The sequence below is a fragment of the Oncorhynchus kisutch genome, unplaced genomic scaffold (assembly GCF_002021735.2).
Source record: "Oncorhynchus kisutch isolate 150728-3 unplaced genomic scaffold, Okis_V2 Okis02a-Okis13b_hom, whole genome shotgun sequence".
In the NCBI taxonomy this organism is placed as follows: domain Eukaryota; kingdom Metazoa; phylum Chordata; class Actinopteri; order Salmoniformes; family Salmonidae; genus Oncorhynchus; species Oncorhynchus kisutch.
The window spans coordinates 1,967,741-2,039,829 of NW_022261979.1; the positions used below are offsets into that span (position 1 = coordinate 1,967,741).

The 72,089-nt window shown below is 44.7% G+C and overlaps 1 protein-coding gene across 5 annotated transcripts; it reads right to left on the minus strand.

Moving 5' to 3' along the window:
* Positions 1 to 6,989: 6,989 nt before the first annotated feature.
* On the minus strand, positions 6,990 to 43,075 carry mroh1 (maestro heat-like repeat family member 1). Of its 5 annotated transcripts, none has more exons than XM_031811892.1 (43): positions 42,836 to 43,075; positions 41,976 to 42,087; positions 41,623 to 41,768; positions 40,620 to 40,751; positions 40,196 to 40,358; positions 39,875 to 39,973; positions 39,627 to 39,778; positions 38,094 to 38,234; positions 37,535 to 37,627; positions 36,987 to 37,065; positions 34,374 to 34,487; positions 32,206 to 32,279; positions 31,741 to 31,863; positions 31,467 to 31,577; positions 30,416 to 30,560; positions 29,784 to 29,824; positions 29,467 to 29,608; positions 28,799 to 28,851; positions 28,228 to 28,335; positions 27,755 to 27,874; positions 27,179 to 27,301; positions 26,581 to 26,727; positions 24,816 to 24,842; positions 23,660 to 23,782; positions 23,330 to 23,409; positions 22,902 to 23,046; positions 20,365 to 20,460; positions 20,167 to 20,271; positions 19,414 to 19,549; positions 18,974 to 19,086; positions 18,635 to 18,787; positions 18,349 to 18,503; positions 17,410 to 17,575; positions 17,086 to 17,282; positions 16,517 to 16,654; positions 16,270 to 16,384; positions 14,718 to 14,864; positions 13,856 to 14,044; positions 11,229 to 11,378; positions 10,607 to 10,741; positions 10,250 to 10,352; positions 9,728 to 9,793; positions 6,990 to 9,381 (listed from the first exon to the last, which is right to left on the minus strand). In XM_031811892.1, the coding sequence occupies exons 2-43, from the start codon at positions 41,995 to 41,997 to the stop codon at positions 9,305 to 9,307; spliced, it is 4,944 nt and encodes a 1,647-aa protein (XP_031667752.1). In that variant the 5' UTR covers positions 41,998 to 42,087; positions 42,836 to 43,075; the 3' UTR covers positions 6,990 to 9,304. The 5 variants fall into 5 exon arrangements, with proteins under 5 accessions (XP_031667752.1, XP_031667756.1, XP_031667754.1 ...); XM_031811896.1 differs by having other exon boundaries at positions 7,588 to 9,484; XM_031811894.1 differs by having other exon boundaries at positions 7,588 to 9,381; positions 42,909 to 43,067.
* Positions 43,076 to 72,089: the final 29,014 nt, after the last annotated feature.

Below are 72,089 nucleotides of genomic sequence, written 5' to 3' on the forward strand. Positions count from 1 at the left end.
GTGGAGAGAGAGAGGGGGGGAGAAAGAGGTGGAGAGAGAGAGAGAAAGAGAAAGAGAGTGAGAGAGGTGGTGGAGGAGAACAAGAGAGAGGTGGTGAGAGAGAGAGAGAGGTGGAGGAGAGAGAGAGGTTTGGTGGAGAAGTGGGAGAGAGGTGGTAGAGGAGAGAGAGAGGTGGAGGAGAGAGTAAGATGGTGGAGGAGAGAGAGAGATGGTGGTGGTGGAGGAGGAAGAAGGAGAGATTTTGGAGGAGAGAGATGTTGTGGAGGAGAGAGTTGGTGGTGGAGGAGATAGAGATGGTGGTGGGGAGAGAGACTGGTGGTGGAGGAGGAGAGAGGTGTGGTGGGGAAGGGAGAGAGAGTGTGTTGGAGGAGAGAGAGAGGTGGTGGAGGAGATAGAGAGGTGGTGGAGGAGAGCAAGAGAGGTGGTGGAGGACAGTGAGAGATGGTGGAAGAGAAAGAGATAGACAGAGCGAAGTGAAGAGAAAGAGAGGTGGTGGAGGAGAGGGGGAGAGAGAGAGAGGGAGAAAGAGGTGGAGAGAAAGAGAGAAAGAGAAAGAGAGAGAGGTGGTGAAGGAGAGAGAGAAAGCAAAAGAGAAAGAGAAAGAGAGAGAGAGGTGGTGAAGGAGAGAGAGAGAAAGAGAAAGAGAAGGAGAGAGAGAGGTGGTGGAGCAGAGAGAGGTGGTGGAGGAGAGAGAGAGAGGTTTGGTGGAGAAGTGAGAGAGAGAGAGAGAGAGAGAGAGAGAGAGAGAGAGAGAGAGAGAGAGAGGTGGAGGAGAGAGGTTCCAACGACCTTCCAGTGTCACCTTCAGCCAGTTATCAAAATCATTCAAATGACCTTCCAGTGTCACCTTCAGTCAGTTATCAAAATCCTTCAAATGACCTTCCAGTGCCACCTTCAGCCAGTTATCAAAATCCTTCAAATGACCTTCCAGTGCCATCTTCAGCCAGTTATCAAAATCCTTCAAATGACCTTCCAGTGCCACCTTCAGCCAGTTATCAAAATCATTCAAATGACCTTCCAATGACACCTTCAGTCAGTTATCAAAATCCTTCAAATGACCTTCCAGTGTCACCTTCAGCCAGTAATCAAAATCCTTCAAATGACCTTCCAGTGTCACCTTCAGCCAGTAATCAAAATCCTTCAAATGACCTTCCAGTGTCATCTTCAGCCAGTTATCAAAATCCTTCCAATGACCTTCCAGTGTCATCTTCAGCCAGTTATCAAAATCCTTCCAATGACCTTCCAGTATCATCTTCAGCCAGTTATCAAAATCCTTCCAATGACCTTACAGTAACATCTCACAAGGGTGCCGTAATCTTTCATTACGTTTTGTCATATTGTAGTCCGTATGCAAGGCTGGTTTCCTAGTCTTTGTGATTAACACCGGATCTCTGTCCTGCTTCTCTGAGTGTGTGTGTGTGTGTGTGTGTGTGTGTGTGTGTGTGTGTGTGTGTGTGTGTGTGTGTGTGTGTGTGTGTGTGTGTGTGTGTTAATGTGTGTGTGTGTGTGTGTGTGTGTGTGTGCGTGCGTGCGTGCGTGTGTGCGTGCGTGTGTGTGCGTGCGTGCGTGCGTGTGTGTGTGTGTGGGTCTTGTCAGGCCCTTTCATCGGCAGCATTAGCATTAGCAGTAAATGGGTGCCAATGAGAGACGTTATCATACAGCAACAAATGAGCAGTAATCCCCTGTTTAAACCAGCCAACAAAGAGGGAGAGAACAGCCCAAGTCGATAGGAGGTACTGACCGTATGGTAACAATGGAAAAGATCAACTTGATTATGATGAAGGACAGTTAATGTTTTTCCAACATAGAAAATGACCTCAGGCACACAGAGGTAGCATCCCTAATGGTACCCTATTCCCTAGACTCTGGTCTAAAGTAGTGAACTATGTAGAGAATATGGTTCCATTTGGAACGCAGTTAGAATCACATCTACCTGACCTCACATATACACACGTTTTCCCTAATCCTGAGACTATAAGGATTCAACCCTGAGAAGGATTAAAGTGGATTTCTGCAAGGTAATGTGAATGACTTGATAAACACAATCTGATCACAGTGTGTTTGACCTTTTAACCCACATCCCCAGAACCGTTTCCATTGGATAATAATCACATTTCTCTCACTCTCTTCATTGGCTTTAGCATTCCAGTCAATGTAGAACTGTCTGACTCTCACGTTTAGCAATTCAGCAAGGTTGAAACGACAACGTGAGGATTATTTGATTATGATGAGCTTTAGCTCCCTCGTGTGGTGACACGAGAGAGAGGAGGAGGAGTCCTTCTCCTTGGTCAGGTGACAGATCTATAACCTGCTCCTGTCACACATTTTAAGTGATCAAATTCAGCATGACATCATAATAAATCCTTGTGGTAGGAATTTATAAAATCATAGTCTTGTGATATAAAATCATGAAAATCCTTGAGTCCTGTGATATGACATCACGGTCTTGTGATCAGATGAAACATGAGCTGATGCATAACAAGGAAACCTCCTAATGATCCTCTTTCAATGTGATGGGAGGCAGCTGTCCTCCAGCCATACTGAGGATGTTCCATCATTCATGAAAGGGAAGACCTTCCTTCACTCTCATAACTACCTCCTGCTCTCTTGAATAGGAGTGAAGTTGGATGTACAGTATCAGTCAGAAGTTTGGACAAACCAACTCATTCCAGGTAAAAAATAAATAAAAAAAACGACATTACTACATTGTAGTAAAACTATGAAATAACACACATGCAATCATGTAGTAACCAACAAAGTATTAAACAAATCAAAATATATTTTAGATTTTAGATTCTTTAAAGTAGCCACTCTTTGCCTTGATGACAGCTTTGCAAACTCTGAGCACGTAATTTTGCCCTTAATTGAAATAGTGTAGAATTCTATTCATTCCTAAAGAGCTGTGGTTCCCAAACTTTTTATAGTCCCGTACCCCTTCAAACATTCAACCTCCAGCTGTACCCCCTCTAGCACCTGGGTCAGCACACTCTCAAATGTTGTTTTTTGCCATCATTGTAAGCCTGCCACACACACTATACGATACATTTATTAAACATAAGAATGAGTGTGAGTTGACGTCACAACATGGCTCATGGGAAGTGACAAAGAGCTCGTATCGAAAATTGTGAATAACTCACCACAGGTTAATGAGAAAGGTGTGCTTGAAAGGATGCACATAACTCTGCAATGTTGGGTTGTATTGGAGAGAGTCTCAGTCTTAAATCATTTTCCACACACAGTCTGTGTCTGTATTTAGTTTTCATGAGGGCCGAGAATCCACTCTCACATAGGTACGTGGTTGCAAAGGGCATCAGTGTCTTAACGGTGTGATTTGCCAAGGCAGGACACTCTGAGCCCAATCCAGAAATCTGGCAGTGGTTTCTGATTAAATAAATATGTTCAGATATGGTAAGTGGACTGGAGGCAGGGCATGAAAGGGATAACGAATCCAGTTGTTTGTGTCATCAACCATTTTGGGAAAGTACCTGCGTAAATTGCACACTCAACTCACACAGGTGCTTTGCTATATCACATTTGACATTGTCCGTAAGCTTGATTTCATTTTCACACAAAGAATCATACAATGATGGAAAGACCTGTGTGTTGTCCTTGTTAATGCAGACAGAGAAGAGCTCACACTTCTTCATCACAGACTCAATTTTGTCTCACACATTGAATATAGTTGCGGAAAGTCCCTGTAATCCTAGATTCAGATCATTCAGTCGAGAAAAAGCATCACCCAGATAGGCCAGTCGTGTGAGAAACCCGTCATCATGCAAGCGGTCAGACAAGTGAACATTATGGTCAGTAAAGAAAACTTTAAGCTCGTCTCTCTATTTAAAAAAAAACGTGTCAATACTCTGTCCCTTGATAACCAGCGCACTTTTATGTTGTAAAAACGTTACATGGTCACTGTCCATATCATTGCATAGTGCAGAAAATACACAAGAGTTAAGGGGCTTTATCAAAGTTAACCATTTTCACTGTCGTGTCCAAAATGTCTTTCAAGCTGTCATCCATTCCCTTGGCAGCAACAGCCTCTCGGTGGATGCTGCAGTGTACCCAAGAGCCTCTCGCTGGATGCTGCAGTTTACCCAAGAGCCTCTCGGTGGATGCTGCAGTTTACCCAAGAGCCTCTCGGTGGATGCTGCAGTGTACCCAAGAGCCTCTCGGTGGATGCTGCAGTTTACCCAAGAGCCTCTCGGTGGATGCTGCAGTTTACCCAAGAGCCTCTCGGTGGATGCTGCAGTTTACCCAAGAGCCTCTCGGTAGATGCTGCAGTTTACCCAAGAGCCTCTCGGTGGATGCTGCAGTTTACCCAAGAGCCTCTCGGTGGATGCTGCAGTTTACCCAAGAGCCTCTCGGTGGATGCTGCAGTGTACCCAAGAGCCTCTCGGTGGATGCTGCAGTGTACCCAAGAGCCTCTCGGTGCATGCTGCAGTGTACCCAAGAGCCTCTCGGTGGATGCTGCAGTTTACCCAAGAGCCTCTCGGTGGATGCTGCAGTGTACCCAAGAGCCTCTCGGTGGATGCTGCAGTGTACCCAAGAGCCTCTCGGTGGATGCTGCAGTTTACCCAAGAGCCTCTCGGTGGATGCTGCAGTGTACCCAAGAGCCTCTCGGTGGATGCTGCAGTGTACCCAAGAGCCTCTCGGTGGATGCTGCAGTTTACCCAAGAGCCTTTCGGTGGATGCTGCAGTTTACCCAAGAGCCTCTCGGTGGATGCTGCAGTTTACCCAAGAGCCTCTCGGTGGATGCTGCAGTTTACCCAAGAGCCTCTCGGTGGATGCTGCAGTTTACCCAAGAGCCTCTCGTTGGATGCTGCAGTGTACCCAAGAGCCTCTCGGTGGATGCTGCAGTGTACCCAAGAGCCTCTCGGTGGATGCTGCAGTGTACCCAAGAGCCTCTCGGTGCATGCTGCAGTGTACCCAAGAGCCTCTCGGTGGATGCTGCAGTTTACCCAAGAGCCTCTCGGTGGATGCTGCAGTGTACCCAAGAGCCTCTCGGTGGATGCTGCAGTGTACCCAAGAGCCTCTCGGTGGATGCTGCAGTGTACCCAAGAGCCTCTCGGTGGATGCTGCAGTGTACCCAAGTGGCGTCGGGAGAAACTGCTTGCCTGCGCATTACCACTCCACTATGTCTCCCTGTCATGGCTTTTGCACCATCAGTACAGATACCAACATGAGCTGCAGCTACGTTTGGCTTCATACAGACCGTTAGTGGAATCTCCGCGAGAGAGTAACGGTTAATGTGATTGGATGTTAATTATTTGACTAGGCTACCTGTATTTGACATTGTGTTGTTATTTCTCTGAACACTAGATGGTTTAATTTTATTTTTGGCAGTGAAACGAGGCTACTCAGGCGAGGAAAAAACCTCATCCAAATGTATATCCCCGTTGGACTGTTTGAAAATGTGAAAGAAAAAACTAAAGGATTACTTCTACTGGGGAAGAGACCGGTGGTTTTCTAGCCTCTCAATGGCCAATACATCAGCAATCCAGGGTTTATATGCATCATTGGTCACAACTTTAGACTAACTATTATTGCCTTTTCTCTTCTGCAGGACAATGTAGAACCAATATCACCATCTCCGGTCTTCTCTAGGACAATGAAGCATCAATATCACCATCTCCTGTCTTCTCTAGGACAATGAAGAACCAATATCACCATCTCCTGTCTTCTCTAGGACAATGAAGAACCAATATCACCATCCATTGTCTTCTCTAGGACAATGAAGAACCAATATCACCATCTCCGGTCTTCTCTAGGACAATGAAGCATCAATATCACCATCTCCTGTCTTCTCTAGGACAATTAAGCATCAATATCACCATCTCCTGTCTTCTCTAGGACAATGAAGAACCAATATCACCATCTCCTGTCTTCTCTAGGACAATGAAGCATCAATATCACCATCTCCTGTCCTGACCACTGATCTAGCTGGCATTCAAATCCATAGCCTCCTCAAGTGCAGCTACAGTATATGATTGCATTACCTTCAAAGTCATTATTTAAAGATGGTCAATTAAGATTTGAAATGACCTGCATGACAATGTGGAGCTGCCATTTAGGGTAAACCAATTGTTATCTGAAATTAACTGTGTTGACCAGAGAAGAACACCGGTGCCATTCAATGCGATGATGACACTGATCATTTTAAATCACCATTACGGATCTTGAGATTGGATTGCTTATTTAGACAATATGGGTTTCTCATGCAGAGCGGTCACTGGAAGCAGTTCTAAGAGGACATCCAGTCATTCACATGGGCGAGTGGTTATCAAGGTTCAGCCCATTACATTCAACAAGCCGTCATTTGGTCATGAAGTTAAATTGAGTCAGATTCAATACGCCGGTATGTATTCTATTCCATTAGGCGTTGATTATCTCAGACTGCCTGAGACCCCAATCTGCTGACTGCAGTTGAATACCGTGGCCAGTTAGAACGTGTAGTGAATGTAACATCAATTATATGGCCTAGAGTTAAATTAACTTCATCACCAATGGTTTGATTCACCTTGAACACTACAGATCCCAATACTGCTGGGTGAGACTCACTTTCTTTTTCTTCTCACAGTCTTCAAACTACCCAACCAATACTCTCCTCTCTTCCTTTTGAGGAGTTGTGAAGAGACCCAATGGACAGTAGTTTGAAGTGAGATATATTAAAAACCATTAGTCATTTAGAAAAACTGCTCTGATGGACACAATTAAATCTTATTCCCCAATTCACTTCCATCAGGCAGATGCCTTTCCAGATGAATGCTGTGAGTGTGAGGAGAGCAGGGGACTCCCACAGGTTATCAAATAAGCTTCCACATACGGTTTATATGCTCAATAGTATAGAAGTACCTTTCCTTTATATATATATATATATATATATCTTTAACCCATACTTTCCTTTTAAAACAGCTTTAATAACCATATGATTTATTATGTCTTAGTGCTTTCCTTTGAACAATTGTGACATAAAAGGCTCAGGACACCAGTTATTTTTATAGGGATCGTCACTTTATTTTGTAAATAAAATATGATTTCCATCAACGTCATAGGCCTGTTTCTGTTTCAAATGGACAGTGTGCATATAATACTTTCCCATGTCCATTATTGAAAGATGTCACATTAACAAAGAATGGTCCAACAGAACAGCCATCATCCCCAGTAACCCTTCAACACCCCAGACACTGACAGACACACAGGTCCAATCCAGCTGTACTTTAGGACCAGGACTTTTACCCAATGTAGGCAACACATTAAATAGCGCCTATACTGCACTTTACCACAGTAAAACATCTCTACCCACCAGTTAAACAACAAAACATGTGGATGTGTCATTCACTGTGTACAATGACAGACTGATTAAGTAGTGCAACGTAAAACCTCGACAGGAATGTCATCTCTTAAGACCTCATAACCTGTTATAATCAGTACCCTAACCCAATCACATGAAACGGACAGGAGTGGAAAAGTGAAGTGCATTTTTAAGAGAAAGAGTGAGAGAAGACTAGAAGCGATGTGAAAAGAAAGAAAAGGTTATTGCGTCCATCTTAATGCAGCTACCCAGTAAAACTATTATTTGTAGATATGGGTTCAAATACTATTTGAAATCATTTCAAGTACATTAGGTGTTCTTAATTCTGCTTGCCTGCTGGCACAATGGATCCAATAGAAAAGCCCTGGCTAAACTGCCAACCCTGCCCCTCTGGCAGGTTAAAGTAAAACCACACTATTTTTGAAATAAATCAAATAGTATTTAAATCCAGGTCTGATTATTTGGCACTGTGGCAACTCCACGGGAGTGCCTGGTTGCGTACATGTTGTACCTGGGGTAAAGAAGAACAGATAAAGACTAGGGGTCACATTCATTAGGCACCAAACGGAAGACTGACTAACTTCCCATATTCATTTTCCGTTGCGAGGTCCTAATGAAAGTGACCCAGGTGTTTTCCCTGACCTGACAAGGAGAAACTCTGGGCCCTCAATGTATAACTATATAACTAGGGCCTGTTTTCCCACCTGGTGAGGTCTCGTGGTCAGTAGTAATCTCCTGTTCCTACAAGACATTTTCTGAAATAGCTACAATAGTGTTTCAGGATGCAGTTCTGTTGTTAAACAATGCTAGCAGCAGAATAAATGGAGCCTCTGAAATCCCTTCTGCCTCAGAAGTAACTGTAAGAACAGGTACATGGGATGGTTTTGGGCCATCCTTGCTGACAGACAGCCTCCTTGGACGTGGCTGATAACTGCTCATCCTTGAGTGGAGGGCTGTGGACGGTCATGGAGCTTTGTAGGATGGCAATTTGGTCACCATAACAACCATTCAAATAGCAAAAACAATACAAATTAATAAATGTAGACGCACATTTCTCCTCCGTTCCTGACTGCATGTGCTGCCATAGAAACAGAATGAATAGAACGGGAGTCCCCGTTCAACTCAACGTTGGCATAATGGGTGGACTGGCAGCCATTGCGAGTCTACCCATAGGACCAAAGCAGGAAGTAAAATATGTGCTGTGATTTGGTGATACAACTCAATAGACATTACAAAAAGTGCAGTACATTCCATTGCATGAGCCACATCAGTTAACATCATTTGAATGAACATTCTACATTACAACAAAGTTGTAATCATGTTAAGAGTCCATGTTGCAGAAGGAAGGGACTTAACTGCACACATTAATTTTCTACGGTAATGGAGGTTACTTTCTTTACGGTCTTCATCCATAACCGTGGGTTACAGGGTAATAGTGCCAGCCCTACGTGTGTTTCAGGGGTTGATCCACTACACTAGTGTGAATGGAGGCTGGAGATCAACCCCTCCCCGCAAGCCCCTTTTCCTGACCTGAAAAGGGACAGACGGCTATAACCAATATGATGGAGATTCCATCCAGTAGGCAAATCCCATCAGGAGGCCAAGGAAGTAACTACCATATTGCCTACACCGTTCTAATCCCTTCAGGTCTACAGGAGTGCCTAGGGAAGAGGGGATAGTGCTCGATTTGGAATTCAGCTAAACACGAAGCTCAGCGGAGGTCAAGCCCTTTGGCCAATTGACCTAACCCACTGTCAACATTCTAAAAGACCAATTCAAAAAGCCTCAGATTTCATAATACTGCTCCAAAGTGCTATGCATGTTCTTCTATACATGGAGGTACAGTCTTTGGTCACTAATACATACCTTCAAGGACTAATTCAAGTTGCTGTCAACATGTGAAGTACCAGATCATCTTTGTAGAAAACAGTAACATGAACAACTCTAAAACAGCTAATGAAGTAATGAATGGCAGGCAGGATGTGTGTCTGTTCAATGGAAGTGGCCCATAGCTTCAGCTGCCTTGACTCTCACCACTGGGTCTGGGTCCTGGAGCAGCATGACCAGACCTGGGAGACAGAACACAGTATGAGGTCTTTGTCTTCCCCCAGGTGGCATCACTCCTATGCAACGCTGGTCAGACAGAAGACAATGAGGAGGTTTCCCTGATCCCTGGTCAGACAGAAGACAATGAGTATGAGGAGGTTTCCCTGATCCCTGGTCAGACAGAAGACAATGAGTATGAGGCGGTTTCCCTGATCCCTTGGATCTGAGCAGGAATAACTCCAGGCCCGACATACACAAGCACCTTTAGTGACAGTAATATCACATGGAAGGAGTACTCATCACACAGACTACTACAACCGTTCCAACAGGCCCAACTCACTGGGAAGCAGAACTAGAGAAACAGCCTACCTTTGGTCACACTCCCCATGTTGATGTGAGAAAATAATTCCTCAGGAAGATTACCCAGAAGGAAACCTACAAAGAAATAAAGGACTTTAACGTTCCATTAGATAAATATTTACGTGAAAATCTCTACCATGGTAAATGAGAGAGAATATTTGGTTTGTGCAAACAGCTTCACTGATATTCTCTTCTTGAAAATTACAACTAATTATGACATTTATCCAATATTAATAACAGAACACTGTCTGAAAAATGACTAATACTTTTCTAACTCATGAATGACTACAAAGGGATAGCTACAGAAGCTAAGACACAGAGCAGAGCCATGTTGAGCAGGGTTGAGGTCAATTCACAAGGTAAACTAAATTCCAATTTTCCTTATTGAAAAGCATGGAAGAGAATTGGGATTTCAGTGTACTTCCTGAATTGAAATGGAATAGAACCCAACCCTGGTGTTGAGGTGAAGTTGAGGAAACAGAGATGATCAAAGAAAACAGAGACATCCCACTAACCAGTTTCCCTACCTACCGATAAACATAGCAGCGCCGGCCCGAACCTCGGCCCAGCTGCTTTTGAAGAACTGGATGACAGTGATGTGGTAGAAGTTGAGCATGCCAGGGAAGTCTTGAATCTGGGGACAAATCAAAGAACAGTTCTATCATATGAAGAGAGAAAAATAACTAACCTTTTGTAATAGAACATTATTCAAGGTGGGTTTCCAAGGCAACTGCTCTAGTGATTGCATAGCGTGCAACGCATTTAAATAGCTGTTTACTACAGTAGGTAAATAATCTCCGCTACTGGTTTTGATGGCCGACGGTGAGGTCTGTACCAGTTTGTGGATGGTGAGTAGAGTATTACAGTATTAGACAGTGATCAACTCACAATATATTTGGTGAGGTCGTTGATGAACTCTCCGTAGTGCAGACTCTTGTCCTCGTGGAGATGGTTCTGGAACATAGTGGTGATGAGCTCTGAGCCCACCACCGGAGCACACACTCGCATGGCATATTTACACGCCTGCACGGACAAACAGACAGGAAACAGTCTTTTAGCCTACCATCTGAGTCTCTGCACAAAGGCTGCTTCAGTTCAATCCACATGACGTAATAACGTATAATTTACTTTAATCTATGACATAAACCAGACTATATCAGATGAATCTATGACATAAACCAGACTATATCAGATGAATCTATGACATAAACCAGACTATATCAGATGAATCTATGATATAAACCAGACTATATCAGATGAATCTATGACAAATCAGACTATACCAGATGAATCTATGATATAAACTAGACTATACCAGATGAATCTATGACATAAACCAGACTATACCAGATGAATCTATGATATAAACTAGACGATATCAGATGAATTCTAGGTATGTAAAGCACAGGACTGCAAAGAAAACTAGACAACAGGTATAGTGTACCAAACAAGTTTGTAGAACCATAGTTCCCCAAGTCCACTGCCTGAGTGTTGATGTGAGGTTACCCACCTTGACCACCTGCAGGTTGGGGTCACTGAGGTGCAGCAGCAGGCTGACCAGTACGTTGTGGATCTGGTCTTTGAACACAGGCTCTCCTGAACCAAACTTAGACAGGTTCCCCAGGAGCATGATGGAGGCACAGCGGATCTCATCATTCTCCTGTTGGGTCAACAGTACAGGAGCGCAGTTAGAGGATCCAACCTAAACCCATCATAACATTAACACACAGCAGTAGACCTACATAACAGAGAACCTTGAGAGGATCCAGCCTAAACCCATCATAACATTAACACACAGCAGTAGACCTACATAACAGAGAACCTTGAGAGGATCCAACCTAAACCCATCATAACATTAACACACAGCAGTAGACCTACATAACAGAGAACCTTGAGAGGATCCAACCTAAACCATTAGGTTCATTTAAAACACTCATTTAGTAGATCAAACCCTTCTTATCCAGAGCGACTCAGTCTAACATCCATTTATTGAAACAAGGTTGTCCTTTTCTTGATCCTGTCAACTTCTACATGATAGAAATCTGGCCCTGAGAAACTAGGAACTCAAAACACCAAATATCAAACATATATCTTGCCTTCTCTCTGAGAAGTGAAACATAATAAGCCTAACAAATGTGTTTCAGACGTTGTAGCCACAACACAAGCATCCTCCTCAGAGGCCACTAGTCTCGAATACCCTGACTATACCGCTCGTTGCAAAATAAATGTAAAAATCCATGTTATTCAATTATTGCACCCACACTGCTCGTCTGCGTTGCCAAGGGCTAAAATAGAAGTAATTCCTATTTCTGACACAGATCGCACTGCAAGTCCTGCCTCTCCCATCTCCTCATTGGTTTATAGAAGTAGGTACGCATGTGCCATCTCCTCACTGGTTATACCCACGTGGATGATTGAAAGACGAACTGTTGCCAGTTGTCGTGGTAATACCATGAAACTTTAGATGCCAATCATCATATAAGTTAAACGATGAAAAAGCCTGGAAGGAGGAGAGATGACTAGAAACAATTCGGTTGACCGTTTTTATGTGTGAAGTAGAGGACCTTGTGCATGTCAGGTAAAATAACAACCTAATGTTTATATCCCAGGACAAATTAACTAGCAACAGCAAGCTAGATAAATAGGACAAATTAGCTAGCAAGTGCAAGCTAAATTGCCATAAATGTTTAATGCTTTTCGACCTGTCCCCAAATGAATGTAATTGGTTAAGAGTTTGTTTTGGTATTTTAACCTGTGTGTCGTGATGGCGTTTGGTGTAGGGGGTCAAAATAAGTGTGTGTACGATGGAGCACGCTCGCAGTCGGTTTGGGTTCCGTGTCAGGGATTGGTGTAATTTCACCTTAATCTATATCTATCAGGTAGGGGAGTTACCAAGAGAGAAAAGCATATTTTAGGGTGCCAGACGCTGGACTTACGTCAGGAATAGTTCAAATAAGCTTAAAGACCCAACCACATATACCTCAATGACGCTTGTGACATCTCAGGTTAAACTGTATGTCTTATGTTATTAACTACAAAAGGCCCCTGAGGTAAGAAACCTATTTTGCAACCTTGCAAAGTTTCAGTATTTGTATAACTTTTTTTATTTAACTAGGCAAGTCAGTTAAGAACAAATTCTTATTGACAATGATGGCCTAGGAACAGTGGGTTAACTGCCTTTTTCAGGGGCAGAATCACAGATTTTTACCTTATCAGTGCGGGGATTCGATCTAGCAACCTTTCAGTTACAAGTCCAACGCTCTACCCACTTTATTTTGTCCCCCTACACCAAACGCAATCACGACACGCAGGTTAGAATATCAAAACGCACACTGAACCTGCCGCTCCAAAGTAATAAATAGACAAAAGCTACTGGACATGGAATCAATGTACAGGGACCAGGATTCACCTCTATTTTGATTGAACCCAAACTACCAGTTAAATTGACTGAAAAACACATTCCCATTTACAGCAATGACCTGGGGAATAGTTATAGGGGAGAGGGGCGATGAATGAGCCAATAGTAAGCTTGGGATGATTAGGTGACGGTATGAGGGCCAGATTGGGAATTTAGCCAGGACACCAGGGTTAACACCCCTACTCTAACAATAAGTGCCATGGGATCTTTAGTGACCACAGAGTCAGGACACCTGTAACGTCCCATCCAAAAAACGGCACCCTACACAGGGCAATGTCCCCAATCACTGCCCTGGGGCATTGAGATATTTTTTTTAGACCAGATTAAAAGGGTGCCTCTTACTGGCCCTCCAACAACACTTCCAGCAGCATCTGGTCTCCTATCTAGGGACCGACCAGGACCAACCCTGCTTAGCTTCAGAGGCAATCTAGCAGTGGGCTGCAGCAGGGTGGTAATGCTACCATGACAACAGTGGGCTGCAGCAGGGTGGTAATGCTACCATAACAACAGTGGGCTGCAGCAGGGTGGTATGCTACCATGACAACAGTGGGCTGCAGCAGGGTGGTAATGCTACCATGACAACAGTGGGCTGCAGCAGGGTGGTAATGCTACCATGACAACAGTGGGCTGCAGCAGGGTGGTAACTCTAGCATGACAACAGTAGGCTGCAGCAGGGTGGCAACCATGACAACAGAGAAGTGTGTATCTGCTCAACTCACACTCTCCAGGAAGGGTTTAATCTTCATGAAGATGTAGACGACCAGCAGCTGGACGTTCTTCTTGTCCAGGTAGAGGAGCACCTTGGACAGGCCCGACATGGCCTCCAGAGTGATGCGTTTCCCAGGGTCGTCCTTCTCCTCCATCCCAGAGCTCATAGCAGCCAACAGCTCCTTGGCATACTTATTTACCTATAAAATAGATTAAGTATAGGTTGCGATTACCTAGGAGATGCATATTTGTCTGAAACATTGTTCCCCTCTGCTGCTGTCTTGGTTAGACGAGAAGGATATACTACAAAGTAGGATTACCCAGAACTTGCCTAATATTCTGAAATCACTTATTTTATATAAGCTTGAAATTGGCATGGTCTAATTGATTCAACCAAAAACAAATCAAAAAATCAATATATATTTTGGGTTGTTTATAAAATATATCTGGCTAATGCATTGCTCCTGCTCTGTAGTATATCCTAACCCGATCCCTCTGATATCTCTTGAAACTTCTGTTAATACTTTTTGCCTGCGTAATATTGCCACATTGAGGTAAGAATAATCAGTCATCCCTTCTCAGGTGATCCTATGGTGATGTCCCCCAGCCCCCTGACAACCAGCACCTCCCCTCCCCCCTCCATATGTACCTTCTCAGGTGATCCTATGGTGATGTTCCCCAGCCCCCTGACAACCAGCACCTCCCCTCCCCCTCCATATGTACCTTCTCAGGTGATCCTATGGTGATGTCCCCCAGCCCCCTGACAACCAGCACCTCCCCTCCCCCTCCATATGTACCTTCTCAGGTGATCCTATGGTGATGTTCCCCAGCCCCCTGACAACCAGCACCTCCCCTCCCCCCCTCCATATGTACCTTCTCAGGTGATCCCACAGCGATGTTCCCCAGCCCCCTGACGGCCAGCATGCGGACGGTACAGCAGGGGTCAGAGATACGCTCCATCATGTTGTTCATCAGGACATCCATCATCATCAGCTCTGTCACCACGTGGTGGTTCAGCAACTAGCGTTACCCACAGAGACAGAACACACTAGTTCAGCAACTAGCGTTACCCAGACAGAACAGTGGTTCGGTAACTAGCGTTACACAGAGACAGAACACAGTGTGAAGCCGGTACATTGAGATATACATGAAGGAGACCTACAAAAGCACAACAAATGCAATGTAAACTACTTTGACTCCTGGTGACAATGACAATTAAAATGCAATCCCTTCTAAGTATTATAATACTGTAAAGCCACTATGTCCAGTTTGACATCCTAACTCTGTCACACCTCTACAACCCCCTAGAGTGGATGTGGGCAGCCCCCCCTCCAACACCAGGTTTTACCTTACGACCCCCCCCACAAGCATCACGGGACGCGTCTGAAGTCGGTACATCCGATCTGCCGTCTGTAGTGTTTGAACAGTTTGGGCTACACACTAATATGACCCTCACAAACACGTACATGTCAGTTGTTTCACTCCAGGACGCCCACAACCCTTATAAGACTAGTCTGAAGGTAGCCGTGCACTACTTTATGGAGATAGTTTAGTGCTTAAACTAAGGGGTTAAATACATCAACAAAATGTTAGCTTAGTAAGCAGAGTTGTAGTTCTTGACACAAACCAGTGTGCCTGGAACCTACTGTACCACCATACCCTGTTCAAAGACACTTCTATATTGTCTTGCCCATTCACCTTGAATGGCACACATATACAATCCATATCTCAATTGTCTCAAGGCTTAAAAAAATCCTTCTTTAACCTGTCTCCTCCCCCAGACCTTTCCGTCCAACATGAACTGCACTAGCTAGCTAACTTAGCTCATCGCTAGCTTGGTTTGCTAGCTAGTTACAGTAGCTTGGCAAAACGGCAACATTTTCACTAGCTAGCTAAATTTCACAGCCAGCATTGTCTATAACGATTATGTTACAATTACCAAACGTTTGGCAAAACAAATCATTTATGAAACCATGATGTATGACAGGGTTGGGTGTTGCATGTAATTTCTATTGCATTTGAATTGCTTTGTGTATCAGCAAAGCTGATGTCACTTGCAACAGAAATTGCATCCAAATTGCTTGGTGTGACACAGGATTTATATGTTTGCAGATGTGAAGGGTCTGGATAGGTATAATCAGTGTGGTGGTGGACATTCTACCATATTCCCTCCTTAAAGACTTACAACAGTGGGCCCTGGGCTTGGCTCACCTTACAGACCTACAACAGTGGGCCCTGGGCTTGGCTTACCTTACAGACCTACAACAGTGGGCCCTGGGCTTGGCTTACAGACCTACAACAGTGGGCCCTGGGCTTGGCTTACAGACCTACAACAGTGGGCCCTGGGCTTGGCTTACAGACCTACAACAGTGGGCCCTGGGCTTGGCTTACAGACCTACAACAGTGGGCCCTGGGCTTGGCTCACCTCAGAGAAGAAGGCTGTGATAGTGACCCTCTGACACTCGTAGATGTTGTTGAGACAGGGGCACAGACACTCCACTATGGCCGGGAGACGAGGGCCTGCGTGCTTGGCCATGGCCCTGAAAACAACAACACACCTCTCACACTAACTGGTACAGCATATAGGGTAGCTATACTGTACATATCATGAAGAAAGTGTTAGGGCTGAGGTTAGGGTTGAACCAGGATGTGGACATGAAGTCAGGGTGTACCTGGCGAGGAGGGTGACCCCGGTGATGTGCTGCTGGGGGTCTTTCATCTTGTCCCAGGCCCCCTCCTGGTCCAGGGGTTTAACTACATGGTCCAGCTGGGCCCGGGCCAGGAGGATCCGCAGCGCCTCCACCGCTACCCTGCAGTCCCAGGAACACACAGACAAAGGAGTTAAACCTTGAATAAAAATAACTACATTTTTCCTGAAGGAACTTCATTTTCACAAATTCACATTGTATGGTAACTATGATCAGTGAAACAGATACTGTCATTACCTGTACTGATAACTTCATATAGTATGTCACCAGCACTAAGTGTATATTTACATTTTATACGTTTGGATGATTTCCGGTATCACATTTTCTGGGAGGTACATGTGGACCCCTGTAGGACCTAACCTCTATTTATTTTCCAACAGTGGATCTCCAGATAATCTAATGGTGACAGGGACATATGGGCCTGGATTCAGTCAGAGGTACGTTGTAGTCCTCTGTTGACAGTCCCTGCACTCCAGCCCGTGTGTCTTATGATACAGTATGTGCTAGCTAGCGTATGTCGTCTCCTAACCCACCCGCACACGTCGAAGCCGGCGGACAGTTTGGTGGGGCTTTTCCTGTTTGTTCCGGAGCTGTTGATGTCTTTGGGTAGTGTGACCCCCACGCTGGAGCCCAGGCGGACCAGCAGGGAGCTGAAGAGCTGGGGGAACAGGGACACCACCGCCTCCTGGCTCTGCCCGTTCAGCATCATCTCCTTCAGGGCACAGGTCATCTGACACAATAGAATAGCATAGAAAATAATTGCTCAGACTTGTACATTTGACACAAATAAACCTAGCAAAACACCATTACCCAGACATCTACAGTCTCATCATAGCACTCTACAACCTGCTACTCACAGCTAGAGGGTGACTGGTGGCCACCTTGGTGAGGCCTCCTCTCATCATGGACTCCTTCTTGTCCACGTAGGGCACCATGATGTTGAGCTTCTCCATCAGCATCTCCATGATCTGAGAGGCCAGTTTGCTGTCTGCCCCCAGGGCAATCCACATCTCACAGCTCCAACTGGGGATCACACAGGGAGAAGTGACCATGAGGGGTAGGGATCACTTTGAATGGGAGGCAGTGAAAACATTCTCTGCTACTACACACAGGGTTGCAAAATGTCTAACTTTCCCCAAATCCATCAGTTCTCCAGAAATACTGGTTGGAAGATTCATGGAGTCTCACTCATGTGTGTGTGTGTGTGTGTGTGTGTGTGTGTGTGTGTGTGTGTGTGTGTGGTGTGTGTGTGTGAGAGCGAGAGAATTAACATGTCAAATGAAGAAGGGAGAGAGGGAGTTGACTTTTGGAAAGGAGAAGGATAGGAGGAGAGAGCTGTCACTTGTCAAATGGAGAACCAAAAACAGAGGAATCTTCCTTGTTGAACAGAGGGGAGATAGAAGAGGGAGAGAGAGATGGTTCTCACCTGTCGAAGGGCAGGGGGAAGGAGATGGAGGGAGGAGAGGAAGAGAGAGAGATGGTTCTCACCTGTCGAAGGGCAGGGGGAAGGAGATGGAGGGAGGAGAGGAAGAGAGAGATGGTTCTCACCTGTCGAAGGGCAGGGGGAAGGAGATGGAGGGAGGAGAGGAAGAGAGAGAGATGGTTCTCACCTGTCGAAGGGCAGGGGGAAGGAGATGGAGGGAGGAGAGGAAGAGAGAGAGATGGTTCTCACCTGTCGAAGGGCAGGGGGAAGGAGATGGAGGGAGGACAGGAAGAGAGAGAGATGGTTCTCACCTGTCGAAGGGCAGGGGGAAGGAGATGGAGGGAGGAGAGGAAGAGAGAGAGATGGTTCTCACCTGTCGAAGGGCAGGGGGTAGGAGATGAGTGTGTTGATGACAGTCTGGAGGTGCTGTGTAGCCAGGATGAGGATGGACTGGGCCACAGACACCTTCACCTGCTCCTCACTGATCATCTGCAGACGGATGTGAAGCACCTCCAGCATCTCTGATACCTGACACACACAGATCATTTAGAGGGGGTGAACGTGTGTGAGAGAGCCAGTGAGTGTGAGAGCCAGTGAGTGTGAGAGCCAGTGAGTGTGAGAGCCAGTGAGTGTGAGAGCCAGTGAGTGTGAGAGCCAACCAGGTCTTGTAGTCCAGCTCCTCTGTTCTTCAGCAGGGTGTTGAGTAGAACACTGGAGGCTCTGGAGCAGTTAGACTGGGAGTCCACCAGCCCCTCAATCAACATGAAGATCAGAGTGTTGAGCTGCTGCTGGGGCAGACGCTTACTGATGATCTACACAGATGAGGGGAAGAGACAGACAAAATAAAGACACACATTATGAAAGCAGAGTTGCAAAATTCCAGTAACTTTCCCTAAATTCTCAGGTTTTCCAGAAAGAGTTGACCAGAATTTTGAAACCCAAGGTGAAACATGTGTAAATATGTTTGACTATGTAATGCTGTATTCTCCTATCCTCACCTTGGCCAGCTCGGAGCAGGTCTTGTAGAGGACAGAGTGGTCTGGGTTGTCCATGCTCTCCCTCAGTGTGATCAGTCTCTCCACAGAGTCGTCTTTATAGTCCAGAGAGAAGCCTAGCGCCAGGGCAGGGAGACAATGAGACCAGCTGCAGCTGAGCTCCACACACTGCAATCTCCCTCCCAGCGGAATGTGTGCTTCCCAAATGGCAGCCCATTCGCTATATGGTGAACTCCTTTTGACCAGAGCATTATGGGCCCTATATAGGGAATAGGGTGCCCTTTGGAAGGAACCAGAGTTTCCCGTATTAAAGGGGCTCACAAATGGGCTGTATTGGTCGCTGGGGGAGTTAAGCTGGTAACCGGAGAATAGGAAACTAAACAAAACGTCCTGAATCAGAGACAGTGTGTGTGTGTGTGTGTGTGTGTGTGTGTGTGTGTTACCTTCGTAGCGTAGCTGGATATAGAGCAGGGTGTAGATGCAGTCGATGGCTGCCCTGCGGACCAGGGGGTTGGGGTCGGTGCATCGGGGGGCCAGGCGGCCCAGGAGAGAACCCAGGTTGTGGAAGGTTACCATGTTCTACAAAGACAGAACACCCAGATTAAGGCTATGGGTTGGTTCCACATTTAAAGGGATCCTTCCTTAAGGATTTTGGCAATGAGGCCCTGTATGAGGCCCTGTATCTACTTCCCCCACTTGTGGATACCATTTTTATGACTCTGTGTCCAGTATTAAGGAAATTAGAGGTTGTTTCGCAAGCCAATGCTAACTAGCGTTAGCGCAAAGACAAAGTATATTGGTATCTACAAGGCTGCTGCGAGCAGATACCCATAGACTTCTAGTTCAGTTCATCAGAGTCTGGGAAAGTAAATAAATGGCCTCATTGCAAAAATCGCCAAGAATCCCTTTAACAATAAAGAAGCACTTTTATCAACTTCTACAGTTCTCCAGGAGTTCTGGATGATTTATTTCCATGTCCTTCAAGGCCCAAATGGGCCTTTAGAACCACTGCAAACATCGGTCAGCTCATAAGATGCACTACTGAACATTACGGCATCTCAAACATTTTGAAGAACACAAACACAGCTATATTTGCTGTTAGTTCATGTCTACAGAACTCAGCTAGTAAGGCTTCAGCTGGTAAGGTCCAAATATTACCTGAGAAAGAAGGGTTTGCAGAAGTTTTTCTGACTCACTTTGACGTGGAGGTTGTTGAAGTAGAACTCTAGGATGTGAGCGGTGGTGTTCATCGCCCTCTCCCTCTCATGACCCTGACCAGAACTCAACCACTCCTCAATGTGCTGAGGACAACCAAAGACAGGGTCAAAGTGGAGTTTAAGATCAAGGTATAAATAAGTCAACATTTAAGCGTATACTTCTTATCACCAACTTACCTTGAAAACACTCTGGAGTCCGTCTGGACTCAGATCTCTTGCAAGAATATTCCTCAACAACTCCTGAAGAGCATTGAAGGTGTCTTTGTATAACGCCTGTGGGAAAAGCAGTAGATAGAAGCTTTACCATCTCCACTGTCAGGGTATCTGCTGGTTCCATGAAGTTGAATTGAAGAATGTTCCCAAGTATTCCCACGCATTAGAGAGAGACGTGATCGTACACAAACGTAAGCAAGGTTTGAAATGATTATGTTTCAGTCAAACATGTGTTTGGGCTTCTTGTGGTCAATTTGTAGTCTACAAATTATTAGTCATTATGTTCCATCTGCTCAATCAAAAAATGAATGTTTTTTTTGTTTTAATTAGCCTGCGTCTGAATCTAGTTGATGATTCCTGGGCTGCTAGGCTATAGATGGCTGAAGCATGGGGTTGCCCATCTGCATTTGTTTAGGCTGGCCCAATGGGCTGATCATTAGCTAGATCACAAACGAAGGCTTCGATACCTATACCTGCTACAATGATACTTCATAACATCACCACCATAGCACTGTGAACAAATCCTTCAAGTCAAAAATACAGCACAGTAAGTGTATAAACATGTGGTCAACTCTCCACCTGGAGAACCAGGTCACTGGGTGTGCAGGCGTTTGATTCAGCAGAGTCAGATGAACAAGGTCCTGTTGAGCAGCTGATTGGTAGAATCTGACATGTTAGACTGGGGCTGGAACAAAAGTCCATTATCCAATAATAATTATGGGATACGACTAGAACATTAGCCTACAACCAAAAAGTCTAATAAAATAACTCATTCAGTGAATCCAGGATCAAACGGCGGTACTTTGAAGCAAGGTAGCTGAAAGGGAAGGCTCTAAGACTGGCTTTATCCAGTGTAAAGACAGACATCTCACGTGTTCAGGGAATGCCTGATAGTTATTCTGATGTGCAATAACAAAATAGGATCCAGAATAATCAAATATTGGTTTGATTTATTTGCCTGCATGTTTGTGTATATTGTCCTATGCTTTATGCTACATAATGATACAAATAAATATAATGTATTGTCACATACACCAGATAGGTGCAGTGAAATGTGTTGTCTTTAAAGGGTCAGCCATAGTAGTGAGGCACCCCTGGAGCTAATTAGGGTTGAGGTGCCTTGCTCAGATTTTTCACCTTGTCGAGTCAGATATTGAAACCAGCAACCTTTTGGTTACAGGCCCAACGCTCTAACCGCTAGGCTACCTGCTGCCCGAGGAAGTGGAAACTCAAAACACATTAGCTAGAGTGCTAACTCTAAATATGATATTGTTGCTGGGTAGCAATGCAATTGATCTAACAGTAAATGTAACATCCTACTAAAACGTCCCATTGTATTCACCCCAGATGGTACGCCCCTCTCCGTTCCCCTGGCTCATCAGCCGTTTGTAAAGTGGTGTCATTTCCTAGTTCTTGACAGAAATTATTTTTACAGTATACACAAGGTTGAGACTCTACTCTTAACAGTAGTTGTTTTAAAACTGTGTCTTTCCCACAATTACATTTCTAAAAATGTTGCTCAATTGTCAGTATGCTCTTATCAGAAGGCATCTCTCCCTTCACTCCGTGTGTACAGGGGGGAGAAGGAGTGAGAGTCAGCAGCGAAACAGGGCAGATACTTTCATTTCAGGAAGCAGATTAATGCACATTAATGTTGAGCAAAAAATGTTTTTACAACCAAAACTATCTGCAGGAATGTTGTGTAGCCTCATCACCAACATAAGCAAAATGTATTAGGTAAGAAGGACAATGTCTGTTTATCATCCCAGATCGGGTTGTTGTCTATCTGATTGTATAGGCTACCTTCTCTCTCCCGACACACACCTAACATCTTGAAAGTGCGGTTCGATTGTTATTTAATATTGCCGTTTTGTCACAGTAGCAACAATTACGCAGAAGCACATTTTAAAACAGTGTAGTCATCTCCGTCACATTATTTAAGAGACTTAAACTGAATTTAAGGCATTTTTAGACTTATTAAGGTCTTCAAATCAGATAAATGAATAAATTAAGATTTTTTTAAGAACCCGCGAACACCCTGTTTCACAAAATGAGTGTGAAGGAACAAAGTGCAGGTTTATGTTGAGATGACTGTATGTCTACACACAGAGAGGTCTGTGCATACAGTATATGTATACTTGAGGTTGTTCATGTGTGTCCTAAAGTTGAACATAACTAAGGTTTCTCTATAACAGGATACATAATAATTCACTTCCTGCTTTAGTCACATGGCTTGTGACTCACCCTATGCCAATCCACTGACTTTGAAATGTCCTCGATGCAATGGTTTGATTGCACTTAGGTCAAGATCAATTATACTGAATCAGGAACAAACTTCCTTTTCAATATGGATTGGTTGATTTGTATGAATAATGGTTAATGTACCTACATGTACAGTAATTCTCATTTTGCTCCCATACCAGGTTTGTGCACCTGTTGACTACAGCAACCCACTGACGGTGAAGAATCACAACGAGGTATTGAGATGCTCCAGCTCTCACCTCTCTCTGTTGGGGCTCCAGCACCTCCTCGTCTTTTCCCCTGTCCTTGTCCGGAGTGTTCACCGGGGGAAGGCCGTACACACCGTTCAGACACGTCCGCAGCATATCAAAGTTCTCATTCTCCGTCAGCGCCGGCTCCAGGTTACTGGGGTCAACCTGGGGTCAAGGACCAACGATGTCACTCAGTAGAGGCTAGGGTTTTCCAGACATCCTGGTTGGAAGATTCCTGGAATCAGGAGAGAAGGAATATCCATAATCTTCCAACCAGGATTTCTGTAAAACCTGGGAGTTTGGGGAAAGTTCCCTGATTTTTACAACCCGAGAGGAAGATGAAACACCTGGTACTGACAAGCTCCTGACAGGCTGACATCTCTGGGCTCTGTTCCAATATGCAACCCACTAGCACACCTCTGGGCATTAAAGGATACATGAGGTTGGCACACGTGGTCATCACAAGGTGGCGAACCGGAGTCCGCATGGCATCCGTGGGTTCTGCCTTGATAAAATCCTTCAATAAAAGGAAGATATTGAGATGGGTCAACACAATCAGAACCACTTGACTGTAGCAGCCCTTACATCATAAAGCCTTTCTAACAGCTGCCTAAGATATAACAGCTGTCATAGGCAGTCATTAACAATGTTTTCCAGTTGGTGTGATCTAAATCCAGTAACATTTAATGTAACCCTCCATCATAAGGGCGACATAACACTGTCCTAACAACGACATAACAGAGTACATAAACATGACAAACACTGACCATCATGACTCCCATGAGTTCCTGCTTGCGGACGAACATGTAGCCCTGATTACGTACGACGGTGCTGATGGCCCTGGCTATGAGGCCCACACTCTGAATCAGACTCAGCTTCATGGTCAGGTCCTGACGGGGGGGGGGGGGGAAATACAGCGCACACACACACACACACACACAGAGACAGGGAGACAGACACAAACACAACAAAAACACAGACACAGAGACAAACACACAGCCTCAGACTGTGTTCATGGCAATTGGCGATAGCAGTCCGAGGTTTAGTTTGGTCGCATCATTGTGAGCAAGACAACCAAATATTAGTTGTCTAGTGCAGCCCTCAAGCATACATAGACAGTCACTTACCCCATGAGTCTAAAGTTCCCTATGCCATTCATAAAACATCTAGAGATAGCTGGATAGCCTAGAGCAGGAACAAGGGTTTCAACCGTAGTGATTTTGAGATTTTGTTGAAAATGTCAGGGGTCCATAAATATATATAAATATATATAAGAGCATCTCATCAATAGAACGGTTTCAGAAAATGGCATAAGAAACAACAGCTTATGGTTGGGTAAGTCACACATTCTACTGAAGATGAATTTGACTACTTTTCAGTTGGCTTAAAAATCCATGTGTAGATACAGGTCAATATGAATGAAACAATCAGAGTAGAGGGTGTATTTTTAAAGAATGATCATCCATGCCTTGATTTGGAGACTGTAAATGTCAGACAGAAATGTAAGCTTTGCGATCTGGAAGGGGAAAAAGAATTTGAACATCAACTTCCACCATCTGATTTGGCATCACAACCTAAGAGCTGGTGTGTGTCCTCGATCAAAAAGGGGGAGGAGGAAACCACAAGGCCCTAGAAACACCAGTGTCACACCGTGTTAGTAGGACATGGAGGGCATTCAGAAACACCAGTGTCAGACCGTGTTAGTGGGACATTCAAAAGCACTAAACGTTCTGAACTTCTGAAACAGAGGCAAACGAATACACTGCCTCCCATCATAACTACATGTGGTGCTGATCTTTCAACTAGAGCCATTTACTTCGAAAAGTTCAGAAAGTTGAAGCAGCAGCGTTCTAGAGAGAAGAGATTGTTAGAGGAGTTTTAGTGAGAGATAGAGGATCCTTCATTAGGGTCCAGTCACGGTACCTTGGTCTCTATTTTAATTCCCAGAACCTGCACAACATAAAAGCAACAAGGAGTTTAATCCACAAGTGTACGCTACTAGAGGAGAATATATCCTATCCCCCTAAAGAGAAGATGCTCTTTCCCCTCATTAAGAAAATGTTATCAGACTACAGTGTTCCCCAGTTAGATGGTTAACCATGGTATGGGACAGCGATACATTAAATGTCTCACAGATACAGATGAACTCAACCTCTATTTCCACATTGCAGTAAAAAGGTTAGCAAATGTTACAGTGCTAGCCAACTAGCTGTAGCCAATTAAATGAGCCCTGTGTGGAACCCAAACGACTCGATGGATATAGACTCGGCTTCTTAACATTAAACACCGTGTGTGTGTGTGTGCCCAATGACCCACCCTAACCACGGAAATAAAACCCCATGATCCAATTCAAGTGGACATCTGGAGGTCATAGTGTACATTGGCAGCGGCCCCTGAAGGCTGCAGTTTAACAGGACTCATTTAACCAAGACAACTAGTTTTCAGACAGTCATTGTGATGCTAAGCATATGGCCGGCAGCTACAGGAGAAGAACCCGAGGATATAAACCAGGTTCATCGGTAGCCATGGAGACAGAGACCTCCTGAATGAAAGGAGTGAGACATTTGAAACACTACAACGTATAGTGACTTCTCCAACTGGTTGATATAATCACACATTCCTTTCACTGTGGTTTGTGCTGTGTGGTTTTATGTACCTTTCAAATGCCTCAATTATGACCCATCGTTGGTTTTAACGATAGAACCACCAGTATGTAATTGTGAGCAGTGGGCCTAACCGACTGTCTGTGTACATTCCAAATTCACTATATAGTGCACTATGTAGGGAATAGGGTGCCATTTGGGATGGATCCTCTGTCTGACCAGCATGTCTTAACTCCATCAGACTCAGCCTTATCACAACTTCTGCTCTGTGAGATCACTCAGTACCATGCCAACCCAAGCATGCTCACAGAACTTCTTCTCGGTGAGGTCACTCGGTACCACGCCAACCCACACATGCTCACAGAACTTCTTCTCGGTGAGGTCACTCAGTACCATGCCAACCCAAGCATGCTCACTGGGCCAACGGAGAAGGTAAAAAAATAGATTTTCAGGAATAATGTGAAACTGCAGCTGACTACGCTAGCTAACGCTGCCATTGAGGAAAGAGAAAGCATTACAAGTCGATGGTAAAACACAGTGCTATGTGGTGATCAGCAATGGGTATCGCTCAGTCATTATTTTCTCTCTGCAAATGGGGGGGATAAATGGATGGTTGAGATGGGAGTGGTTTAATTTGACTGGCCGCACCTCTTTATAGGACATGTAGGGGCATTTAACAGGTCGGTCCCTGGCGGTCTCTGCACTCGAACAGTATGGGCAGCCAAATGTAACACCCAAACTAACTCTCTTCGGCCTTTATGCTGATGAAGGCCTGGGCCTGTAGTGTCTCAGAGTAGGAGTGCTGATCTTGGTTCAGGTCCCCCCCCTCTTATTCATTATGATTTAAAACTGATCCCAGATCAGCACTCCAACTTTGTGACTATGTGCCCTGAAGGCCTAAAACGGGTCCATTGAGACTGATGACAAAAAATAACTATTTAAATTTGAGAGATGCTGGCTGTCTATTTCATCCAGGGCTTCCTGACAGAGATTCCCTCTTGGGTCAAAACGTTGTGGACTAGCTTTATTAAAGGGATGTGGTGGAGCAATCATGTGAGTGTCTCCCCCAAGCCCTAGCTCCTTACCTTGGTGTTGAAGTGCTTACTGATGCTGCGGAGGATGTCTGAGTCGATGCGGGACAGGATCTGGTCCTCTGGGGCGTGGAGCGCTACGTAACCGTAACACAGGATCAGCGTGCTCTTCATCTTCTCTACATCCAAGTCATTCTTGTCCTGAGGAGGAGGTGGTAGAGATGGGAAGATTTCAGTGTAGGGGCTGGTCTCCCAGACACAGATTGAGCCTAGTAGGACTAAAAAGCTATGTCAACTTTATAAAAACATTCAAATATATAAATTAGGCTAATTAAAAATCAGTTTATCAATACCTGTACACGTTTCCTTTAAAATTACTTTAGCAGGGCTTGATCGAGCTTGTCTGGTGAAATGGAACCAATGGAATAGTCCTAAAAGTGCAAACTGTGCATACTGTACCTGGCACTCCAGGCAGGCTCAATCAAACGCTCAAAGTAGTAGAAAGAGATCAACAAACTCCATAAAATCTTCAATCTGAACGTGTTAATTTGCTGACTGAATGGTGTGGATAGAACCTCCAAGGCAGGCAGACATTGCCAAGTTTGTGTTTATCCACCTACAATGAAAATAAAAACACAAATAGCATACTAACTTTGAGCAGGCTGAATATTCCTGAGGCTTTCTTGAAGGCGTCAGATTTCCCAAAGTCGTCCAGTTTGGCCAGAGTGGCATCGAGATGACTGCTTGCACACAGCCCGATCCCCATGGCGACACCCTGGGAAACCCATTACCCCACCCTATTAGCACAGTTTAATGGACGCGTCAGCCTCCAATGACCAAACAGTACATCTAGATTATCATTAACACCGGCATTACAATTTCACTACCACTCTCTATTAGGCCTAAAGACTGTAAAAACACCACAATTCCTAATCATCTGGTTAAAATACAACAGAAATGAGGGGAAACTTAAGACCAGACACAAATTACAGCTTAGGAAGGCAGACGTGACCTCCCTTTGAAAATAAGCAAAGGCTTAGGAGTACATGTCACAAGACTGTCTTAACTGGGCAATTCAGCTGCACAAAGAAACGCTGTTCTGCCCCGCGACGCTCTGCCTTACACAGACAATTACATCACAGGTCACACTGAACATATGATGATAAATAAAAGCAAATGCTATCAAGAGGATCATGGCCTGACTCAAACGGGGACTAAGAGGTTTTACCGCTCTCTCGATGGCGTCGTTGTGTCGTGCACTGATCAGCATCTCCTGTAGCTGCTTCTGGACCACCTCCTTATTGGAACACTGCTGCAGAGTCACACCAATGCACCTGTAGAGGAAACTCTGGAAAGAGCCATGAAGCCAAGATGAGAAACCTTGATCGTTTGTAGAAGACATTATTTTACAAAGATTTTGCTAAGGCTTATGAGGTTCTACCAACCTGGATACTTTGTAGAATATATTGTTTTAATAAGATTTTGTTAACGCTTATCAGGTTCAGAAGAGTTCCTTGGGGTACTTTTAAATAAAATCATGTTCAAAGAGGGAAATAAATAGAATGTGTTACATCTCATGGTTAGGGCCAGGAGTTTTCCCTGAACTATAAGTGTAGACCAGAGAACTTCCTGGTCAGGTCATGAAGAACTCTTGGCCCTACTCATGGTTGAAGAGAGGTTAGGATGAGGTTGTTCACTAACCTTCTCTTCCAGGGACTGGTTATAGGTGGACAGGTAACGTGTGGCCTCTACAGCCAGCTGACAGCTCCACTTGTCATCAGCTATGGCCACCAGGGACTTGGCTAGGAACTGTATATGTCCAAACAAAACCCCACCACACAGCCATGTGACCACATCATAATGCTGTATATCAAATCCCTTTGAAACAGAAAACACTTATCCAACACTGTCAGACAGTGCATGCATCCCAAATGGCACCCTATTCCCTATGTAGTGAAATACTGTTGACCCTGGTCAAAAGTAGTGCATTATAAAATTAATAAGATGCCATTTGGGACAATTTGTTCTACATATTGACAGTGTTGTGGGGACAGACAAAGAGGATGTTAGATAAAGATGGGCATAGGGACTGTTATTGACAGTGTTGTGGGGACAGACAAAGAGGATGTTAGATAAAGATGGGCATAGGGACTGTTATTGACAGTGTTGTGGGGACAGACAAAGAGGATGTTAGATAAAGATGGGCATAGGGACTGTTATTGACAGTGTTGTGGGGACAGACAAAGAGGATGTTAGATAAAGATGGGCATACCTGTAATAGACTCTCTTCCCATTTCTTGTTGTCTAGTGTTTCTGGGGTAGACTCTGTAAAGAATAGACCATACTACTCAGACCTCGCTCGCCGGACTTCCTCCCAGACAAAAACAATAAATAAAAGAGAAGCAGCAGAATATTCTGTACACGTTCCAAAACCGACCAAAGAGCTAAAATGATTTAAGAAGCGTTTTAATACCCTATGCTCTACTTCAATCCAAGCTATGCATTTTTATGATGGAAAGATGAAAATGGCCCACAGCTAAAAAAAAAAAATAGCCCATAAAATATTGCCTTTAAAATTGTGAATCACTTATAACGTCCCTTAACTGCAGCTGTTGTGGTAGAAGCATGCGTCTTTTTTTATGTCAGTTCTCAGTAGACTACATGGAGGAAAAACTATTTTAAACCAGTGACATTAAAATAAGTTTGAAACAGCGTCCTAAGCTGTCAATACTGCAGCAGAAATACAAGTCCCTCAGGGTTATTTCTGCTTTGGAGAGAGAGAGAGAGATATATTATGAGCCCCAAATGGCACCCTATTCAGTGAACTACTTTTGACCAGGGTCCATAGGCACTACATAGGGAATAGGGTGCCATTTGACAAACAGACATAGCTCGCTACAGGTTATAAGACTCTGGGGTCATTGAGTTGAGGTCCTTTACCTTCCAGGTAGCTGAGGAGAGCAGGGATCTCCTTCTCCCAGAGTGTCTCAGCGTTGGGGTGGATATTAGGACTTATAACGTTCAGTAGAGACAGAGACGGTGCACCATGGCCACGACTACGGAACGGGAACGAACCATTCACCTGAGACACACACATCCCAACTTACAGGTAAGACAAAGATATAGCCTAGCTATTACTGGAGACATTGATCATATTTCATGGGGGTTTTAAATCAAGTTCACATTTTATAACACCCACATAGCAAACTGAAATTCATGAGCATTCAAGTGGCCCGTCATTAGGGTTTCATACTCACCAAGAGCCGCACCATCAGTATATGTGGAGAGGGAAGATTAACTGAATTAGAAAGAAGAAACAGATGAGAATAAACAAGGTTGATAGCAGACTAAGCATTATAATGAATGACTGAATGATTAACTGGCCAGGCTCATACTTCTCCCCACAAAGAGTTCAGCTTAATCATTGAAACAATGACCTTACAGTTCAGGACCCAGCTGACGCTAGTGCTTTATTTAGTGAGAAATGTGGCTTCTCATTGAGCTAATCAGAACCAGACACTCTGGTCTGTCTGGCCTCTAAGAACCAACCAACAGCCCTTTAATGAGAACAAAATGGCTGTATAAAATACAGTTTCAACGAAGAAAAAAACGAAAACATTCCCAATCCCAAAGAAGTGCTGATGAGGAGTGGGCCCGGGCTGCGACCATCTCCTTTACATTAAAGGGACTGTGTGCCGAATCCCAATACGGAAACGCCAGACTGACTGAGTGGGAAAGGGAGGGAGGAAAAGATCCCCCCCGGCTCATGGTGATGACATCATAATGCCTTGTTAATATGAATGTAATGTGTATGAACCTACTGTAAATGTCTACCAGGGAGGAAGGGATGCACACCTAGTAAATGGAGCTCCTTCTACAAGACACCTACCATGCTCGTTGAAGTCGATGTTGAAGTTGGGCTCCTGGGAGGCTCTCTTCTTGGTTCCCAGCAGCGTGAGGCTCTTACAGAGCGGTGTGGTGGCGTTGGAGTACTGACCTGGGGTCAGGTAGTACAGCAGCATGGGCCACAGGACCTGAAGAGACAGAGGGATCACTGTCAGGTAGTACAACATGGACCACAGCACCTGAAGACAGACAGTCAGGTAGTACAACATGGACCACAGCACCTGAAGACAGACAGTCAGGTAGTACAACATGGACCACAGCACCTGAAGACAGACAGACACAGACAGACAGATAGTACAGCATGCAACACAGCACCTGCCACAGTTGTACAGTAATATCACAACATTGAGTTCGCCTGGTGCAATTGAACCAATAGAATGGTCACAAAAGTGCAAAACCAGAGCTCTAGGCATGCTAAATCAAACCCAGATCTATAAATCAAACAAAATATTTCATGTATGATTTGAACCCAATTCTTCAGATGTAATACCATGAAGGCATGGTAAATCATTGTTCTCTTCAGTCTCTGTCAATGCCTTGTCTCATAGCTTCCAGTGGGAAGTAATACAAGAGACATATCATCTCAGAGAGTGTTGATGTTGGGAACTGCAAAGGAACAAGTAACTAAGAGCAGAGTGATTGGCTGTAAAACAGAGGGTGATGCCGTCTTTGGATGTGAGCTGGTTTTCCCCTCAAGACATCTGATGATAGGAAAATATGAACTGACTGAGCTTCTTTACACAAAACTCCATATTATAGCAATTCCACCCTCAGCCTCTTCTCATAAAACGGTATTATGTTTGGTGTTAAGTGTGACTTGGCTTCGATGTATTCGAAAGCCGTTTTTCCAGCAGGAACAAACATTAAAATGTCATTTGTTCACTGCCTCTATACCTGAAATGATTTCATGAACGACAAAATGTTTGTGCATAAATATGCTGATCAGATACATAATGTTAATGTGAGAGAAGAAAACAGGTGATGGATTGCCTGCCTGCCGAGAGAGAACTCTTATCTCCATGCAGTAGACTCACGTCAGTCAGGCGTCCCACGGTCGTAGTGAAGAGGTGAAGTGTGTTGTCACACATGCTCCGCAGCGCCTCATTGGTCACTTCCTCCGGGTCACTGGGGCGCTGGCCTGGACGCTGCAACAGACCAACCCCACACACAGTTCTTTAGAAACACACGGACCACCATATAAAAAGTCAGAGTAGTTTTAACTGATCCACCATCTACAATGTCATGCTAATCCCTCGCCAAGGATAATGTCTTAAAAGGGAAAAGGGATTGTAGATATGACAAACGTACATAGTAGGTGTCGGGGAGAGCACAGTGTTGGATGATAAACTTGACCAGCAGGTCTCCTCCCTCCAGCTCCAGGTAACCATGGTGAGCCATGGCACTGATCACCTGGACAACCCTCTTCTTCACCTGGAGGGGGCAATGATTGATCTCTTTCTGAGGTCAAGCAAAATACTAATACAACACAACAAGAATAAAATGTAGCGCTGGTTTCCTGATTAAGCATATATACGTTTGTACTGAAAGACATGTTATAGTCTATTGAAAGTGATTTTCAAACCAGGACCAGATTTAATCCATGTCTGGGAAATTGGCCCATAAAGTGTGATATGTTTCCTAATGGAAAATGTGTTTTTTACAGCACATGGATATGGGTCATTGAAACTGTGTTCATTTTTATTTTCTATGCCTTTTAGGAGAGAAAACGATGCCAAATTGTAGCAGTTCAACATTTACATGGCATGAGGTTACCTTATTGCTGTGGTCAGCCAGTGGTTGTCTGATGCTGGCCAGGATGAGAAGCTTCTTCGACTCCATAATGGATGCTAGATCACAGACAGAAAGCCTTGAGTAACATCATGAGGTCATTTCATATCAAAACAACTCCTTTGTAAGTACCAGTGATGCTTTCAAATCCAGAGAACAGGGTCAAATAACACAAACTGCTAATGTAGTCATTTTGACTGTTCATGAATATATTTTATTACTCTGCCATTTAAGTCATGCCCCCCCCTCCATTCTTGACCTGCCTTAAATAAGTCTACATAAAAAGACACGGGTTGTTAGAATCTTAATATCACAAACAGAACTGGAGTTAGAACCAGTTTTAAGAGGGCATATCATTATTTGAATGGTTTTACACCATAAATTGGTGTGGATGTTTTTAATCATATGGCACAGCTGCACTCTGAAAGGAGGCACCCGCTGCTGGCCTGTTGCTGTGTTTTACAACATGCTTGACTTGGCTGCTGTCACCACACACACACGTGTTGTTCAAGAAGTGCATGGCCAACACCATGCCCAGGAGAGACTTATCACGATTCTGGCATATGGGCTACCTGAGAGACATAGGAGAGTCAAGGTAGCAGCAGATTCCCCATGAGCCTTTGCACGAGGCAAATTGCACACAGCTCCCAGGGAGGAGACAGATGCACAAAGAACAGAACCCAAGACACCTGTGTCCCCTGCAAATGACGTGTGGTGAAAAAAAAAAAAGTGGTGAAGATGTCGACTGTTAGGACAAGGGCTAACCGCTAAATAAAATCCAACTGATGCCATTATGTGAAGCACACCATATACAGTGGCTTGGGAATTTTTTCTCTCCACATTTTGTTATGTTACAGCCCTATCCTAAAATGTATTAAAGGTTTTTTCCCCCCTCATCAATCTACACACAATACCTCATAATGACAAAGCAAAAACAGGTTAAGACATTTTTGCTAATTTATCAAAATAGAAAAAACAGAAATATTACATTTACATAAGTATTCAGACCCTTTACTCGGTACTTTGTTAAAGCACCTTTGGCAGCGATTACAGCCTCGAGTATTCTTGGGTCTGACGCAGCAAGCTTGGCACACAGCTGTATTTGGTAACTTTCTCCCATTCTTCTCTGCAGATACTCTCAAGCTCTGTCAGGTTGGATGGGGTGCGTTGCTGCACAGCTATCTCTCCAGAGATGTTCAATCGGGTTCAAGTCCGGGCTCTGGCTGGGCCACTCAAGGACATTCAGAGACTTGTCCCTTAGCCACTCCTGCGTTGTCTTGGCTGTGTGCTTAGGGTCATTGTCCTGTTGGAAGGTAAACCTTCGCCCCAGTCTGAGGTCCTGAGTGCTCTGGAGCAGGTTTTCATCAAGGATCTCTCTGTACTTTGCCATTCATGCCACACAATGCCATTCATCTTTGCCTCGATTCTGACTAGTCTCCCAGTCCCTGCTGCTGAAAAACACCCACACAGCCTGATACTGCCACCACCATGCTTCACCATAGGGATGGTGCCAGGTTTCCTCCAGATGTGACACTTGGCATTCAGGCCTAAGAGTTCAACCTTGCTTTTATCAGACCAGAGAATCTTGTTTCTCATGGTCTGAGAATCTTTAGGTGCCTTTTAGGAAGGAAAAGCAGCCAACAAGTGCTCAGCATATGTGGGAACTCCTTCAAGACTGTAGGAAAAGCATTCCAGGTGAAGCTGGTTGAGAGAATGCCAAGAGTGTGCAAAGCTGTTATTAAGGCAAAGGGTGGCTACTTTGAAGAATCTAAAATCTAAACTATATTTTGATTTGTTTACTATATGATTCCATATGTGTTATTTCATAGTTTTGATGTCTTCACTATTATTCTACAATGTAGAAAATCGGTAAATAAAGAAAAACCCTTGAATGAGTAGGTGTGTTCAAACTTTTGACCGGTAGTGTATATATTGTAGTAAATTAGTAGTAGTGTCTATGTATACTGTAGCAGTGAGTAGTGACTATAGGCATACGGTAGGTAGTAAGTTAGTAGTAGTGCATATATATATATATATATATATATATATATATATATACTGTATTAGTTTGTAGTAGTGTCTATATATACACTGCAGTAAGTGCCTCCTGTCCTGTGCAGACAGGCCCGAGCCAGACTAATTAGCAGTCTTACTGGAGGAGTTGATGAGGTGTCGGAGCACAGCCAGGGAGCCCATGCGGATCCTCTCATTACTGTTCTCCAGTTTCTGAAGCACAAACATGACCAGCCGGTCTGGGAAGGTGTTGGCTGAGAAGGAAGGAAGCGTATGGCAAAGAGTCAGACCACTGTTTAAAGTTTAAACACATTTACCTCTGAGTGAAGTCACACCATCTAAGATCTAAATCATGGATTATCTCATTACAGGAGGACATGGTGTCCATCATGTAGTTTCTCTGCAGCAGCTCCGTGTCCTAGAATAACAAAGACCTTGTTCACAATGGCACCCTATTCTCTTTATAGTGCACTACTTTTGACCAGGGCCTATAGGGTTCTGGTTATAAGTAGAGCACTATATAGAGAGTATGGTGCCACTTGAGACACAAGGAGTATTGTATTAGTTGAAGAGGGAAAACAGTCTGGAACTCTGAATATGGTATATCGGCCTAGTACCGTACCATGTAGGTAACAGATCCAATTAATACTGATATTCTACAATTCCATGATCATTTTATATTATACAATGAAGAAAATTACCCAGATCTGAAAATATATATATATATACACTGTTCAAAAAAATAAAGGGAAAACTTAAACATAATGTAACTCCAAGTCAATCACACTTCTGTGAAATCAAACTGTCCACTTAGGAAGCAACACTGATTGACAATAAATGTCAAATGGAATAGAAAACAGGTGGAAGTTATAGGCAATTAGCAAGACACCCCCAATAAAGGAGTGGTTCTGCAGGTGAAAACCACAGACCACTTCTCAGTTCCTATGCTTCCTGGCTGATGTTTTCGTCACTTTTGAATGCTGGCGGTGCTTTCACTCTAGTGGTAGCATGAGATGGAGTCTACAACCCACACAATTGGCTCAGGTAGTGCAGCTCATCCAGGATGGCACATCAATGCGAGATGTGGCAAGAAGGTTTACTGTGTCTGTCAGCGTAGTGTCCAGAGCATGGAGGCGCTACCAGGAGACAGGCCAGTACATCAGGAGACGTGGAGGCCGTAGGAGGGCAACAAACCAGCAGCAGGACCGCTACCTCCGCCTTTGTGCAAGGAGGAGCGCTGCCAGAGCCCTGCAAAATGACCTCCAGCAGGCCACAAATGTGCATGTGTCTGCTCAAACGGTCTGAAAGACTCCATGAGGGTGGTAAGAGGGCCCGATGTCCACAGGTGGGGGTTGTGCTTACAGCCCAACACTGTGCAGGACATTTGGCATTTGCCAGAGAACACCAAGATTGGCAAATTCGCCACTGGCGCCCTGTGCTCTTCACAGATGAAAGCAGGTTCACACTGAGCACGTGACAGACGTGACGGTCTAGAGATGCCGTGGAGAACGTTCTGCTGCCTGCAACATCCTCCAGCATGACCGGTTTGGCGGTGGGTCAGTCATGGTGTGGGGTGGCATTTCTTTGGGGGGCCGCACAGCCCTCCATGTGCTCGCCAGAGGTAGCCTGACTGCCATTAGGTACCGAGATGAGATCCTCAGACCCCTTGTGAGACCATATGCTGGTGTGGTTGGCCCTGGGTTCCTCCTAATGCAAGACAATGCTAGACCTCATGTGGCTGGAGTGTGTCAGCAGTTCCTGCAAGAGGAAGGCATTGATGCGATGGACTGGCCCGCCCATTCCCCAGACCTGAATCCAATTGAGCACATCTGGGACATCATGTCTCGCACCAGACTGTCCAGGAGTTGGCGGATGCTTTAGTCCAGGTCTGGGAGATCATCCGCCACCTCATCAGGAGCATGCCCAGGCGTTGTAGGGAGGTCATACAGGCACTTGGAGGCCACACACACTACTGAGCCTCATTTTGACTTGTTTTAAGGACATTACATCAAAGTTGGATCAGCCTGTAGTGTGGTTTTCCACTTGACTTTTCAGTGTGACTCCAAATCCAGATAAATCTGATTTCCATTGATAATTTGTGTGTGATTTTGTTGTCAGCACATTCAACTATGTAAAGAAAAAAGTATTTAATAAGAACCTTTCATTCAGATCTAGGATAGATATATATATATATATATATATATATATATAGCTCAAAAAAATTAAGGGAACACTAAAATAATATATATATTAGGCCCAGACAGTAATATCTAGATGTAAGCACACAGAATGCTCACAGTCCAAACTATGATGACCAGCCCCTCATAAAATCCTTCTACACGTTGCAGCCAAAAGGTCTTCAAGCCAAACTCCATAAGTTGGAAGAGCAGTGAAGACAGACATGTGGCATATTGCTGCAGCAGCATTGTGTCTGTGTGGCAGGGGGACTGTTGCTTAAATCCCTCCCTCCCCAACAGGCAGCAAATGACTCCTGGATTACAACTCCACACAGTGGTCCACTGACTGGTCTAACAAAGACCAGGTCAAGGGGCCTGTTCTAGAACCTTCCAGTAGAAATAGATTGGGTAGAACAGTTGTGATTGTCATGTAGAATTAGGAATCGTGTCAATTCTATTCAACACATTTCTATCTGCAACATTCACTTAAATGACTACAACCCTGACCTCTCAATCCAATAAACCCAGAGAACAACACACACACACACACGGATTATTGAAGAACAGACAACCAACCTAGAATGCTGAAGCATCTCAATACCTCGTTGTGATTCTTCACCGTCAGTGGGTTGCTGTAGTCAACAGGTGCACAAACCTGGAGGGGGAGCAAAATGAGAATTACTGTACATGTAGGTACATTAACCATTATTCATACAAATCAACCAATCCATATTGAAAAGGAAGTTTGTTCTTGATTCAGTCTAATTGATGTTGACCTAAGTGCAATCAAACCAATTTGAAATTTCAAAGGCGCATAGGGTGAGTCACAAACCATGTGACTACAACAGGAAGTGATTTATTATGTATCCTGTTATAGAGAAACCTTAGTCAGTCTCTAGTATTACTAGCTATGCTAAATACAGAAAAACATCCTATTGACATTGTGCAAACAGCCCAGGCGGAGTGACCAGAAGCTTTGTGTGTTCAAGGAAGTACCTTCAAATCAAATGTTATTAGTTACATCAGAGTGCAGCATGTATAAACGGTGCAGTGAAATGCTTGCATGCTAGCTCCCTCAACATTGCATTGTACTGTGCCATCAGGGGACTGTCACTTTGCCGTACCTGCTGGTTTAGAGTAGTGAGCAGGCTGTCGATCTGCGTCTCCAGAACTCTGCTGCCCATGTTCACAGAAGCATCCAGAACTTGACACAGGCTCTGCAGGGGAGGTGAAAACAACATGAGCTGATTAGTGAGCAGAGCAGACAGTGTTGGGAAACTTAGACTAAAATACTGATACAGGACTGATGAATGACTGGGAGAGTAGTACTCCATTAAAGAAGAAATGCAAGTCCCAATCAACATAAATACCATAGTGGCAGACTGCAGAGCACCCTGGTCTGAATCGGTATGTGCTTCAGTCAACTCCACAGCTAACTACCATTGTCATGCCAAGACAACCAGACGTCTTGGCGTGAGAACATGACAAGCATACCTCCTGGGGGAGCCCTACCTCCCGGGGGCCCTACCTGTTTGACAGGACACTGGCAGGTCAGAAGAGTTAGCTAAACTATTAAACACACAGATCTGGACCAGGCAAACTGCTGAACTCTCTGGGTGCCTCACATACAGCACTTTATTCCCTGTATAGAACACAAGCAGCGGTCATTAGAGGCCGACCTACCTTACTGATGACGTAATGCTCCGTGTTCTTCTTGTACAGGGAGAGGATTGTGGGAATGAGTTTGGGAAGCTGCTCCTCCAGTTTATCATGGGCCATCAGGTGACTCATGGATCCCACTGCTTCTGCCACCGTTAGTCGTAGCTACGGCCCCAGCCAGGGAGAGAGAGACCACAGTTAGTCGTAGCTACACAGAGACAGAGAGAGAGACACCACAGTTAGTCGTAGCTACAGCCAGGGAGAGAGAGAGAGAAACACCACAGTTAGTCGTAGCTACAGCCAGGGAGAGAGAGAGAGAAACACCACAGTTAGTCGTAGCTACAGCCAGGGAGAGAGAGAGAGAAACACCACAGTTAGTCGTAGCTACAGCCAGGGAGAGAGAGAGAGAAACACCACAGTTAGTCGTAGCTACAGCCAGGGAGAGAGAGAGAGAAACACCACAGTTAGTCGTAGCTACAGCCAGGGAGAGAGAGAGAGAGAAACACCACAGTTAGTCGTAGCTACAGCCAGGGAGAGAGAGAGAGAGAGAAACACCACAGTTAGTCGTAGCTACAGCCAGGGAGAGAGAGAGAGAGAGAGAGAGAGAGAAACACCACAGTTAGTCGTAGCTACAGCCAGGGAGAGAGAGAGAGAAACACCACAGTTAGTCGTAGCTACAGCCAGGGAGAGAGAAAGAGAGAGAGAAACACCACAGTTAGTCGTAGCTACAGCCAGGGAGAGAGAGAGAGAGAGAGAAACACCACAGTTAGTCGTAGCTACAGCCAGGGAGAGAGAGAGAGAGAGAGAGAGAGAGAGAAACACCAGTTAGTCCTAGTGTCTGCAGGTTTTTGTTTTTTCCTCTCAAGACCTAGACACAGCCAGGTAAGGAGTTGTTTACTAATTAGTGACCTTAATTCATCAATTAAGTACAGGGGAGGAGCGAAAAGCAGCAGACACTCGGCGCTCCATGGAATTAGTTTGACACGTGATTTAGGTAATACAATGCCATTTGGGACACATACAATCAGTGGAAAAAGATTGAATCAACCGAGTCCACATGTAACTGAAGCAGAAATCTGTTTACCAACTCAGAGACGGGGAGTCATGTTACTTCTGGCATTCTCAAACATAAAGAGAGCAGCAGTTATGCTGCAGTTGCTCTGTGGCTAATCATGTCATAAACTCTGTATTCCTCCATTTTGGTTATGACCAGATTACAGATAAGGGACTATTTGTTAGCCCACAAGCCTAGACCAACCTGTACTGTGATTATGTCCTCTACTCAGAAACCACAAGAAAACCTTTCTGCATAACCTTGCTGAGAATTAACCAGGCAAATCTGTCCAGGAAACTCTCCTAAATGTCTTTATTCATCTGATATCAGTCATTGACCTGGCTGTGACTGTGGACCTCTCCTCCCTTCCCTATAAATACCAGCACACAGTCTAAGGGGTTGCATTCATCAAGACATCCCTACAACAGAGGGACCGTTGAGACAGAAATGTAATTAGGAGAAATAAATAGGTTTCCTGCTCCTCTTAATGTAATGTGGTGTACCTTGGATTCCCTGCTCTGGAGCCAGCTGCAGTAGAGGATGTCGTATGCTGCGTAGATCTCGCTGGAGAACGTGTCCTTTCTCACCGTCGGGTCGGGAGCTTTGTCCAGGTTGGCTAGGTACTCCAGGATACTCTCACTGAAGTGGGACAGAGCTGGGAGAAGGAGGGAAGGTCTATAAACTGGGTCTGGGAATACATGTTTAACCATGTACAATAATAATAATAAAACGCTACAGTATCTAGTCCTACCAGAGGAGAACACCCACTTCATGTTGTCCTGCTTGGCCATGCCCAGCATTGGGAGCATGGTACCCAAGATGGCATTGAGAAATGGCACCATACCATAAACTGTCAACAAAAGTAAGATTAGACGTTAGACTCTACCTCTCTTAAAATGCCAAGAGATCTCTAAGCAATATGAAAACACTGAGGGGGATAGTCTTTGTAAAAAGACAAAAACTGCTTCTCGGAAGCTAGGTGACAAGACAGAAAGGATACATGTGAGCAGCCTCAGTATTTAGACAGCTCTATACAGTGTGCTTGACACCGTTGTGTCTGGTGTTTGCCTACCGTTGGATTCAGAGAGACTTGATAATGTTTGGACCACAAAAAAATGAGGCAGGATCCCTGGCTGGAACTTGCTGAGGATTTCCTCCATGATGTCATTGATGTACTTGTTGCCCACAGCAACCAGAATATTGCTGGCTGCCTGTTGCCAATCAGGTACAACATCCTGTAAAAACATGAAAACTGAGCTGTTGAATCAAACCCTGGGCCATTGTTTTCATGTAAATACAAAAACTAACAGATACTATCCATGTGTTCAGCTTGATGCAATGGCCTAAATGTTAGAACAAAGTATAACCACTGATAAATCAAGTATATTCTCAGAAGAATAACTAGAGTCCATGTAATATTAGGCTAAAAGCATAGAAATTTAATGACCAACTTTGTATTTCAGATGAGACCAAATAATCATCAGAAACAATCTAACCTTTGATCGGGTCATTTCATCAGAGGCCAAAGAAATGATGCTTTTGATTTTCGGGTAACTGATATCGTCTATCTTGGTCTTCACAATCAGCTCAATCGTCTGCAGTATGACGACTCTGTGCCCAACGATAAGCTGCAGGAAAGAAGTTTACATTGTAATTCACTTCAAAACACAGGTCTTAAGTCTACATGCATTAATGTCAACACAGTGGCCTGTATGAAAAGTCTTTCCCATACAGTACATTTCATAATCTCTTTTGTATTCATATCATTGGTGCAGCACATGCAGAGTCCCAGTCAACAGAGAAGTGATGATAAGGTCTCCAGCTTCTGGAAGGGTGTGTTATTTCTTCATGTTAGAACATATCACATCCTAATGCAATATTTTATTATTTCATATTGTTGTTGCACTGTCGAGAAGGAACCTGCAAGTAAGCATTTCATTGGACGATGTATACCATGCGTATCCCATGCAAACGACTAATACAACTCTAAAACCTTATCTCTCCAGCATTGTAAGGAAATCTGCAGCACAGAGCAGCATTGGTACTGTCTGAAATTGCACTTGCATCAGAGGGCTATGGTCACACAGTACAGTAGCCTTCTCATATCTAAGAACCCTTTCACTGTCACACCTCCACTTCCCATGCTTTGAGAGTGAAAGTTACATCAAGGATGTTGACAGGACAGATAAATTGCTGAAATTAAGAGGAACAACACCTCAAAAACAGAACTAGAAATCTATGCTGTTATTCAGGTACAATGGAAACATATGACTGCCACAGTAGGTATTACAATTTTCTTGGGTCTTGGTAGTAAAAATATTATATTAATATTGTTAACATAGAGCAATGTTTACATAGGTGGTGCTCAATGCTGGCCTACCTCAACACAAATACAGACACAGATAGCCTACAAACATGGGCCACATCAAGTTTCTATTATAGTGTTCCAGTCTCTCTAATCAACAGTAAGTGGCAGTAGTAGTGGTGGTGGTGTCTGACCTTAGGGTGCTTGACCAGGTAGTCCTGGCACATGGACAGGACCTTGTTAGGCTGCTGCTTCCCCAGGGTCAGTATGGACTTCCTGACCTGCTCCCTGACCACTGGGTCCTTGTCATTGGCTGAATCCAGCAGGGCCAGAGTCACCTCTGACAGGGAGAGAAGACATGGAAGAGGAGTGAGAGAACACAGAATAGACGTGGAGGAGGAGTGAGAGAATACAGAATAGACATGGAGGAGTGAGACACAAATGAGAGACCTGGGGTCTATTCATACCACCAAACAGCATGCAAGGGATAGCCAATATCAAAAGAGGTAATGGCCTAAGCACACAACTATGAATAGAGGTCACTCACGCTCCACATCTGACTCTTCCATTGTGCCTGTCTGAAGGCTGGGACTGGAGATATTTAGGATTTCATTTGGTGGTCAGAAAGGGTTCAAACTTGTTCATCTGGTTTCACCACACTGCAAAGAGAGAAAACATGCATGTTTGACATGTCAAAAAATGTAGTCTACGGTAAAAGTCGGGCAAATGGAGAGAACACCAACACAATGTGATTATTATTCATGTGCTTAAAACGGTGCAATCACCATTATACTCTCACTGGCGATGATGTTCAGTAACATCATGACTAGCTCAGTGGCGTCACTTTATGTGGCAACTTTAAGACTAGTGCAAACAGCCACATGACATGTCCTATGCTGGATACAAACAAACTGAGTTGCAACACACCGTTGCAGTGCATGACAAAGTAAATCAACTGTTAACTAGCTGTCAAATCATAACGAGCCTGAACCTGAAAACTGTCAGAGAGAAGTGCAGCACTTCCTTGTCAGACCAAGACTTGTTTTTCTTGGTTGGGATATTACTGTGGCTAAGTTAGCTATTCCACATGTTCTGCGCAGGTAAGTGGTTAATAGTATGGTTGTTGTCAATGTGCTATAATTGAATTTGGATACATGAAGTCTCGTCGACCTATTTTGTCTATTGCTACAAGTGACAACAAGCTAGCTCTGTTTCGGACTGAGACAGAAGGGCAAGCTCTGTAACAGAGCTCGCTAGCGGTCACCTGTAGCAATAGACAATGTGGGTGGATGACATTTCACGTATTCAATTCTAGTATATTGACAACATCCATACTGTTAACCTTATACCAGCGGCGACCATGTGGAATGATGAGCGTCGTTAAATGCAGCAAAGTAGGCTCCCCACCTTTCAAACAGCCCGTCTGACAGGCTAGCTGGATGTTAACTAACTAGCAAGCAGGCTAGCTAACGTTACACACAAATGCAAGGATGAATCTCCTCACGCGCAGTAATCCAGTGAAGATGCGATGTATATTGTCCGATACTTGGCTGACTAACTGTCTTCCACTGTGATATCGTATTTGTCCTCAATATAAAGAGAGAGACTTGTTAGCATCCAGTAGCTAGATTAGCTCTACGCCACTGCAACGCATCGCAGGTTAACACCCCTAATCATGTGCGTCGTCAGTGTGGGCGTGACTTTGACAGCAGTTCAGCAGGTTGAATGATTTTGATCCATGTGATAGATCACTGACTGGATATCACGAGGTACGTGAGATATCACTTTTCTGTAACTTTTGCAACTTTATAGCCATAGGAAAGTAATGTGTTTTTGTGTCATGCATCATGACTTAAAATACTTTGATAATGTGTACTGGATACATCTCAATATCTATGTTTTTATATTCTATTTCTATTTTCTATCCAACAATTACAGCAATATTAGCCATATTACTGCGGGCATGCGCTGACCAACCAGCAAGCGTATTCACTGACATTTTCAACCTTTCCCTGTCCGAGTCTGTAATACCAACATGTTTTAAGCAGACCACCATAGTGCCTGTGCCCAAGAGCACTATAGTAACCTGTCTAAATGACTACTGACCCGTAGCACTCACCTCTGTAGCCATGAAGTGCGTTGAAAGGCTGGTCATGGATCACATCAACACCATTATCCCAGAAACCCTAGACCCACTCCAATTTGACTGAAAAGATTTGGCATGGGTCCTCAGATATTCAGAAGGTTCTACAGCTGCACCATTGGGAGCATCCTGACTGGTTGCAAGGCATTACAGAGGGTAGTGTGAATGGCCCAGTACATCACTGTGGCCAAGCTTCCTGCCATCCAGGACCTCTATACCAGGCGGTGTCAGAGGAAGGCCCTAAAAATGGTCAAAGACTCCAGCCACCTTAGTCATAGACTGTTCTCTCTGCTAATACACGGCAAGCTGTACCGGAGCGCCAAGTCTAGGTCCAAGAGGATTCTAAACAGCTTCTACCCCAAAGCCATAAGACTCCTGAACATCTAGTCAAAAGGCTACCCAGACTATTCACATTGCCCCCCTCCCCTCTCCACACCACTGCCACTCTCTGTTGTCATCTATGCATAGTCACTTTAATTAACTCTACCTACATGTACATACTACCTCAACTAACCGGTGCCCCTGCACATTGACTCTGTACCGGCATCCCCCTGTATATGTTGTTATTTTTTTACTGCTCCTCTTTAGTTACTTGTTACTTTTATCTCTTATTCTTATCCATATTTTTTAAAACTGCACTGTAGGTTAGAGGCTCGTAAGTAAGCATTTCACTGTAAGGTGATACACCTGTTGTATTTGGCGCATGTGACTAATACAATTTCATTAGATTTTTTTAATTGATTTGATTACACAGGAGGTTGATGTCACCTGGACATCAGAGACTGCAACGTTCTTTGCTTCACGGAAACATGGCTCACTGGAGAGACGCTATCCGAGGCGGTGCAGCCAACGGGTTTCTCCACGTATCGCGCCGACAGAAACAAACATCTTTCTGGTAAGAAGAGGGGCGGGGGCGTATGCCTTATGGCTAACGTGACATGGTGTGATGAAAGAAACATACAGGAACTCAAATCCTTCTGTTCACCTGATTTAGAATTCCTCACAATCAAATGTAGACCGCATTATCTACCAAGAGAATTCTCTTCGATTATAATCACAGCCGTATATATCCCCCCCCAAGCAGACACATCGATGGCTCTGAACGAACTTTATTTAACTCTCTGCAAACTGGAAACGATTTATCCGGAGGCTGCATTCATTGTAGCTGGGGATTTTAACAAGGCTAATCTGAAAACAAGACTCCCTAAATTTTATCAGCATATCGATTGCGCAACCAGGGGTGGAAAGACCTTGGATCATTGTTACTCTAACTTCCGCGACGCATATAAGGCCCTGCCCCGCCCCCCTTTCGGAAAAGCTGACCACGACTCCATTTTGTTGATCCCTGCCTACAGACAGAAACTAAAACAAGAGGCTCCCACGCTGAGGTCTGTCCAACGCTGGTCCGACCAAGCTGACTCCACACTCCAAGACTGCTTCCATCACGTGGACTGGGACATGTTTCGTTTTGCGTCAGATAACAATATTGACGAATACGCTGATTCGGTGTGCGAGTTCATTAGAACGTGCGTTGAAGATGTCGTTCCCATAGCAACGATTAAAACATTCCCTAACCAGAAACCGTGGATTGATGGCAGCATTCGTGTGGAACTGAAAGCGCAAACCACTGCTTTTAATCAGGGCAAGGTGTCTGGTAACATGACCGAATACAAACAGTGCAGCTATTCCCTCCGCAAGGCTATCAAACAAGCTAAGCGTCAGTACAGAGACAAAGTAGAATCTCAATTCAACTGCTCAGACACAAGAGGCATGTGGCAGGGTCTACAGTCAATCACGGACTACAGGAAGAAATCCAGCCCAGTCACGGACCAGGATGTCTTGCTCCCAGGCAGACTAAATAACTTTTTGGCCCGCTTTGAGGACAATACAGTGCCACTGACACGACCTGCAACGAAAACATGCGGTCTCTCCTTCACTGCAGCCGAGGTGAGTAAAACATTTAAACGTGTTAACCCTCGCAAGGCTGCAGGCCCAGACGGCATCCCCAGCCGTGCCCTCAGAGCATGCGCAGACCAGCTGGCCGGTGTGTTTACGGACATATTCAATCAATCCCTATACCAGTCTGCTGTTCCCACATGCTTCAAGAGGGCCACCATTGTTCCTGTTCCCAAGAAAGCTAAGGTAACTGAGCTAAACGACTACCGCCCCGTAGCACTCACATCCGTCATCATGAAGTGCTTTGAGAGACTAGTCAAGGACCATATCACCTCCACCCTACCTGACACCCTAGACCCACTCCAATTTGCTTACCGCCCAAATAGGTCCACAGACGATGCAATCTCAACCACACTGCACACTGCCCTAACCCATCTGGACAAGAGGAATACCTATGTGAGAATGCTGTTCATCGACTACAGCTCGGCATTCAACACCATAGTACCCTCCAAGCTCGTCATCAAGCTCGAGACCCTGGGTCTCGACCCCGCCCTGTGCAACTGGGTACTGGACTTCCTGACGGGCCGCCCCCAGGTGGTGAGGGTAGGCAACAACATCTCCTCCCCGCTGATCCTCAACACTGGGGCCCCACAAGGGTGCGTTCTGAGCCCTCTCCTGTACTCCCTGTTCACCCACGACTGCGTGGCCACGCACGCCTCCAACTCAATCATCAAGTTTGCGGACGACACAACAGTGGTAGGCTTGATTACCAACAACGACGAGACGTCCTACAGGGAGGAGGTGAGGGCCCTTGGAGTGTGGTGTCAGGAAAATAACCTCACACTCAACGTCAACAAAACTAAGGAGATGATTGTGGACTTCAGGAAACAGCAGAGGGAACACCCCCCTATCCACATCGATGGAACAGTAGTGGAGAGCGTAGCAAGTTTTAAGTTCCTCTGCATACACATCACAGACAAACTGAATTGGTCCACTCACACAGACAGCATCGTGAAGAAGGCGCAGCAGCGCCTCTTCAACCTCAGCAGGCTGAAGAAATTTGGCTTGTCACCAAAAGCACTCACAAACTTCTACAGATGCACAATCGAGAGCATCCTGTCGGGCTGTATCACCACCTGGTACGGCAACTGCTCCGCCCTCAACCGTAAGGCTCTCCAGAGGGTAGTTAGGTCTGCACAACGCATCACCGGGGGCAAACTACCTGCCCTCCAGGACACCTACACCACCCGATGTTACAGGAAGGCCATAAAGATCATCAAGGACATCAACTACCCGAGCCACTGCCTGTTCACCCCGCTATCATCCAGAAGGCGAGGTCAGTACAGGTGCATCAAAGCTGGGACCGAGAGACTGAAAAACAGCTTCTATCTCAAGGCCATCAGACTGTTAAACAGCCACCACTAACATTGAGTGGCTGCTGCCAACACACTGACAATGACACTGACTCAACTCCAGCCACTTTAATAATGGGAATTGATAGAAAATGATGTAAATATATCACTAGCCACTTTAAACAATGCTACCTTATATAATGTTACATACCCTACATTATTCTTCTCATATGCATACGTATATACTGCACTCTATATCATCGACTGCATCCTTATGTAATACATGTATCACTAGCCACTTTAACTATGCCACTTTGTTTACATACTCATCTCATATGTATATACTGTACTCGATATCATCTACTGTATCTTGCCTATGCTGCTCTGTACCATCACTCATTCATATATCCTTAAGTACATATTCTTTATCCCCTTACACTGTGTATACTTGTTGGTTATTACTGCATTGTCGGAACTAGAAGCACAAGCATTTCGCTACACTCGCATTAACATCTGCTAACCATGTGTATGTGACAAATAAAACATTTGATTTGATTTGATTTGACAAGAACGGGCTCGTGGTAACGGCTGGAGCAGAACAGGTGGAATAGTATCAAATACATCAAATCCTTGGTTTCCATTTGGTTCCAGCCATTGTTATGAGCCGTCCTCCCCTCAGCAGCCTGCTGTACCATCTTGGCTATTTGACATCTCTTGCTGACGGTAATAACATTAACAACAAGCCACTGGGACTTGGACAAAACCTAGAAAACTGCACTAGGGGGAGCCAGTCAGTTGGACAAGGCTCCTATATTTACCTGCTTCCAGTGCACTCCAGCGAGAGGCGGAGGCATGTGCTGTACCATTACTGTCACCTGCAAAAACACCAGCACAACCTGACAAATGTTTTCAATAAGTTCTTAGTGATGACAACATCAGCACCACTCTTCAAATGAAAAAGATCATGGCATCATGGTCGCTCCAAGAGAAGAGAGGGGGAAAAACATGGTTTATGGTCAAGGAAATTTGGATCAAGGTAGGCCAATAGTCAAGGCATAGACTAGCAACATTCTGTGGAACTCATAATGAAACTGCCGTTCTTTCTTGAAGCCTTTGGAAATTGGAGAGGCAGATCAATCTAGGGCTTCATTATGAGTATAGTGAATCACATTTGCCTCTGTTAAAGGTGCAATGCCATATCTATCAAGATAAAATCTTGCTATACTCATGTTAAATAAACACAACTTACTTCCTCTCTTTGTCAACTATTAGGGATCCGTCCTCAATGGCACCCTATTCCCTTTATCCCCCCTATTCCCCATAGGGCTCTGGTCAAAAGTAGTGCACTATATAGGGGTAGGATGCCATTTGGGATGCTCTGTCGAGATAAAGATGAGTCATATTGTTTTAGGCATGGTGAATGTAATTACTTTCTCTCTTCCTCAACTATAAGTGCTGTTGAAAGTCAAACAGGACGCATGTGATATTACATCCCATGACTTCTTCTATTCAATGTGGCACAAGTCTATCATAATAATTCATCAGCATGAACTAAACCCAACCCAACAATTTACTGGGGGGGACTGGTCCAATTCAAGGTGTCATTGAAAGAAATGCACCCCTCTCCCCAAAGTTAGAAATATTTTCACATGACCCTCCCCTTGTACTGTAAAATAAATTGAACACGCTCATAAAATTTACTCAAAATAATGTTTATGACCAGAAATAACAATCCCTGTAGCGACCCTGTGTTTATAACCGTGGATATCCACTTTGCTACTTCAGCATGGTTTCATGGTACAGTTGATGCCACACAGGGATACGTGCAAGAAGGTTGAAGGTTCGCCGACCACCACAGACGAGCTCACTCTCCCTGCCTATTTCATTACAGTACAATCAGATCCGGCAGCAGACAATGATCAGCTAGGGGGAAATTCAATTTTCAACATTTTTATGCCATATTTATAATTATATAAAATAAATGCAATGAACTTAACACAAAACAGGTTTCTGTGCCAATGCACCACACAACCAATAAACAAAGCATACCATCTTCGGGCACTTCAATATCATGGTTTGCATTTTCAACACCACAATAGATTGACTATTCACACTGTAGATATGTCAATCTCTACAAACAGAGAATACATCCTTCCCTACCTTGTAGACTTACTCAGTATCGAAGGCTTGGCTTCACAATCTACGAATGTCATTAAACATTATGCTGTTTTGTAACAGATATCTCTTTCCATTCATCAATTGGCTGCTGCACAGTTTGGATTGATTGATTTTATTTCTCAGGTAAAAAAATATTCTGAAATGGATTGAATAAATAAAAAATCCTCATCAATCTACACACAATACCCCATAATGACATCACAATACCCCATAATGACATCACAATACCCCATAATGACATCACAATACCCCATAATGACAATGCAAAAATAGTTTTTTTGAATATTTTGTTAATTTATAAATAAAAAAAACTGAAATATTACATTTACATAAATATTCAGACCCTTTACACAGTAAGCATCGAGTCTTCTTGGGTCTGACTACAAGCTTGGCACAGTGTCACGGCCGTCGAATGAAGAGGACCATGGCGCAGCGTGGTTAGCGCACATATACCCTTTATTAGAAATGACGCCGACAAAAAACAATACAAAACAACCGTGAAGCTTAAGGGCTATGTGCCACAATCAAAGTTAACTTCCCACACTAAAAGGATGGGAAAAGGCTACCAAAGTGTGGGTTCCCAATCAGAGACAACGATAGACAGCTGTCCCTGATTGAGAACCATACCCGGCCAAAACATAGAAATACAAAATCATAGAAAAACAAAACATAGAATGCCCACTCCACATCACACCCTGACCCAGAAATAAATGGCTCTCTAAGGTCAGGGCGTGACACACAGCTGTATTTGGAGAGTTTCTCCCATTGTTCTCTGCAGATCCTCTCAAGCTCTGTCAGGATGGATGGGGAGCATTTGCTGCACAGCTATTTTCAGGTCTCTCCAGAGATGTTTGATCTGGTTCAATACCGGGCTCTGGCTGGGCCACTCTGGCTGGGCCACTCAAGGACATTCGGTTATTACTGTATTGTCGGAACTAGAAGCACAAGCATTTCGCTACACTCGCATTAACATCTGCTAACATCTGCTAACCATGTGTATGTATGTGACAAATAACATTTGATTTGATTTGACATTCAGAGACTTGTCCCTTAGCCACTCCTGCGTTGTCTTGGCTGTGTGCTTAGGGTCGTTATCCTGTTGGAAGGTGAACCTTCGCCCCCAGTCTGAGATCCTGAGCTCTCTGGAGCAGGTTATCATCAAGGATCGCTCTGTACTTTGCTCCATTAATCTTTGCCTTGATTCTGACTAGTCTCCCAGTCCCTGCTGCTGAAAAACATCCCCACAGCATGCCACCACCATGTGCTTCACCATAGGGATGGTGCCAGGTTTCATCCAGACGTGATGCTTGGTTTCATCAGACCATCAATCTTGGTTTCATCACACCAGATAATCTTGTTTTTCATGATCTGAGAGTCATTAGGTGCTTTTTGGCAAACTCCAAGCGGCCTGTCATGTGCCTTTTACTGAGGAGTGGCTTCCGTCTGACCACTCTACCGTAAAGGCCTGATTGGTGGAGTGCTGCAGAGATGGTTGTCCTTCTATAAAGTTCGCCCACCTCCACAAAGGAACTCTAGAGCTCTGTCAGAGTGACCATCAGGTTCTTGGTCAACTCCCTGACCAAGGCCTTTCTCCCCCGATTGCTCAGTTTGGCCGGGCGGCCAGATCTAGGAAGAGTCTTGTTGGTTCCAAACATCTTCCATTTAAGAATGATGGAGGCCACTGTGTTGTTGGGGACCTTCAATGCTGCAGAAATGTTTTGGTACCCTTCCCCAGATCTGTTTCTCAACACAATCCTGTCTCAGAGTTCTACGGACAATTCCTTCGACCTCATGGCTTGGTTTTTTGCTCTGACATGCACTGTCAACTGTGGGACCTTATATTGACAGGTGTGTGCTTTTCTAAATCATGTCCAATCAATTGAATTTACCACAGATGGACTCCAATCAAGTTGTAGAAACATCTCAAGGAGGATCAATGTAAACCGGATGCACCTGAGCTCAATTTCGAGTCTCAGAGCAAAGGGTTGTTTGTTTTCGCTTTGTCATTATGGGGTATTGTGTGTAGATTACTGAGGATGTTTTAAAATGTAATCCATTTTAGAATAAAGCTGTAACGTAACAAAATGTGGAAAAGGTCAACGGGTCTGAATATTTTTCGAAGGCACTGTAACTCTGGTATGTTTGAAACAGTCTTGCTCACCTCAAGTTCAACTGTCAGAGTCAGTTGGAGTGACAGGGTGCACTGCCTTCATATCGTAGACCTGCAGTAGCTAAAGCTTAGCAATAGCCACACCATAACAAACATTCACAACTGTTTCTAAACTTTATTAGGGTAATATCAAAAGTAAGTCAAGCCATTGTTAATAGGGAAAATACGAGCAGAAGAGCAAATGTAAACCTGGGAAAACTACACAACCCTCCCCTGTGCCCCCCCAAAACTACACAACCCTCCCCTGTGCCACCCAAAACTATACAACCCTCCCCTGTGCCACCCAAAACTATACAACCCTCCCCTGTGCCCCCCAAAAACTACACAACCCTCTCCTGTGCCACCCAAAACTACACAACCCTCCCCTGTGCCCCCAAAAAACTACACAACCGTCCCCTGTGCCCTCCAAAAACTACACAACCCTCCCCTGTGCCCTCCAAAAACTACACAACCCTCCCCTGTGCCCCCCAAAAACTACACAACCCTCCCCTGTGCCCCCCAAAAACTACACAACCCTCCCCTGTGCCCCCCAAAAACTACACAACCCTCCCCTGTGCCCTCCAAAAACTACACAACCCTCCCCTGTGCCCTCCAAAAACTACACAACCCTCCCCTGTGCCCTCCAAAAACTACACAACCCTCCCCTATTTTGGACCACCCTTCTCCCAGTCAATTTGGCATGAGAGTATTTTGTCTGATGTTTGTAGTAAAATATTGCGGTGTGTTTGAATGCTGTCTAATGAGCTAGTTTAGGACATGGAGTTGTAGTCTCTGTGTGGATAGAGTTGTAGTCTCTGTGTGGATAGAGTTGTAGTCTCTGTGTGGATAGAGTTGTAGTCTCTGTGTGGATAGAGGCTTTGTTTGTCATTTGTATGGGAATTTATTTATTTTCTATTTAATAAACCACAAATAATAGTTTTCCGAAACAGTGCAGCTGTAGTAACAGGCCCAGACTGTATTTCTTGATATTTAAACTTCATTACACAAATTGTATATTGAAATGAGGCACTTGTTAAATTAATGTGTCAAATCCAAGTCCCACTCCAAATTCACAGGGAATATTTGTCTGGGACTGGTAGTATGTGCGTGCGTGCGTGCGTGCGTGCGTGTATGTATGTATGTATGTATGTATGTATGTATGTATGTATGTGTGTATGTGTGTATGTGTGTGTGTGTGTGTGTGTGTGTGTGTGTGTGTGTGTGTGTGTGTGTGTGTGTGTGTGTGTGTGTGCGCGACTGCGACTTTCAGGGGCACTGAGCTGTCACTCTAAGCAACCTAAGCAAACATCTAAATAGCCATGATTTGGTAGGTGCAGAGTGAATACGGATAATTCAAGACTGATGGACATGAATCAGATATGATATAAAATGTCAAAGCATTACTTTGACATTTTATTTATACATTTTCCAATACCACATTGCTTACATAAAGGTTTACATTTGCCAGCTAGTTAAATAATATCCTACATTGAAACATTTGCTATAGCTTAAAGTCAGTATAAACAATGAGGGTGAGAGGCCCATTAGGAAACCAGTCATGGCTAAAGCTCAATAACTCTCCGTTAAATATCGCTGCATCTGTTGATTTGGGGAGCCAACTGTTTATAAAACGCCGCATTTTCACGGCTCCAAGTCCGTTAGCTCCCCGAGCCAAAATGAATGGTCTCTCCTGGCGGCCCAGTCTATCCTCCTGAGTTTTAAGACAGTCCATAATGAAAGGTTTAAGGAGACAGACGAGACGGAACGGAGGTTTAGACTTTTATTAAACAACATTAAACAAATTACAGGCCAACAGGCAAATCAACCCTGTGACCAATTTTAATTAGGAATGCAAAGCATTGAGACAATATGGCCCTGTCCATATGGTGACTGAGACAGTTTGGCCCTGTCCATATGGTGACTGAGACCAGTTGGCCCTGTCCATAGGGTGACTGAGACAGTTTGGCCCTGTCCATATGGTGACTGAGACAGTTTGGCCCTGTCCATAGTCCATATGGTGACTGAGACAGTTTCGCCCTGTCCATAGTCCATATGGTGACTGAGACAGTTTGGCCCTGTCCATATGGTGACTGAGACAGTTTGGCCCTGTCCATAGTCCATATGGTGACTGAGACAGTTTGGCCCTGTCCATAGTCCATATGGGGACTGAGACAATCTGGCCCTGTCCATATGGGGACTGAGACAATCTGGCCCTGTCCATAGTCCATATGGTGACTGAGACAGTTTGGCCCTGTCCATAGTCCATATGGGGACTGAGACAGTTTGGCCCTGTCCATAGTCCATATGGTGACTGAGACAGTTTTGCCCTGTCCATAGTCCATATGGGGACTGAGACAATCTGGCCCTGTCCATATGGGGACTGAGACAATTTGGCCCTGTCCATAGTCCATATGGTGACTGAGACAGTTTGGCCCTGTCCATAGTCCATATGGGGACTGAGACAATCTGGCCCTGTCCATAGTTCATATGGTGACTGAGACAATCTGGCCCTGTCCATATGGTGACTGAGACAATCTGGCCCTGTCCATAGTCCATATGGGGACTGAGACAATCTGGCCCTGTCCATAGTCCATATGGGGACTGAGACAGTTTGGTCCTGTCCATAGTCCATATGGGGACTGAGACAGTTTGGCCCTGTCCATAGTCCATATGGGGACTGAGACAGTTTGGCCCTGTCCATAGTCCATATGATGACTGAGACAGTTTGGCCCTGTCCATAGTCCATATGGGGACTGAGACAATCTGGCCCTGTCCATAGTCCATATGGGGACTGAGACAATCTGACCCTGTCCATAGTCTATAAGGGGACTGAGACAGTTTGGCCCTGTCCATAGTCCATATGGGGACTGAGACAGTTTGGCCCTGTCCATAGTCCATATGGGGACTGAGACAGTTTGGACCTGTCCATAGTCCATATGGGGACTGCATTGACAACCATGAACGTAAATCAATGTGATCCCTGGTTGCCATGGAGGTTCAGCCCGTTGAATAGTTATAGGTTCTAGAAATGGTTATTACAATAAACACAACTCTGTCCCTCATTCTCAACAAACTAACGCCTCTGAAGGAAAACCAATCACCTGATGAAATAAGGGCCTAGTTTGAGCGTTGTTGAATGTATTTTCCCCACTACTGAAAATTTACCTTGGCTTGAAAGTTGTGGGAGAAAGTTAATTCACTCTGATGAGGGGAAAAATTAGCATTTTCAGATATTCAGGTATTTCTAAACTGTTACAGGTATAGTCAAGTTTTGTTGACTAACTGACTAACTATGACAAACCAAACTGTAAAAGTGTTGTTTTATGAAACCACAATCTATAGTTCAAACATATTGTTAACATATCAGTGAGACATTGTCACGTACTGTATTTCACCCTAAAAACAGAGTTACCAGGTACACTCTTGGTAAAAAAAGGTGTTCTATAGAGCCTATAAGGGTTTTCTGGTTCCAGGTAGAACCCTTCTGAGTTCCATGTAGAACCGTTTCCACAGAGGGTTCTACATGGAACCCAAAATAGTTTTATGTTGAACCAAAAAGGGTTCTAACTGGAACCAAAAAGGGTTCTCCTATGGGGCCCTTTTCTCCTTCAGAGTGTACAGGGAAGGGCTCTCAGGGTTCTGCACTAGGTCAAACCAGTCTGTATATATGGCTCTGGGTCAAACTTGTGGAAATCATTTAAATCCACCTAAGCTATATGTACCAGTTAAACAAATCTTTATGCCCCTCAGGCAAGTACCTCACCCTCTTCGTTAATATTTTCACATTCAATAAAATGAGGGTGTTTAAAGCGCATTAATACAAAGGTTAGGCACAGGCCAAAGCCCTTAAGTCCAGGTCCACCCCTACATGGCTTAGACTGGAGTAGTGTCCCAAATGGCATCCTATTCCCTATATAGTGCACTAGTTTTGATTGGCGCTCTGTTCTAACATAGTGCACTATATAGGGTAAAGGGTGCCAGTTGTGACCAAACCGGTGGAACATACACTGTTTATTCAGCTGAAATCATGGAGCAGAGCAGCTCACAGCCCACAGCACCCCAACACCCTCTCCCTCCATCCAGCCCACAGAGACTGATTGTATCATCTGTAAGAATCTGGAAGGATCTCGTATTGAAGTGAACTTTTGACCCTCTTCCCTTGGTGTAACTTTGCTGAAATGTCCTGCAGATCTATGGTTATCGGTGGGGGTTCTGCAGACATGTCTCCCTCATGTGGAACATCACCAAAAGCATGGTAGAAATATCACTATCTACTCTCCTTGGCAAATGACAGATTACATTCTACTCCTCTTTCATTTCTGACCTGTCTGTCGCTGAAAATATCTAATTCACTTACAGTTGAGTTTCCGTTACTATTCTTATAGACTTATAGATGCTCTCTCTCTCTCTCTCTCTCTCTCTCTCACACACTTTCTCTCTGTCTCTCTCTCTCTCTCTCTCTCTCTCTCTCTCACTCACTTTCTCTCTCTCTCACTCACTTTCTCTCTCTCTCTCACTCACTTTCTCTCTGTCTCTCTCTCTCTCTCTCTCTCTCTCTCTGTCTCTCTCCCTCTCTCTGTCTCTCTCCCTCTCTCTGTCTCTCTCCCTCTCTGTCTCTCTCCCTCTCTGTCTCTCTCTGTCTCTCTCTGTCTCTCTCTCTCTGTCTCTCTCTCTGTCTCTCTCTCTCTCTCTCTCTCTGTGTCTCTCTCCCTCTCTGTCTCTCTCTGTCTCTCACTTTCTCGCTCTCTCTGTGTCTCTCTCTGTCTCTCTCTGTCTCTCTCTCTCTCTGTCTCTCTCTCTCTGTCTCTCTGTCTCTCTCTCTCTGCACAATTTGATGACTGGAAATTTCACTTCATCAGCACTGTTTACTTTGGATCTATCCAAATCTGTTGAGTTTCTCCTAAATCTTACTTGCCTAAATATTCCTTCTTGGCTGCAGGTTTGGTGCTCACAAACAGATTTACTCACATCAATATAATTATGCAGCCTAATATGAGGATATAAAAACATTCTTACTTCTAAGGAAATGGAACCAGAAGAAAAGGAATTGACAGATCTCCATGGAATAATTATCTATTCAAAACAAAGAGTGGTTTTAATGTATGTTTTATTTTGGTAAAGTATGATATAATAGGGGGGAGGAATGGCTCTATTGTTTTATTTTGGTAAAGTATGATATAATAGGGGAGGAATGGCTCTATTGTTTTATTTTGGTAAAGTATGATATAATAGGGGAGGAATGGCTCTATTGTTTTATTTTGGTAAAGTATGATATAATAGGGGAGGAATGGCTCTATTGTTTTATTTTGGTAAAGTATGATATAATAGGGGAGGAATGGCTCTATTGTTTTATTTTGGTAATGTATGATATAATAGGGGGGAGGAATGGCTCTATTGTTTTATTTTGGTAAAGTATGATATAATAGGGGAGGAATGGCTCTATTGTTTTATTTTGGTAACTTTTTTTCCATCTCCCAAAGGTAACCAGTACTGGGAAGGCAGAGGTTATGTACCAAAATAGTGCACTATGGAATAGGGTGCCATATGGGACGCACTCCTTTGCACCCCAGTATCTCTACTTGTACATTCATCTTCTGCATATCTATCACTCCAGTGTTTAATTGCTAAATTGTAATTATTTTGCCACTACGGTCCATTTATTACCTTACGTCCCTAATCTTACTACATTTGCACACACTGTATATAGAGTTGTTCTGTTGTGTTACTGACTGTACGTTTGTTTATTCTATGTGAATCTCTGTGTTGTTGTTTGTGGCGCACTGCTTTGCTTTATCTTGGCCAGGTCGTAGTTGTAAATGAGAACTTGTTATCAACTGGCCTACCTGGTTAAGTAAAAGTTAAATAAATATTAAATAAATAAAATTGAGTTGCAACCCATTTTGCCTCAGAACAGCCTCAATTTGACGGGGCATGGACTCTACAAGGTTCCATGCTGGCCCATGTTGACTCCAATGCGTCCCACAGTTGTGTCAAGTTGGCTGGATGTCCTTTGGGTGGTGGACCATTCTTGATACACACAGGAAAGTTGAGCATGACAAAACCCAGGACCGTTGCAGTTCTTGACACACACACAAACTGGTGCACCTGGCACCTACTACCATACCCCGTTCAGAGGCACTTCAATATTTTGTCACACATACACAATCCATATCTCAATTGTCTCAAGGCTTAAAAATCCTTCTTTAACCTGTCTCCTCCCCTTCATCTACACTGATTGAAGTCATTTTAACAGGTGACATTAATAAGGGATCATAGCTTTCACCTGGATTCACATGGTCAGTCTACGTCATGGAAAGAGCAGGTGTTCTTAATGTTTTGTAGACTCAGTGTAGCGGCTGTTGTTGTAGCATGTCCATGTCCATCCCCTCTGTAGGTCATCTATAACACACTGTTCACACAGGGACATAACTGAGCAGAAGGAGTATCACTGTAATGGGTTGCCTCCCAAATGGCTCTCTATTCCGTATAGTGCACTACTATAATACCCTTCATCCTGGATGACCCATAGTCAACTTTTTCTTTTGTCTTGTTAAATCACTGTGAAACAGCTATTGAGCATTCTAAACACATTATGACTCATTTGAATGTTTTCAATAATTTATTATGTTGACTATAGGCTGCCATTTTAATTATTATCTCTGGTCAGGGCCAGAACTACTGTTGTAGTATGTAGTTTGAAGACAGAGAACAGTGGGAAAGCTCTAGAACGACTCAGCACAGGTGGTAAGAGAATTAACCTTAAAACGAACCGTCAAAATCTGCGAACCTGAAAGCCATCTCTAGAATTTCAGGTGGCAGGAGCAGGACTTAATGAATGGGGAGAAATAAATTACACGTAATGTCCAAATGGATCACAGCTGGAAGTAAACTTCAACAATTCTCCTGCTCCAAAATCCTATTCAGGGTCTGTAGTAGTAGTATTACTCTGTTTTACTTTGATTTCATTGCCAAATCTCCCCAAATAGATGGGTCAGAGTCAGTTCAACCCTTTCAGTAGACGCTGCGTTGGCCCAATAATGAATGACAAGCAGCCAGAGGCTGAAAGTACCTTTGCACTGGCATGGCTTGGTGAAACAACATATCTCATATTAACTAATGCATGAGAGCACAGGTGTGTCTCTCAAAGTGATGGGCTAACTTCACCAAAATAGTGATCTCACCAAAACAGACTCAACAAAATTGTGAACTCACCAAAATAGACTCAGCTAAATAGTGAACTCTCCAAAATAGTGAACTCATCAAAATAGACTCGCCAAAATAGACTCAGCTAAATAGTGAACTCTCCAAAATACTGAACTCGCCAAAATAGCCTCACCAAAGTAGTCTGGAAGCATGATGTTGATTTTGCTCATCATATACCACCATATTTGATAACTATATTTGGAAATCTTTAAAAAAGAATAATAATTGTCTTCAACAAACTGATATTTGAATATGTCCCTCTTTGGCTAGAAGTCATTTTATCTACAATCCCAGAGTGGCTCCATCCAACCAGCCCCTGCATACAGCACCAAGCACACAGGCCACAATTGAAACACTTTTATGACATGTTATTTTACAACCTTAGTGGGCTTTCTCTTAGTAACCATGGTGAAATAGTTTGTGTTTTAACAGCTGCTAACTAGAATGTTGATTTCTCTCCAGTCTACTCAACACTACATATATGAGTTCACCTCTCTCTTTGTCTCATCTCACTGACCCCTGCCAGTTAGTAAATCAGCTAATCTGAGCATATAACATGTAACTTCCAATGATAGCCCACCCTGACATCAGTCTCTGTGTTACAGCCCTGTTGCCCTGAGCTCATGTGTTTTGTTTGGTCTACCCTCGTCTTAGTGACATATATATAGAGCCCACATGCCATAATGTTTTGATAGTGAATCCCTTAATTGCTGTTTTAATCTCCAAATACCATAATTCATACTTCCTCATTCTTGAACAGAAAAATGACCCTTCTTTATGACCGTTACTCAACAGTCCAGGTATGTGCCTGCTCAGGAAGGCTTGTCTAATGCCAAAATACAGACAAATGTACTGTTTCATTGTTGTCCTTTCATGAAGGATGCCAGCCTCCATTACTAGAGGCTGCTGTGGTCAGTTTATTATTGGTATGCGCTTGGCGGGCTCCTGTTACCAAGCTCAGCTGTGAGGCAAGCACCACCACAGAACTGTCTGTCCAACTGGAATAGCAGTTACAGAACTGTAGTATTGGCTACTACTTCAATATTATAACCCCTATTTCACCCTCCCCTCAATCTTTTTGAATTAGATTGATGAACCTATAACTTGCTGAAGTGATACGATCAGCCTATGCATGCATCATAATCCTCTTGACTTTCAGATAACACTAAAGAGAACTGTTAGAATGAGTTATATAGGCTTGTGTTTCTCCAGCCAGAGCTTTCTGCTTGTTGGATGTTGGCCTTCACTGCAAAATATGTTGATTTTACCTAAATATCTCTTCAAAAAATTTTCTGCTTTATTTAACCAGGTAGGCTAGTTGAGAACACCTTTATTTAACCAGGTAGGCTAGTTGAGAACACCTTTATTTAACCAGGTAGGCTAGTTGAGAACACCTTTATTTAACCAGGTAGGCTAGTTGAGAACACCTTTATTTAACCAGGTAGGCTAGTTGAGAACACCTTTATTTAACCAGGTAGGCTAGTTGAGAACACCTTTATTTAACCAGGTAGGCTAGTTGAGAACACCTTTATTTAACCAGGTAGGCTAGTTGAGAACACCTTTATTTAACCAGGTAGGCTAGTTGAGAACACCTTTATTTAACCAGGTAGGCTAGTTGAGAACACCTTTATTTAACCAGGTAGGCTAGTTGAGAACACCTTTATTTAACCAGGTAGGCTAGTTGAGAACACCTTTATTTAACCAGGTAGGCTAGTTGAGAACACCTTTATTTAACCAGGTAGGCTAGTTGAGAACACCTTTATTTAACCAGGTAGGCTAGTTGAGAACACCTTTATTTAACCAGGTAGGCTAGTTGAGAACACCTTTATTTAACCAGGTAGGCTAGTTGAGAACACCTTTATTTAACCAGGTAGGCTAGTTGAGAACACCTTTATTTAACCAGGTTGGCTAGTTGAGAACACCTTTATTTAACCAGGTAGGCTAGTTGAGAACACCTTTATTTAACCAGGTAGGCTAGTTGAGAACACCTTTATTTAACCAGGTAGGCTAGTTGAGAACACCTTTATTTAACCAGGTAGGCTAGTTGAGAACACCTTTATTTAACCAGGTAGGCTAGTTGAGAACACGTTCTCATTTGCAACTACGACCTGGCCAAGATAAAGCAAAGCAGTTCAACATATACAACAACACAGAGTTACACATGGAGTAAACAAACATACAGTCAATAATACAGTAGAAAAAGTCTATATACAGCAAGTGCAAATGAGGTAGGATAAGAGAGGTAAGGCAATAAATAGGCCATGGTGGCGAAGTAATTACAATATAGCAATTAAACACTGTAATGGTAGAATGTGCAGAAAATGAATGTGCAAGTAGAGATACTGGGGTGCAAAGGAGCAAGATAAATAAATAAATACAGTATGGGGATGAGGTAGTAGGGTGGGCTATTTACAGATGGGCTATGTACAGGTGCAGTGATCTGTGAGCTGCTCTGACAGCTGGTGCTTAAAGCTAGTGAGGGAGATATGAGTCTCCAGCTTCAGTGTTTTTGCAGTTCGTTCCAGTCATTGGCAGCAGAGAACTGGAAGGAAAGGCAGCCAAAGGAAGAATTGGCTTTGGGGGTGACCAGTGAGATATACCTGCTGGAGCGTGTGCTACGGGTGGGTGCTGCTATGGTGACCAGTGAGCTGAGATAAGGCGGGGCTTTACCTAGCAAAGACTTGTAGATGACCTGGAGCCAGTGGGTCTGGCGACGAGTATGAAGCGAGGGCCAGCCAACGAGAGCATACAGGTCGCAGTGGTGGGTAGTATATGGGGCTTCGGTGACAAAACAGATGGCACTGTGATAGACTGCATCCATATTAGAATGTTGGAGGCTATTTTATAAATGACATCGCCGAAGTCGAGAATCGGTAGGATGGTCAGGGCTGTTGACTGGGGTAGGGGTAGCCAGGTGGAAAGCATAGCCAGCTGTAGAAAAATGCTTATTGAAATTCTCAATTATCGCGGATTTATCGGTGTTGACAGTGTTTTCTAGCCTCAGTGCAGTGGGCAGCTGGGTGCTCTTATTCTCCATGGGCTTTACAGTGTGCATTGGCTTGACATCTAATGTAAATTATTTTAGTACACAGATCATTTAGCTTATTTTAACCCAAGAAAAGGCTTGATACAAGTGGGGTATGATAAATGATCCTATTTCAAGATATTTAATAATATGTCTTAACAAAACAAATGATCTTAGTGCACTGGCAGATTTTTCCTTATTTTAACTTAAAAAAGGCTTGAAATAAGTCTGAATATCTTAAAGCAAAACAGATTATCTTGATGTATTTTCAGCTCAAAACTAGTAAATAGATTTTACTTCATTATCTCAATATAATTCTACAAAATATATGTAAAAATGGCTGTTTAGTAATAGATGCTTGATGACCAGCCTTGGTCGTTCCACAAAATGAGTCTCTTTTCGGTATATTTTAGTTCCCCTAATTTTAACATTCTGTCATGTCGAGAAACTTAATAAGTTAATAAAAAACATGTTTTCCCATCTCAAGAGGTTAAATAATAAATGACTATAGTAAGTGCCTATTGAATGCCAAATAAAGTAACGGGGTTGACCATAACAGGGTTGAAGAGTTCATCTTAAATCAGCCATAAATTCCCTTGTGACAGGGAATGGAACCTTGTTGTGAACAACAAGGAGGGGCAATTGAATGAAAACATTTACTGTACAGGAGGGGTGGGGCTGTATCCCGACACACACTATATAGTGGACTACTTTTGACCAGGGCCCATAGTTGGTGTACTGAGTGATGGTGAAGGGAAACAGAGATGCAACAAGAGAGAAATCATGATTGGGGAGGAGAATGAGGAGACAGCAGGGTTGAGAAGTGTTGAGGAAGGACGACGGGAGGAGAATGAGGAGACAGCAGGGTTGAGAAGTGTTGAGGAAGGACGACGGGAGGAGAATGAGGAGACAGCAGGGTTGAGAAGTGTTGAGGAAGGACGACGGGAGGAGAATGAGGAGACAGCAGGGTTGAGAAGTGTTGAGGAAGGACAACGGGAGGAGAATGAGGAGACAGCAGGGTTGAGAAGTGTTGAGGAAGGACAACGGGAGGAGAATGAGGAGACAGCATGGTTGAGAAGTGTTGAGGAAGGACAACGGGAGGAGAATGAGGAGACAGCAGGATTGAGAAGTGTTGAGGAAGGACAACGGGAGGAGAATGAGGAGACAGCAGGGTTGAGAAGTGTTGAGGAAGGACAACGGGAGGAGAATGAGGAGACAGCATGGTTGAGAAGTGTTGAGGAAGGACAACGGGAGGAGAATGAGGAGACAGCAGGGTTGAGAAGTGTTCTGCAAGCCACTGTTACGGCCACTGAAGTGGAGCCTATGTCATGACTTACTTAGAATAAGTAAGTGTGAATGACTGCAACAGGCCTCTTCCCAGTGCTCCGATAACAGCAGGTCTGGTATCACTAAGTCTATCCTGTGAGAACTGATGACCAGATGTGAGAGCGGGCTTGTTGCTGTAGACACGATGCAGTTTCACACAGATTGATTCACGGCAAAAAATCAAAAACAAAACATTATTTTGGGGGGGTCCAATTCAGTAGAAAATCCATGGCCAATTTCCAATCTCTGACTTTTCAATAACAGGTGAGCAGAGTCCCATAACCACTTCCACTATTTCACTGTCTGTGGATGATCCACTGCAGAGCCGCTGAGCAGCAATAACGTTTGACTGACAGCGTCCTTGCCATGCTCTGGCTGAGCAATAAAACCAGACAAATAAACAGAGGGCCGTCATTACCCCTCCCTCCTATCCAGCTCCTCCACACACAGAACATTGAGAATCATGAGGCAGAGAGAGAGACAGAGACAGAGACAGAGACAGAGAGCAATAAGACCTGGATGCTTCTGCTCCATACGGGCCAGCACATCATTATCCTGATCAGCTACAACAACAAATAACATAATGCACAGAGAAGGAAGAACGAAACCAACGCTTTTAGCAGCTTTGTCTACTTTGGACTGGAAGACATTCTGTCTGTTCTGTTGCATGAAAAACAAGGGGATATATTTTTTTTTATATCAGTACGATATGGTTGAAGGCTAGCTTAGGGATCGGATCGCCCCCCAGCTTCCTGAAGTGAGAATGCTTTCTGAACTGGGTCCAGGTAAGGATTTAGGGGCTCAGATTTATGGGCCCAGGGGGACTCCACAGCTGTGGTGGGGAACGCCAGACGACCAGAGAGGGAAGGTTTTGGGGGAGAATAAATCAGAGCGTTTTCATTTTATTTTAGATGAGAGGAGTGGAGCATGGCGATAGAGGGGAGGAAAGAGATCCCTCTCTTTAACAGTGCAAGTATAACAGAGGTTCGGAACCACGCTTATGTTATGAGTAATAACCTTGCCTGAAAATATATCTGTTGGCTCCCCGAGCTAAAGGCTTTAGCTCAGCGTGCTAACACAGACTTGCAGAGGGCAGGAGACCCAGGTTTGAATCCCTGTCAGAGATATGGTAACAGGGGGGTGTGAGTGATTAAGAGCCTGGACGTCATGACAACTGGATAATGGTTCAAAAGGTGTCGTTTAGAAAGCGAACAGTATTTATTGTGTTTTATCCTTAATAGTCTTTTACGTTTATAATGTTGTCTCCATTTGTAATGTTGTCTCCATGTGTAATGTTGTCTCCTTGAGCGGCCTTCTACTTTTAATTATCTAATAAACTTAATCAGTCAATCAAACATGAACCGGTAGTTCCAGTCAACAGTATTATTCCAGAATGGTGCCCTCAGTCAGAGCGAAAGCCTTGTGTAATAGCAGGTCCAGTAAGTCAGTAGCTCATATAATATAAAGTTAGTGACCACATCCATCTCTTGCCCAGATTAAACATCTAGCTGAGAGCTCACCTACCACATCCTGTTTTTACACAGACACCAATGTCTAGGTAATGAAGTTATAATGGAGCTTCAGCCCAAAAGTAGGTATATCTGTATTTTTACAACCTGTGGTTTTCTCTATAGAATATCTGAATATACTCACACTGCTTGAATGTCTGAGGGGACTGAAAATGCCATTTCTCAACTGTAAACTTGTCAAAGCATGCTATGATGAACGTCCATTAAGTACCTTAAAAAACCCTTTGTATATAATGTACAGTACTGTAGACCTATAGGTTTACGTCACTAGAAGTTTCCCTCATAGTGAACGCAGCATAATCTTATTGAGCTTCCTTCAAGCAGTTTATCACATTAACAATGACTTGATTATACTCTCTGTGTCCCAAATGGCACCCTGTTCCCTACCAAATGGCACCCTGTTTCCCTATGGGCTCGGGTCAAAAGTACTACACTACATAGAGAATAGGGTGCCATTTTGGATGCTTACTAGTTTCAAAACATGCTAATCTGACCTTATTTTTCAAAGGGGAAAGAGCAGGTCAACTATATAACTCCTTATCACCATATTATTGTTTGTTGAACAGCCCTTTGACACAAACCATGAGAAGCAAGGAAAGGATGGATTTACCACGGAGGGAGGGAATGTCTTTTTACAACCTTCTACTGTTTTTCTCTCAACTGTTGTTTCTATTGGCAGAGGCCTCTACGAACATCTTACTTTTCACAAGGGGTCTCATTGTCCTTGCATGTGTGGTTGCACTTTATGAGCTATGTAGACAAAAGTGGCAGTAGTACATTTCATACGTTGGAACAGGGCTATCCTGTCAGGTCCAAATCGGCTGCGGTGTATGAAACTAAGCATGTCGTCTGGACAGAAGTCTATAGTTGCCTTTGATAAGTGGCCCAAGTGGAGAGCACTCCATCTTTTACTTGTGAATTAACTAGTTCAAGTCAAATCACACAAAGTCTCGCCTTTGTTAGGGTTGCAAAAAATCTGGTAACGTTTCCAAAAGTATTTCCTATTCCATCCTGATTCTGGAAATGTTCCAATTGGGTTTTCTAGAAAACCAGGGAATTTGAGGAAAGTTACCAGATTTTTGCAACCTTGTGAAGTGGACCAGTGTTTCTTTTACATCAACATATTAATAACTCTTTTCCTCCAGTTTCATCCTACTTATTTAGGCTGCGTGCCAATTGATACCACATTCCCTATATAGTGCATGACTTGGTCAAAAGTAGTGCACTAAATAGGGAATAGGGTGCCATTTGGGACTCAGACCTGTAGTGGTTCTGGAAGTTCTCTGACCGTCCACACACAGCCACTATGTGCTGTTGTCATCTGTCATCTGAGCCTGATCAGGAACAAACAGGCCTTCCAAACACAGTACAATGTGATGGAGTCCTCTGAGCCTGTTCAGGAACAAACAGGCCTTCCAAACACAGTACAATGTGATGGAGTCCTCTGAGCCTGTTCAGGACCAGACAGGCCTTCCAAACACAGTACAATGTGATGGAGTCCTCTGAGCCTGTTCAGAAACAAACAGGCCTTCCAAACACAGTACAATGTGATGGAGTCCTCTGAGCCTGTTCAGGAACAAACAGGCCTTCCAAACACAGTACAATGTTATGGAGTCCTCTGAGCTAGTTTATAAACTAACAGTCCTTCCAAACACAGTACAATGTGATGGAGTCCTCTGAAACTGTTCAGAAACAAACAGGCCTTCCAAACACAGTACAATGTGATGGAGTCCTCTGAAACTGTTCAGAAACAAACAGGCCTTCCAAACACAGTACAATGTGATGGAGTCCTCTGAGACAGTTCAGAAACAAACAGGCCTTCCAAACACAGTACAATGTGATGGAGTCCTCTGAGCCTGTTCAGGAACAAACAGGCCTTCCAAACACAGTACAATGTGATGGAGTCCTCTGAGCCTGTTCAGGAACAAACAGGCCTTCCAAACACAGTACAATGTGATGGAGTCCTCTGAGCCTGTTCAGGAACAAACAGGCCTTCCAAACACAGTACAATGTGATGGAGTCCTCTGAGCCTGTTCAGGAACAAACAGGCCTTCCAAACACAGTACAATGTGATGGAGTCCTCTGAGCCTGTTCAGAAACAAACAGGCCTTCCAAACACAGTACAATGTGATGGAGTCCTCTGAGCCTGTTCAGGAACAAACAGGCCTTCCAAACACAGTACAATGTGATGGAGTCCTCTGAGCCTGTTCAGGAACAAACAGGCCTTCCAAACACAGTACAATGTGATGGAGTCCTCTGAGCCTGTTCAGGAACAAACAGGCCTTCCAAACACAGTACAATGTGATGGAGTCCTCTGAGCCTGTTCAGAAACAAACAGGCCTTCCAAACACAGTACAATGTGATGGAGTCCTCTGAGCCTGTTCAGGACCACACAGGCCTTCCAAACACAGTACAATGTGATGGAGTCCTCTGAAACTGTTCAGAAACAAACAGGCCTTCCAAACACAGTACAATGTGATGGAGTCCTCTGAGCCTGTTCAGGAACAAACAGGCCTTCCAAACACAGTACAATGTGATGGAGTCCTCTGAAACTGTTCAGAAACAAACAGGCCTTCCAAACACAGTACAATGTGATGGAGTCCTCTGAAACTGTTCAGGAACAAACAGGCCTTCCAAACACAGTACAATGTGATGGAGTCCTCTGAAACTGTTCAGAAACAAACAGGCCTTCCAAACACAGTACAATGTGATGGAGTCCTCTGAGACAGTTCAGAAACAAACAGGCCTTCCAAACACAGTACAATGTGATGGAGTCCTCTGAGCTAGTTTATAAACTAACAGTCCTTCCAAACACAGTACAATGTGATGGAGTCCTCTGGTACTCATGCTAGATCAGATCAGTTATGTTACAACAGCAGCTGCACTTCAGAACACATCATAGAAATAATCTGTAACCTCTATAGCAGTCCGTGTGTCTTCTGATAGAAAGATGATGCAAGCCGTTCATTCACTGTTAACTATTTAACCCAGATGGACCTAGAAGAAGGATAGAAAACGAAGGCACAGCATATGAATGACTTGATCTGCACAGCAATACTTAGAGTGGTGAGAAAGATCATTCAGATGGCTATGACGTGTTCATAGAGAAGTAGACTACTGCATGGAATATGTTGCTGTGAGCAATAATTACTACTTAATAAACATTCAAAATGGCAGAAACTCAATGCATCTCCCTTCTCCACCTATAAACTGTCCGAGCAACGGCTTTAACAAAGGCTTCAGCAAGAATTTTAATATTTTTGAATTCCTCAGCACACACAAAAAAACTTAAATATTTGATCAAGAACTATATGGTTCTGAGTTGTAAACTTCTCTCCCCCAGTGTTTATTTTATTCTAACCTTGTCACGCTCTGACCTTAGAGAGCCTTTTTCTATTCTCTATTTGGTTAGGTCAGGGTGTGACTTGGGTGGGCAAATCTAGGTTTCTATTTCTTTGTTGGCCTGGTATGGTTCCCAATCAGAGGCAGGTGTTTATCGTTGTCTCTGATTGGGGATCATACTTAGGCAGCCTTTTTCCCACCTTCAGTTGTGGGATCTTGATTTTGTTAGTTGCTGTATAGCATGTAGAACTTTACGTTCATTTATCTTTTGTTGTTTTTTGGGTGTTCATCAAAATAAAGAAAGATGTATGCTTACCATGTTGCACCCTGGTCTCATTCCAACAACGGACGTAACAGAAGATCCCACCACAAATGAACCGAACAGCGTGGTCAGGAGGAGAGGACACAATGGAAACCCGAGAGGCAGCCCCAACAAAACATTTTGGGGGGGGGGGGGGCAGATGACCTGGGCGTCGGTGCTGAGGGGTGAGTCCGAGACCGAGGAGGAATTATTGGACCGTTTGAGCGAGGAGTGGTTGGCAGTGGAGAGGGACGAAAGGGTTTGGAGGGGTTGGAGTCTGGAGCAAGACAGTCGCTTTGAGGAGCATGTGACCCTTCAGGCACCATGCTTTGCGGCTACACGTACTGTGTCTCCGGTACGCATCCACAGCCCGGTACGCTCTGTGCCAGCTCCCCGCATCTGCCATGCTAGAGTGGGCATTCAGCCAGGACGGATTGTGCCAGCTCAGCCCTCCTGGTCTCTGGTGCATCTCTTCGGCCCAGGATATCCTGCGCCGGCTCTGCGCACTGTGTCTCTGGTGCGTCTGCCCAGCCTGGTAAGTCCTGTGCCAGTTCTACGCACCAGGTGATCCAGATGGAGACGGTGGAACTCCAGCAGCATCGAGAGGTCCAATACGTCCTCCACCGGCACCCAGCATCTCTCCTCCGGACCGTACCCCTCCCACTCCACGAGGTACTGAAGGCCCCTCGCCCGACACCTCGAATCCCGAGGTAAGGCTGACCAAGACCCCCAGACGTTCCATGAACGCCCTCCAGACCTTTGACGTGAACTGGGGACCTCGATCAGATCTATGTCTTCAAGCACCCCGTAGTGCTGGAAGACGTGTGTAAACAGGGCCTCCGCAGTCTGTAGGGCCGTAGGGAGACCGGGCAAAGGGAGGAGATGACAGGACTTAGAAAACCGATCCACAACGACAAGGATCGTGGTGTTACCCAGTGATGGAGGAAGATCCGTTAGGAAATCCACCGACAGGTGCGACCATGGCCATTGTGGAACGGGTAAGGGTTGTAACTTCCCTCTGGGCAAATGCCTAGGGACCTTGCACTGGGTGCACACCGAGCAGGAGGAGATATAAACCCTCACGTCCTTAGCTAAAGTGGATCACCAGTACTTCCCACTAAGACAGCACACTGTCCGACCGATGCCCGGATGACCAGAGGAGGGTGATGTATGGGCCCAATAGATCAAACGGTCGCGGACAGCAGACGGAACCTACAGACACCCAGCTGGACATTGGGGGGGAGTGGGCTCAATATGTAACGCCTACTCGATGTTCGCATCCAGCTCCCACACTACCGGTGCCACCAGGCAAGAGGCCGGAATTATGGGAGTGGGATCCATGGGCCGCTCCTCTGTGTCATACATCCGGGACAGTGTGTCTGCCTTAGTGTTCTGGGAACCTGGTCTGTATGACAGGGGGAAAACAACACGGCTAAAGAACATGGCCCACGTTGCCTGGCGAGGGTTCAGTCTCCTCGCCGCCAGGATGTACTCCAGATTGCGGTGGTCGGTCCAGATGAGAAAAGGGTGTTTAGCCCCCTCAAGCCAATGTCTCCACGCCTTCAAGGCCTTGACGAGAGCCAACAGCTCCCGGTCCCCCACGTCATAGTTTCGCATCGCCAGGCTGAGCTTCTTCGAAAAGAAGGCACAGGGGCGGAGCTTTGGTGGCGTACTGGAGCGCTGAGAGAGCACGGCTTCTGTCCCAGCCTTGGACACGTCCACCTCCACTATGAACGCTAAGGAGGGATCAGGATGAGCCAGCACGGGAGCCGAGGTAAACAGAGCCTTTAGGTGACCAAAAGCCCTGTCCACCCCAGCCAACCAATGCAAACGCACCGGTCCCCCCTTCAGCAGTGAGGTAATGGTAGCCGCTACCTGACCAAAACCTCGGATAAACTTCCGGTAGTAGTAGGCAAACCCTAAAAACCGTGCTGGGAGTCGGTCAATTAGGCACTGCTGAAATGCGGTCACTCTCCATCTCCACCCCTGAAGTGGAAATGCAGTACCCTGGGAAGGAGACGGACTGTTGAAAAAAGGCATTTCTCAGCCTTGACGTACAGGTCATGCTCCAACAGTCGACCAAGGACACATGCTCGGCCCGTGTAGCGGAGTATATCAGAATGTTGGCGATATACACCACTACACCCTGGTCCCGGAAAATCTCGTCTACAAAGGCCTGGAAGGCTGATGGAGCATTCATCAACCCGTACGGCATGACGAGGTACTCACAGTGCTCTGAGGTGGTACTAAATGCCGTCTTCCACTCGTCCCCCTCCCGGATACGCACCAGGTTGTAAGCGCTCCTGATATCTAATTTTGTGAAGAAGCACGCCCCATGCAATGACTCTGTCACACTGACTATGAGAGGCAGCGGGTAACTGTACCTCACAGTGATTTGGTTGATGCCTCGATAGTCAATACACTGGCGCAGACCTCCATCCTTCTTCTTCACAAAAAATAAGGAGGAGGCAGGTGAAGTGGAGGGCCGAATGTACCCCTGCCCCAGGGATTCGGAGACATATGTTTGCATAGCCGCTGTCTCCTCTTGCAACAGGGGATACACGTGACTCCTGGGAAGTGCTGCATCTACCAGGAGATTTATCGCACATTCCCCCCGTCGATGGGGTGGTAATTGAGAGCCAAAATCAGCGTATTCAGAGGGGATGAGCACGGTGGAGACCTGGTCTGGACTTTTCACCGTAGTAGCACCGACGGAAACCACTAAACACCTCCCCAAGCACTTTCGTGACCACCCTGTGAGAGCCCTCTATTGCCACGAAATAATGGGGTCATGAAAGGCCAACCAGGGTAGGCCCAGCACCACGGGAAACACAGAAGAATCAATAATCCTTGTGACCCTCCTGCGTAACCATGCCCAGCGGAGCGATGGCCTCCGTAATTAGCCCTGACCCTAATGCACAGGGAAAGGCAAATCCACAGGAACAATGGGAATCCCTAAACTATGGGCAAATGATCTGTCAATAAAATTCCCAGCTGCGCCTGAATCTACGAGCGCCTTATGCTGGGAATGCAGTGAAAACTCAGGAAAATTAATAAACAAAAACATGTGAGCAACAGGGGGCTCTGGGTGAGCCTGGTACCGAATCAACTGGGGTGACACGAGAGTGCCCTGCCTGCTGCCTCGACTCCTAGAGGAACCTCCCCTGCACCGACCGGCAGTGTGCCCTCTGCGGCCACAGATGGTGCATGGATCGGCCCCTCCTCCGGTCACCCTAATACCAGCACCTCCCAGCTCCATGGGCATCGGAGCGGTGGTGCTGGGGGATGGAATCAACAGACCCTGATCTGGACGTCCGCAGGTAGCCAGCAGGTTATCCAACCTTATGGACATGTCCATCAACTGGTCGAAGGTCAGAGTTGTGTCCCTACAGGCCAATTCCCGCTGCTCTACCCTCAGGCGGGTGGTCAAAGACTGCCCTGGAGCGGAGGGTGAAATCCTCGAATTGGTCCAGCACCGCTCCTCCTTCCTCCCATACGGCATTGCCCCAATCCAGGGCTTTCCCTGGGAGACAGGAGACGAGGGCGGACACGCTCTCGCGGCCCAAAGGAGCCGGGTGCACGGTCGCCAGGTAGAGTTCCAGTTGGAGTAGGAAACCCTGACATCCCGCTGCCTTCCCATCGTACTCCCTCAGAAGGGAGAGCCAAATCCCACTGGAACCGGGTGACGGAGGGGTGATCAGTGGTGTCCATGGTGGTATGGTGGAGGCACTGGAGGAACTCCTCTTCTCTCCCAGTGCTCCATCGTCTGTAGAATGCGATCCATGGCAGTGCCGAGATGTTGTAGCATCGCCTCATGCTGCTGGATGTGCTCCTCAACCCCTAGTACCGGGGTAACTGCTCCTGCTGACTCCATTTGATGTGTGTGTTTCTGTCAGGCTGTGGGTAACTAGTTCATGGAATCAGGCGTAGGAGAGCAGAGATGAGTGTACAAGGTCATTTATTCCATGAACAGCACCAGTATAAAACAAATACTCGTAAATAACAGGCGTAAATAATGAACCCGGTGAACAATACCAGCCAATTAATGACCTGAACATTATAATAAACACACACACAAACATGGGGGAAACAGAGGGTTAAATAATGAACATGTAATTGGGGAATAGAAACCAGATGTGTTGAAAACAAAGACAAAACAAATGGAAAATGAAAAGTGGATCAGCGATAGCTAGAAAGCCAGTGACGTCGACCGCCGA

What these genes read in the sequence shown, in the direction of transcription:
- mroh1 (XM_031811892.1), bottom strand. Translation starts at nt 41,997, where the DNA reads ATGGAAGAGTCAGATGTGGAGC. An exon ending in AAGTCTCTCTGAATCCAACG is followed by an intron (nt 39,974 to 40,195) that starts GTAGGCAAACAC and finishes TTTTGTTGACAG; the next exon opens with TTTATGGTATGGTGCCATTT. An exon ending in GTAAGCACTTCAACACCAAG is followed by an intron (nt 24,843 to 26,580) that starts GTAAGGAGCTAG and finishes TATGTTGTGCAG; the next exon opens with GTTCTGGGAATTAAAATAGA.